This window comes from Hippichthys cyanospilos, chromosome 10 (genome assembly GCF_059441005.1).
Source record: "Hippichthys cyanospilos isolate Australia breed blue-spotted pipefish chromosome 10, RoL_Hcya_1.0, whole genome shotgun sequence".
Classification (NCBI taxonomy): Eukaryota; Metazoa; Chordata; class Actinopteri; order Syngnathiformes; family Syngnathidae; genus Hippichthys; species Hippichthys cyanospilos.
In genome coordinates this window covers 6,740,001-6,805,000 of record NC_142378.1, presented here as the reverse complement: position 1 = coordinate 6,805,000, position 65,000 = coordinate 6,740,001, and the positions used below count along the sequence as shown (strand labels likewise).

Sequence of the window (65,000 nt, the reverse complement as noted above, 5' to 3'; positions counted from 1 at the left end):
TACTTCCATAGAAAATGAATTAGCATAGATGCTAACGTCAGCTAGCAATTAGCGATGCTAAACGAACACGTTCGCGATCTTTTAATATGCTAATTTGGCCATTAACATTCATATACATTCAGCCAAAACAATGTCTAGAAAACTGCAAAATACAGGACTTACAGCCATTGCGTTCGGAGGGACAAGAAAGCACGAAGACAAACACGATGTCCAGCCGGAGGTAGGTAAGTTGCGCACGTTGTTTTCTAAGCACGGCCTATATGCTACCGTTACACACGGCGACTTCCTGTTTGCGCCTTCAAAAAAAGAGTAGGAATACTTGGAACAAACACGTGATTGTAAACAGAACTATCTTGTAAACCGAACAAAAAAACTACAACATTTGGAAACATTTCTGAACAAATATTACTGTGGGCAGAACAACTCTGAACTGGAAAACGTGTATTAGAACTGTAATCATATTGTAAAATGACTCAGGTCATACTTTGTGTGTCAGCCTTGGTGACTCTGTGTCCTCCTCTGCTTCTCTCTCGGGCGGGGTTCCCCAGGGCTGGGTCCTTGGCCCTCTCTTGTTCTCCCTGTACTTGCTCCCACTCGGCTCTATACTTAGGAAGCTCCTTCCACTTTTATGCCGATGACAGCCAGATTTACTTACTCCATCGCTACATTAGTTAAGTGTCTTGATGACATCAAAGCCTGGATGACGGGCTGTCAATTAAAGGATTAATAGCAATTTTGATATTTTTTATCTTTTGATGAATTAATTATTTCATTTAAAAGTTTCTAAATCTTTGAAATTTCAGCCTCTAAACTGCAGATACTATCGGAAATCTTTAGTTGGTTTTATTTGGTTTTTTTTTGTTTTTTTCAATAAGACATTTCCAAACAACTGGTTTAATTTGGAAAACCGAGATCAATCGGACGTATACGTAAATTAATGTTCTCTGATTGGTTTTATCTCACCCGCGTACATACTGTACGTATTAACGTTTTCTGATCGGTTTATCGCTGCTAGCGTACTCATTGTACCTATTTCATAATGTTCTCTGATTGGTTCGTCGCTGCTAGTGTATAAACATTATTACGTAATGTTCAGTGCTCGGCGCCGAGCATGACATCATTCCCAATCGCCGCATAGTTGAGTGTTTCACTGTGGCGTCTCGGCAGACATCGCGGCCAACGACACGCTCCGCTTCGAAAACGTCCGCAGCAGCCACCAGATGCACGTGACGGACGGGCGGCACGGCAAAATCGCCGCGCGCTGCTCGGGGCCGTACGTGCTCTACGCCGACGCGTGCTACCGCAGCTTTCGCCCGGGTGCCAAAGGCACGCTGAGGCTAAGGGTGGCGGGCAGGGACGCGCCCCTGTGCGCTTTCCGGCTGGAGGGCCAGCCCGAGGCCTGCGAGGCGTTCCACGCCATCGCCTACCTGCGGGCCGGCGACAAGGCCGAGCTGGACCTGCGCTCCGCGGGACGCTTCAAGATCAAGAACGTGACGGTGGGTCTCAGCTACCTGCTGGGGGGACGCTGTGAGTTTTGAGGACCACCGACCACCAAATGCAGACTTTTACTCATCATCCACTAAAAATGCAAACAAACGCCTCCCTCAAATAACGGCGCCCAGTGGAATCCTGTTGCTGACCAAAACAGCAGCCAGGCTTGTAACGCAAACGAGTACAAAGTGTTTGTACTCAAGTAGAATGTTTATGTTTTGTACATTTTGTGTCATTATTTATACTAGAAATGTTTACTATTATTCCACTACATCTCCTAAATAAAATGTACGATAAAAAGTCTACACCACCCTGCTTATTAGTCAGGATTTTGTGATATAAAAAAGACCAAGATCGATTATTTTAAAGCTTTTCCCAAATGTAGCCTATAACTTATACAACACAGATGGAAAAGGGAAAGTAAAAATAAACTAAAAATAAAATAATGAAATGGATGATTAGATCATTAGGATGAATAGATAGATGGATGGATAGTGGCTTGACTTTTTTTTTTTTTTTTTTTTTTTTTCAAATGAAGGTTGGTTCCACTTCAGCTAAAGTGACAGATCGCGGAACAGCCGTTTTGCAAGTCAGCCGAGTCACGTGTTGTCTTCCGTGAACAAACCCTAGAACTTATCTCAAACGAGTCAGTGGGAAGCTGCGCAACAGAAACATGGAAAACTACAACACACAAATCACAACCAAAATTTTCCTGCATAGTTTCAAGAGCAGTGGAAAAATACCAGACGTTTGAAACACAGATCAGACAAAACCCAAGGGAAGTTCCATCAAACATGACCAGACAGATTTTATCCATGAACCCCCGGGGTAAAATAAATAAATGAAGACCAAAGAACACTTGGAGGAAGTCGGTCAAGGTAAAGGAAGGAGGAAAGTTTTGGAGAAGAGCCCCCAGGACCAAATACAAGTCACGAGCGTGACTGCCGTTCTCTAAAATCGAAAGTGGTACTGTTTAATTATTCTATGTCGCCAAGCTAACATTCCAAATTGTGTTAGCCACTTAATTAGCACTTGGATCTTTATTGTCATGTTGACGGTCATTTATTTCGGCCATGGAATTATACATTACGGACTAAAAAATGGCCCAGTGTAACTTGGGGGAGGGCAGCCATTTTACGATGCCACTGTTCTTGACTTCCGGTCAGATTTCAGCGTATATTTAACTTTAGTTCCCATTTCACGGCGTTAACATTTTCGCCATGAGACAGAGAAAAAAATCATTTAAAGGCTTTGGGAAATCTATGTATTCAAGTTAAGTCTGCTTGGTAGGTGGCAACGCAAGATGGCTGCTGCAGTGAGCATGTGCCATTGTTATGATGATTCATGCGAGGAAGGTGCAAGTGGGAAAGTGCACTCGAAAGCCGCTTTGAACTGGGAAGTCCGAGATACGAGGTCCAAAAAAAAAAAAAAAAAAGAAACGGATTTCCCCGAGCAGCTTCATGGACATTCATAGTTGATAAATTTGAAAGACAACACTACTTTATGTTAACGTCATTTGTAATGACTGTTAAGATATGTTGTATCTTCCTGCATGTTTTTTTTTTTTTTTCTTGTATGTTTAGCTAATCATCTCAAAACGATAGTTTCCTATTTTTGCTTGTCATTGTTGCTCATCAGTCCGTCTGTAATCTAAACAATAGTTAGCATACAAGTATTTGCTGCTTTGCTCATTTATCTACATTTATTTAAGCTTTTTAGCAATAAATAAATGATCTTGTTTGCATATCCCGGCTAAGCAAGCTAATTAGCATTTCCAGCTTTTTTTTCTATCTATTGACTGATATGTATATTGGAAAGCTGCTTCACCGTCTTCTGTTTTTGGCTCGTATTTGTGTGAAGCTTTTGAATGCAAAACTAATTGTCACTTACGAGACCGTTTCTTCTGCTGAAGTCAGTTAAACATTACCGTTAAATACAGATAAGAAACCCCATTGGTCCGCTTGCATCATCACCCTTCCTTTCATCACAGTCGCGCTCGCTTTACACCCTTAATGTAATTAAAAAAAAAAAAAAAAAATTTGACTTTCTGTTTGTAGACAAGAATATAATTGCACAAAAAACACTTTATCTGTCCACACGCTGACCTGCACTGGCTATTTTCCTGGCCTATGTTGAATCTCTCGGAAGTGTCAGGATAATAAAATGTTTTTGACTTTTTGCAAAGAAAAAAACGTGATCACTAAACAGGTTTGAATGGAAAATATTTGAGCTGCAGACCTGCGCTGACATGTAGCGGCTTTTTTTTTCTCGACATCAACAAAGTTGTCAAAATCAAATGTTACAGGATATGCACGTGCTTGATCACTATTAGCTTGTGTGTTTCTAGACTGTTTTGAACGATATAACTATAATAATATTTGATTCTTAGCTTTGAACGTTTCTAAATAGGTTTGAACAAAACATACAGTTTTACAAGCACGGGCGTTATCTGCAATAACTTTTTTTTGGTTGGTAGCTATTGTGCGAACTTGTATATGTATTGTTTTTTTTTCTAGATGTGCTTAAAGACTGATTTAATTGCCTGAGTGCAGCCATTGATTGTTCAAGCTTTTCCTTGGTTCACGTCCAATCTCAATAGGAAGTGCTGCAAAACCCAAAGCTTTTTCAAATTGCACCACTGTGTAACATGATTACAATATTTGTGAAGCTATTACATTGTGTGAATGGGTTAAGAGTAAAAAATACTTTAGCTTCCTGAGCATAGCTCTGTACTCTAATGGCTTTTTCATTGGCCCATGACACAATCTCTCTGTGTCATTCTCTGTGTCTGTGTCATTAGCATCGGCTACTCATTATTAGTTACCTAATAACTTGATTATATAAAGCCTTTCAACATTTTTCTGGCAAGACTTACTAAAAACGACTTCATGTGCCCAAGCGCGTTCTTGCATTCTATTGGTGTTTTCCATGGCCCATGCCTGACTAATCTACACATCATACTGTTTTTACTAAAAACCTGTAGGCGTACAGGTGGGAAACAAACATCAAAGATATTTTGTTGTAGGCTTCCGATAATGTTTCGACCTTAGTGAGGAGGTTTTTACATGTCACTGTTACCAACCGTTTCGGGCACTGGGCCAATAATAACATGGCATGCTCTCTGATGGGAATATGTGTTGCGCTACATTAGCTCCAAAATTTCGACCGCAGCTCCTTCGGCGCAAGTATCGATTGACAAAAAGTCATTTTTTAAATGCTGGGTGTAACGACGAGCGGATGCATGAGAATGGTATCACAAGCGGAAGAAACAGGAATGAAACAAAGGTTTCAATGGCAATTACACGGAAACTTAATTAAGGGGAACAAAAGGACTTACTTATGAGAAACAAGATAAGCAGGTTCTTCAGAAGACATTAAATTATCATAAGAAATCCCCCTTTTTAAAGAATAGCTAGATAGAGCTCATCTTGCTTACGTAGTTAGCTATCTAGCTAGATAGCTAGGTAGTACATAAAACAGATAGATAGATAGATAGATAGATAGATAGATAGATAGATAGATAGATAGATAGATAGATAGATAGATAGATAGATAGATAGATAGATAGATAGATAGATAGATAGATAGATAGATAGATAGATAGATAGATAGATAGATAGATAGATAGATAGATAGATAGATAGATAGATAGATAGATACAACAAAATCTAGCTAGATAGCTAGCTAGTACGTAAGATAGATAGTTATGTATGTAAGATGAGCTCTAGCTTGATAGCTAATTAGTACGTAAGATAGATAGATTGATAGATATCTATCTAGCCAGGTAGATAGCTACATACGTAAGACAAGATCTAGCTAGATAGATAGCTAGTATGTAAGATAGATAGCTATGTACGTAAGATAGATAGATTAATAGATATCTATCTAGCCAGGTAGCTAGCTACAAACGTAAGACAAGATCTAGCTAGATAGATAGCTAGTATGTAAGATAGATAGCTATGTATGTAAGATGACATCTAGCTAGATAGCTAACTAGTACGTAAGATAGATAGATAGATAGATAGATAGATAGATAGATAGATAGATAGATAGATAGATAGATAGATAGATAGATAGATAGATAGATAGATAGATAGATAGATAGATAGATAGATAGATAGATAGATAGATAGATAGATAGATAGATAGAATCAAACCAACCTAATTCTACATGGAAAAAGAAAGTAAGTTGCCTCGTTAAATCATAAACCCAGAACAATATAAGGCAGAGAACCAGTTGGCCTTCCTCACCCTGTTACATTTCGTGTTGATGATTCAACAATGAGGAAGATGCTCGGCAAAAATGACACCCAAAAGTCCTGGTTGAACATAACGGCTTGTCTTCCTCCCAAAAAACAAATCTAAATGAAGTCTTGTGGGGGAAAATTTTATGATTTGAATTAGTGAAAGTGTTTCATTTTTGAAAGGTATGTGAAATCAGGAACGGGACAAGCAGTTTGTAGAAACACCAGCAAGCTAGTTTATAGCGAACAGGCGTCTTGTTATTTATTTGTACATTATTTTTAAATCATTTTTGGCATGTTTGACACAATTTTTTGACAGATTGAGACAGAAATAAAACAATTGATCTAACACAATCAAAAAAGTTACTGAATGAAATTCACATAGCGATATTGCGTTGCTCCAAAGTTCAATAAATTAGACATGGATGACACAGCACTTTTTAAAAATGTTATGCTCTTTTTTCCCCTTTCTTCTCTCTGTCTTATTTTTATTTGTAGTTGTGGGGTAATTGGCTATAAAAGGCCGAGAAAGCGTAGTCGTACTCCGAAAGTAAAACGCGTAAAACAATGTAACGCTCTCACAACAGTGCCACTCAAGCGCAGCCTGACAGAAACAAAAACAAGGCAGCATGTCAGCACACTTTCACTCAGTACTACGTTTCAGTCGAACATGTTTAGTTGGACTCTCTCAAGAGAAACTTACTGTTACTTTTCCTTCTTTTTTTTTTTTTTAACGACACGTATTGTCCCACCCACACAGACTTTCTCTCAGCCTTGCATCACCGCCCACAGCTGTTTGGCCTCCTTTGAAATCTCGCCGGAGATGACGTGTACCGAGTTTCATCATCAGCTTCAGTTTTGTTCATCACCTTATCAGCTTTTGCATTCTGTTAAACCAGCAATTTACCTGCAATTTACTACTGTGTGTTAACCTGTAAGGTTGAACTACTTATGAAGGCAAAAACAAAGGGACAGGGTGGGGGAAAAATTGTTGTGATTTGTATTATATTAGACCGCTGATTTTTGATGATTTTGATTGCCTGCTAGGTTCAACTGCTAGCAAGGAATTACAGTACATCACAGGTGTCAAACTCAAGGCCCGGGGGCCGGGTCCGGCCCGCCACATCATTTTATGCGGCCCGTAAAATGCTGATTTGACTATGCAAGAATGTTGCTCAAACAACCGACCTGAATGTCACCAGTTTATACACTACCCAAAGTCGTTTTGTTTAAAAGAATAAAACATAATAAAATACAAACATAATGCAACATGAATCAAGCATAAATGTCTTATTATGGCACATATTCAACTACTAATGGTCTTATAACTTCATCAATTGAATGCATTGAGCCACAGAATGCATTCTGGATACAATCAAAACGTTTTTTTTTTTTTAAATTATACAGTATATTTACATTTGATTATTTGTGTTATCAAATCTGCATCTAATTGATCCCCAGTGAAATGAATTATTATTACATACACATTTAGTTGAATCGCTATATATTTAAATAAATCGCCCATTAATCGAAAAATCAGTTGTTTCGGATCGACCGATTGACCCGCGTGTATCAGTGAAAGCTGAGCTTGTTTCGAAAACACTTGGCACGTCGTAACCTTTGAGCCGGCCTCGAAGTCACAATGATTTTATGACGGACGTGTGCATATGCACAAGTGTGGGCTGAACAACGTTCCGATACGCTCAGGGTTATTTTTGTCGACAGTATCAATGCCAAACGCAATAAAAAAATTTACCACTCGACCAACTTTATTGATCTGTCTGTCTGCGAAGTTCACTAAATCCATAATTTGGCCCTCTTTACACATGCAATATTGTGTTAGACAAATTCTTCCACATAGCTACTCGCAATATTTTAGCCAAGGGACGGCGCTTTGTTGGAAGTGTGATAAGTTGGTGGTGCCATTTCAAACTTTGATATGATGTCGCCATCTGGGTGAAATTTCAGCTCCCCGGTGTCAATGCTTTCCCTTTGATGTCAAATGTCTTTGAAGTAAAGATCAAAGGATTGGACTAAATACTGCATAAGAGTTCAAATTACGACTTCTAAGAATCGTAGCTAGCTAGCTAAGTAGCTCGGACCGCAGGGGTCCCCAACCTTTTTATCACCACGGACCGGTCAGAACAACGCGTGCGTCCTCGTCCTCTGAACTTGCCTTCTCAAAGAGGCGAAACATCTTCGAGGACAGCGGTGTCCAAATCCGGTCCTCACGAGCCGCTGTCCTGCATGTTTTTGCAGGTTTCTTTCCCCGACACAAATGATCACTCGATCATTTGAATCAGGTGTGTCGGGGAAAAAAACCCCGCAAAACATGCAGGACTGCGGCCCTTGAGCAATGAGTTTGAGCACCCGGTTGCAAACTTTCTTTTCATTCATCTGAGGAAAGGGACACAGAAGAAATGACAAGGAACCAGTTTAAGTACCTTGCAGTTGTCAAAGCGCTAATTAGGTGATAAAACCTTAAGGGCTCGGGCACGCTCGCAGCGGAGTCGTCTTTTTATGAGGGTAGTTTGCGTGGGCGGACAGGTATTTCCCTTCGCTTTCTATTGCGCAACAAAAGGGGAGTTGCTTATGCCTGAGCCACGCGGTGTGTGTTTGTTTATTGATGTGGGCGATTGGCCCGCAAAGCCTTTAAAAACCGGCGCTACCTGCGCCGGTGTCAACACAAATGCACATGAAGATGCATCAGGTAGGAGAAGACGTGCCGCTGGAAGAGCTCACCATGCTGGGCGAGGCAGCAGAGGGCATGCCGGGCGCAATCGGGCGGAGGGCCGTCGTCAGATGCGCGCCCGCCTTGATTGGAGCCGTGCTGCTTTGTGCTGCCGCCGCCGCGGTGCTTTTCATCCACTTCTACATACCTGTATTCAATCAGGTCAGGATGGATTCGTGCATGCACGGATGGATGAATGGATTTATGCATGGATGGATGGACGGAAAGATGGATGGACAAACGGATGGATAGATGAATTGTTATGATGGATGGATGCATGCATGGACAAATGGATTTATGCATGGATGGATGAATTATGTTGGATGGATGAAAGATGGATGGACAAATGAATGGATAGATGAGTTATGTTGGATGGATGGATGGAAAAATGGATGGACAAATGGATGTATAGGTGAATTATTATGATGGATGGATAGATGGATGCATGGACAAATGGATGAATGGATGAATTGTGTTGGATGGATGGATGGATTATGTTGGATGGATGGATGGATGGATGGATGGAAAGATGGGTGTACAAATGTATGGATAGATGAATTATGATGGATGCATGCATGGACAAATGGATGAATTATGTTGGATGATGGACAGATGGAAGGACAAATAAATGAATAGATGAATTATGTTGGATGGGTGGATGGAAAATGGATCTACAAATGGATGGATAGGTGAATTATTATGATGGATGGATAGATGGATGCATGGACAAATGGATGCATGGACAAATGGATGATTGGATGAATTGTGTTGGGTGGATGGATGGATGGACAAATGGATGGATAGGTGAATTATTATGATGGATGGATAGATGGATGCATGGACAAATGGATGCATGGACAAATGGATGAATGGATGAATTGTGTTAGATGGATGGATGGATGGATTATGTTGGATGGATGGATGGAAAGATGGATGGACAAATGTATGGACAGATGAATTATGATGGATGCATGCATGGACAAATGGATGAATGGATGAATTATGTTGGATGATGGACAGATGGATGGACAAATAAATGGATAGATGAATTATGTTGGATGGATGGATGGAAAAATGGATGGACAAATGGATGGATAGGTGAAATATTATGATGGAGGGATAGATGGATGCATGGACAAATGGATGCATTATGTTGGATGGATGGAAAAATGGATGGATGGATGGATGGATGGACAAATGGATGGAGTCTTGCAATGATTGGCTGGATGGATAGATGAATTTTTATGTTCGATGGATGGATGCGTGGACAAATGGATGATAGATGAATTATTTTGTTGGATGATGGATGGAAAGATGGACGGACAATTATGTTGGATGAATGGACGGAATAAAATGCTGGACGTGTGGACTGATGTATATTTATGTCGGATGGATGGATGCATAGTTGCCAACTGGTATCAATATTTGGAGGGAATATACAATTATGAGCTTTTAACAACTGACTTTAATGCCGATTCACTCACCAACCAGATTCAAATGAAAACATTCCATCCAAATTTCCATCCCGTCATAAAACAAAAGCGAGACAACTTTCAAATTGCGTGCGCGGGTTTGGGCCGTAAATGATGTCTTCACTGTCTGTCTGCAGGACACCGGAGCGGCAAGTTTAAGACGCAAAATTAACGTGACGTGTTCAATCCAAAGTAAGCCTCGCAATCTCCGTTTTGGAGCATCCGGCGGCCTGACAAGCACAACACCCTTTGTTTGATTTCCATTTTTCATTTTCTGTCTTCCATAGAGAGTGACGAAGACGGCGGACACCACATCTTCACCGTGGACAGGGCGGCCACCTATTTGATCTACGGCTGGCTGGTTTTCTCGCCGGGTTCGTACAGCGGCCTCCAGAGGAAGAAGGATGAGGAGGTGGTGCTCAAGCAGACGTTTGACCGGCAACAGCTCGACATTCAGACCCAGCCCAGAGAATCTATTGTCTTCTTCTTTGAGAAGCTGAAGATGGTGGACAAGAGCATGCTGAGTGTCCACTTCAGCGGCCAGCACAATAAGAGCTCCTTCCACATCTATGAACTTTGAGACTTTATTCTGGACTTTATTTGCTTTTTTACCCCCATCCTGACAACTTTTTGAAATCTTTATATATAATATAATATCTTTATTTTTTCCCTTTGTTAAAACATGCACAAAACCTGTAGGATCTTCTCAAAGGAGCCCGTGGAATCATCATCATTCATTCTATTAAATACAGATATATTTGTTGCATGAGATTCAACACTGTAAATGTCATGTAAAGTATGCTGGAGAAATAAAGTATTTCATTTTCTTGGTGTTATGTGGTTAATTATTAATTGATATATAATATAATATAATATCATAATCATTCTCAGTTGGTCCTTCATAAAGGGGAAGTCAAGTTACTCATGTTTTTGCCACTTGCAGACAACTGAAAGAGAAAATGAGCACCTTCAAATCATTGATTTATCCTTATGTGTAGACCGCTGGAAAGAGATTTTTGTTTGTATAAAAAGTTATTCCTTCAGTGAGACCACAAGAGAAAACGGTGAAAGATGTGGGTGGAGCCAAACCTTTGACCACGCCCGCTAAACGTTTGCCCACCGACAGTGGTCGAAATAACCACTTTGACTAACAGTCTAGGCGAACAGACACACAGAAGCACGTCCAACCTGTTCAAGGGTCCTAGAAATGGTGGACCTCGTTTTAGTTGCGTGTATTTAAGCAATGGGCTCAAACGTTGTGGTCAATAAATGTACTCCACATCGACGTTAATGGGAATGTTGCAGTATCATATGTGTCCAGCAGAGAGCGCCATCCCCGGCTTGTTGGGGTTAGTATAAGATTGAGTTAGTGCAGTAGATAACGTGTAATTATTGATGTTCTTTAAAGTAATAAAAATTAACATATGAAACACAACATGACAATAACTCCAGTGAACAACTTTGGCAATACTTTGTAAATACAAGCGGGATGTCCGATGTCATATTCCCATATGGTCTAGCGGTTAGGATTCCTGGTTTTCACCCAGGCGGCCCGGGTTCGACTCCCGGTATGGGAACACTTGTTTTGCGTAATAACGTAACGGCACAGCAGAAAATTGAATTTATGCAACGTCAGAAATCATTTCAGCAGCAAAAAAAAGCTATGTTTGAACTTAGAAGACAAGTTCTTCAAATATATACAAGCAAAACGTGTAGCAAAACAAGCAATTCGAACAAATAAAAACGGTGAGGGCGATAAAAATGCGAGACAGAATTTTCCAACTGAAATATATAATGCAAAACAAGTGATCTTTTTCCCCTCAATAAAATGCAATCGTGAAGATGTCTTACAAAATAAACAATGCAAAAAGAAAAAAAAATAAACGAGAAAACAAACTAGAATATAGATTTTGTTTAAAAAATTTAATTAAACATGCACAATGTGTAGCAAGCAGTGTGAACAACTATAACGACGTGAAAAAAGTAAACTTGCTAAGATGAAACTAAGATAAATATAGGGAAACATTTTTTACAACTCGTACAAGAGTAAATATTTTTGTAGTACTACAAAATTGCCACTAGATGTAGCTACAGCTCAAAATACGCCTTGCGTTACCTCACTGTCACGTCTTAAATATGTCAGTATAAAATTGTATGACAATTCATGATTTTTTTTAATTTTCCAAACTCCCTTGATTACCTTCTTCAAAATATTACAAAAATACAAACAATTAAAAAAAACATGGGAAAACTTTTACAAGTGGCAATAGACGAATTGCCATCACTGACGCTAAAAGTGATTGCATGCACTTATGCGGAGAAACTTCTTGCGGTTGCTTCGATGTCACGCTCAAGACCCTCATGTCGATATTAACACAGGAAGGAAGTGCGCGGCCAGACGTGTTGCAGGGGCCCGGGCTCTCTCTGTGCCAGCTATGCGCCTTCTTTTCTTTGCAAACTTAAGAACGAACTCGTCTAACCCAGACAAACCCATAATATGGATTATATAATCATATAATGTGTCATCATTGCATGATATTCTTTTGTTATAACCGGAGCCTCGCCCACCTACTACATTCAACATGTATTTTTAATAAGACAAGAAAATAAATGAAAGTAAAACTAAAGTTTTTTTTTCTTCAAAGATGTGAAAAAATATTAAAAGTTCTACATGAGTTATCGGCATAATGGCGATGAAATTTCTGATGAAATGTCAGTTCTTTTGGTGGTTAAATTTCTAAACCGGAAGTTATAGACTTGGTTCAGGTTGCCCCGCCTCTTTCAACGACGTCGTCCCAATGCACTTGCTAAGCTAATAAACATTTAAACACAAAGTTAAAGAAATATCTTTTAAATTTCTACACAAATCTTGATTTTAATCAATGTTTTATTATTATATTTGTGCGTGATAAATTGTTTTGTATTTTAGTAATCGTGCAACACTTTGGTCAGTCAGCCCTTATGAAGGTTGTTTTTAAATGTGTTTTATAAATAAACTAATTTTATTATTATATTTATTATTTTATGATTATTATATTAATTAGATATTCAGACAATAAAAAGGCTAAATAAACACAATAGTTCGTGGAAAATTTGACGATGTAATAAATAGGAGGAAGAAAGACAACATTTGTAATATTGCCCCAAAATATGAAAAAATACATCGAAGGGTTAGGTAGCTATGATTTAATGTCCGTACTCTTAATAAACATGAAAACATGTCCCTGGCATTGAATGAGTTAAGCAACTTTGCAGGCCATGTCAAGAATGTGTTTTTAGGATAAGCTGTGGCCCAATAAAACGCGGGTGGAGGGCCACAAATGGTCCCCGGACTGCAGTTTGGACACACCGTCCCTGCATTTTTGATTAAATAAGCCTGATTTTGTGAAAATGAATCCCATGTATTTTCAAACTGGAAAAAAACAAAACAAAACAATGTGGAAGCTTTTCAAAAATGAGTGGAAAAAAAGGTGAAAAGCTTTCAAAAGGTGAAACAAGAAGCCAAGGTGAGTGACTTTCCTTTTTTTTTTAATCGAAGAGGCTTGATCCAAACGTCTCTGCGGCGGCTTCTCGGTTAAATACGGCAACAATAAGTTACGAAACTAATGAGGTCTGCTTGGAAAGAAATGTTTTCCGGCCATCGCTTTATGGTAGCACACAATCTTGAAACACGTTGAATAAATATAATGCTACACACATCACTTTAGTGTTACTGATCTCTTTGGATGGGGAGATGTCTTCCTCCGCCGTGACGCGCGATGACATCACAATCAGATCTCGTAGAGGCCGAAGAAGTTGCCGTGGCGGGAGTGACTGAGATATTGGGGGTGCGACACGTTGACCAGGACCCTGTCGTTCCGCCGGAGCCTGAGAGCCGAGGCCAGGTAGCTGTCGGTCGTCCAGGCGTGCCGCCGCTCCGTCTCGCTCCGCCGCCAGCAGAAGCCGGCCCGGTGGGCCTCCATCAGGGCGGCGTCCGGGGCCGCCCCCGACCTCACCAACACCGTGTGGATGAAGGAGGACGTGGGCGAGCAATGCTTGAAGATGAGCTCCACCCGCGAGTAGATGTGGTAGAGTCCGCTGTGGTTGACGCGCAGGGCGCCGTCCTCTACCTGGTAGGACACGCCGCCGCCGGTGAAGGCGGCACCCACGCGTGGCTCCCAGCGCAGTGTTTTGCGGGTTATGTGTTTTTCGATCCGCCCTGTGACAAAAATAGCCTGATATAAATGTCATGTTTCAGGCACTGTGTAAGCGCCGCTTGCAAAAAAAAATGGTGCAATGCAAAAAATAAAACAACAACAAAAAAACAATGCCGTCCAGTGGACATGATTGGTACTTGCCAATTTTGTCCGGTGTATTAAATATGATGGTATTATAGCTTAGGGTTAAATCGCTTAGCTGGTTTTGTTTTCGTGTTACACTTATATGACTATGTTGTGTTTCAATTGCAGTGCAACTGTACAAGCACAGCCATAGTGATAACTTTAAGTGTAAGTGCTAAACAAAAAAAATAATATGAGTGCAGAGAGATCTAGACCAGCACCTGAAGAATGAGACCAAAAAAGGCGCCCTCTAGTGGTGTTTGAAGGTTGGGCAAAATACACCAAGGGAATGACAATTACAATTTCGTATGGCTTATAAGGATCTATGTACACCTGAACCAAAATATAAATGCAGCACTCTGTTTTTGCTCCCGTTTTTTATGTGATGAACTCAAACACATAAAAAAAAAAATCATAAAATTTCTCTGAAATATTGTTCACAAATGTGTCTGAATGTGTGATAGTGAGGACTTCTCCTTTGCCTCACTGGCATGCAATATCAAGGATTAACTTGACAAAATGTTTAAAAATGTGATTGGGGAAATATGTTCATACATGCTTTTAGGCTAAATGCCAAAAAGTGACTCCCCCCCCCCCCCCCCCATGAGGCCCAAGGGCATTGACTTTCACATGCATGCACAAGTAAAACATAATTCCTTTATTTTTAGGATTTGGTCTACATTTTACCAATATACTCCAAAATTAAGTATTTACTGTATTTAAGTAATAATAATTAATTTAAAAAATCCTTTCTGTATTCAGTCAACATTTTACTGATATGCTCTAATATTAAGTTATAATCTGTAATTCAGTCATTAGTAAATAATAAGTAATTGAGAATATTAGGGGGGATTTTTTCCAGACAAATATGAAAAAAATCCACAGTACAAAAATTTCAAATGTGATTTTTTTTATGAAAGAAAACTGCAGTTTCAAAAAGTTTTTTTTTGAGAAAACCTAAAACATCAACAACATTTAAAAAATGATATAATATGACAAATGTATCTCGAATTATTTAAACAAAGCAAGAAACAAATGTATAGTTAATGTTTTTTTTACGAAAATTCAAATAATAATAAATAATAATAATAAATGCTAAATAAATAAATAAATAAATAAACGTTTTCAACACATTTTTTGAAAGTGTTTTTGGTTGAAATAAAATAATTTTACAAAATGTTAAAAACTGAAATTTTGTCAGTAATCTGCAAAATTGTGAAAGCACAAAAATCTGAATTTTGTTTGTTAAAAAAAATGTTCTAAAATAAAAATCCTAAATAGATTTTAATGAACAAAAAGTTGTTTTCAAAATTGTTGGTTTCAGAGTGTTATTTTTAATTTTATTTTTAAAAAAAGAACATAAAATATTTTCAGCATATAAAAATTATATATATATATATATATATATATATATATATATATATATATATATATATATATATATATATATATATATATATATATATGTATTTAATAGTAAAAAAATAATAAAAATAATACATATTTAAAGGATGAAAACTGTCACATTATTAATGAAAAAAAGTAAAAAAAAAATAATAATAATAATTTGAAAGTGGAATCAAATTGTACCTGTGACATGCGCTGCAGTCCTTTCTTCCCTCTGATCTTGATCGTCTTTTTTCCCCCGGGCTTCCTCCAAATCTAAAAGAATGATCGGTTAACACTCGCGGGAAGATGGCGGCGAGCAATCGCACTCGGACTCACCGAGGTGCTTTTCGGCTCTGGCGACTTCCTGCGCTTGCCTGAGCTCACGTGACATCTGAGAGAAACAAAGCCACAAAGTCATCCGCTTCTTCCAGTGAAAGGGCCGACCTGTGCGTCCCGTCTCTTCGGAGGAGTGACCGCACGCCGCTTAAATGTCACAGCGCACTAAAGACTTTTCTTCCATTTGTGAGTGAGTAATCAATAAAAGATGAGAAAGCGCCATTTTTCCCCCCACCGGCACCTACGCACTCTGAAGCGTTAAACTACAGCGGCCAAATTTACAAAACTGTATGACGTGCAAAAGAGTAGCCAAAGTATTGCAAATGCGTTCAAACGTAAAAGCAGGTTTTTTTTTTTGCCCATAATGCCATGCGGTATTTAATTATGCATCCACAAGATGCATTTTTTTTATATTATACCAACATTTTCTAAAATAATAAACATTCTATGTCATTCCTTTTCAGGGCAGTCCAAAATGTTCGCTGCACGTTTCCGTAAAAATGGCAAAATTAGGTGAAAAAATGTGCAAAATACGACAAAAACGTCCACGCGTGTAAATTGCAAAACATGAATTTGGTTAAAAAATCTGAAACTAAAAATATTCAGACTACAGAATACAAAGTTAGATTTTTTTTATGTTGGGAAAAGTACAATGTACATATGAAAAAAAAGAGCAAAACGTAAATACTGATGCAAAGGTACTGCCATACTTTCTTGACACTTTGGCACTATCTTGTGGCATCCAATGAAATATCAGGGTGAGCATCAAAACAGAACCTGTCAATTTTTCAGTACAAACCCTAACCCATCCTAACAGTGGTTTTAAGAGTAGCGCTACAAATATTAGCTAGATGGCCTGTTTTTTGCTACATAGTGGGGATCGAATGCAAGGTTTTCTACCCCTATTTAGGGTCAAGACTCAAGGTTCAAGAGTATAGGTTTGAATTGGATTTTGGTTGAGGTTTGTGTGGCCTTGTTTTTATGCAACATAGTGGGGACCAAATGCAAGGTTTAATGCCTTTGTGGAGACCTCTTGGACTTGTGAGGACCATTTTGGTGGACCCTACGTGGTCAGATTTTTTTTTTTTTTTTGAGGGTCAAGACTTGCTTAGAGTATAGGTTTGAATTGGATTTTGGTTGAGGTTTGAGTAAGGGTTAGTTGTTAGATGTGTGTGTGTGAGGCCTTGTTTTTGTGCTACATAGTGAAGACCAAGGTTCACAGCCTTTGGACTTTTGAGGGCCATTTCTGTGGACCCTGCATGGTCAGATTTGTTTTCGAGGGTCAAGACTTCCATTTAGAGTATCAGTTTGAATTAGTTGGTTGGTTTGGTTGAGGTTAGGGTAAGGGTTAGCTGTTTGGTGTTTGTGGCATTGTTTTTTGCTACATTATGAGGACCAAATGCACGCTTTTCTGTCAGTGGTGAAATCTTGGACTTGTGGGGACCATTTTGGTGGACCCCGCATGTTCAGACCTCATTTTGAGTGTCAAGTCTTGCTTTTAAAGTTTAGATTTGAATTTGATTTTGGTTGGGGTAAGGGTTAGTGGCCTTGTTTTTATGCTACATAGTGGGGACCAAATGCATGAATTTTCCATTTTTGGTGGACCCTTCAAGTTCAGACCTCTTTTTGAGGGTCGACACTTGCTTTTAGAGTAAAGATCTGAATTGGCTATTGGTTAAGGTTAGGGTAAGGAGATGTTAGGTGTGTGTGTGAGCAGTCCTTACCTTCCTCACGTCCTTCATCTGCATCTGCATGTTGTACATCAGGTACCCCCCAAAGCCCAGCGCAGCAAACACCAGCAGAAAGAGCAGCAGAACCACGGAGGTCAACGCGGGGACCCCACTTGCTCTTCGGCTCTTCGTTGGCCAGCTGGGTAGCGGTCCCGGATGCTGCTGCGGCGGAACTCCATCCACGAAGAAGACATGTTGAAAGGGATAGCTCTGCTCACAGCTCATGGCGCCGCTCCAAGTGCAAAATTATGCGGAGTGGGTAGAGGTCGTCTCGCAAAGCAACACCACCACCCACAAAAGTCCTCCCCCTTGCACGTAGAAGCAAAAGCATGCTTTGAGATTCAGGATGTGAGTCAGAGTCACCTGTCCTACTTTTGAAGGACACTTCAGTTTGGTAGTCATCAAGTGGTGGTGGAAAAGAATGAGAAACGGCAAAAATTATTTTGAAAATGTGGGAAAAAATGCAAACGGACAAAAGCGTGACACGTTTTTACAAACACGAGTGCTGTAACTGCAAAAAGTGATCTAAAGTAGATTTTTTTTTTTCCTAAGGGCCACTGAAGAAAAAAAAGGTTTGCATGATTTTCACTTTTGACAATTGTCAGAATTCTAAATTTAAAGTCAGAATGTTCACTTTAAATGAAAGTAATGCTCCAAATTCCGATTTTAAAGTCAGAATTCTGACTTTAAAGCTTCAGACGATGAGAATTCTTGTAGAATAATACTACTCTGTCAACGTAACTTAACCATACAAACATATTCAGCAATGGCGTCTATAGCATGAAAAATTGAGTGGGGCAACAGAGTGGACACTAGCAGCAAAACCTACACAATAAATTCTATGTCAATTTTTTTTATCGCACATAGCTTTACAAATTAAGCCTATGAATAAATGCTCAAAAAGATTCCAAATGAACTTATGACTTTGTTTTCAATGGTCAGTCGCTAGTGCATTTAATCTCTACTGGAATTGAGTTTCTTGTAAATGTCTTGATCCATTTTAGTGTGGAAAATTTTTTTTATTTCTGACTCAGTTGCTGTCACTGGAGTTGTAATAATTATGAGCAGTGACAAAGTTTCTGATCATTCAACATCATCAACTGCAGAGACAGGGTGTCGCCAGTATGCAACTCTGAGTGACTGTACAGCAGATTTTAGATGTGCAGTATATTCAATTGAACACTTGGAAATAATTTGCTGAACTTCCTGAAAAGTCTGCTGTCCATGAGCTGTAGTGCTATAGGTCAGTGGTCCTCAACCCCCGGTACCGGTCCGTGGATCAACTGGTACCGGGCTGCTTGGGCTGCACCCGAAATAATGTTTTATAGATGATTTATTTTAACGGTTCATACGTTTGTGCTTGATCTTTGTTTTTTGCGCCGCCTCTGGCCGCTGTTGATATTACATACAAAGTGAGAAGGATGATGTGTTTTTTTAGAGCAAGGTGATCAAAAGGTTGAGGACCACTGCTAAGGTGATCACTTTTGCAAAATATGTATTACAAGTATCAAAAGCTTCATTCATAACTCCTGCGTTGTTTTGCTCCGTAACATCTGTGCCGTGAGCGATGCTACGATTTAAACAAACCTAACGAGCTGGCCCTATTTGAGTCGCAGTTCCAGAAATGACGTTCGGCTTTGGCCACGCTTTTGGATTATGCAAAATGTTTACCTCGGTAACATAATTGGTAGTCATAATCATGAAAATTAGCGAGAATACGAAAGAGGAGACCATTATTTTGAGCCTGCAGTTCTCCACTAGCGCCATCCGGTGGGGCCAGGCCCCACTGACCCCGAATGCAGGTACGCCATTGATAATCAGTATTACAATACTCACAATAACCAGGCCAACAGCTTCACACCACTACATCAACTTTGGTCTTTGTCGAAAGTGGCACAGAGACAAATTACTCTTTGTTCTTTGCCCTTTGTTCCTGTCTCGAGAGACAAGGTACTTAATGAAACACTGCCCCCTAATGGAGGGCGGACTATCCTTCAATTCTCACTTAAAAGTCATCAGAAAAAGGGATAGCTTGATTGAAGATGAAGATGAAAAAGCAACTTTTTGGAGATTTTAAGCATGTTCCAATGTTGATTTCTCACCCTAAACACTCCTGAAGTGTTATTTTCCTTTATTGATATATTTCTAAGCAGCTTTCACCTACCTCCACCCGTGTACATAAAAATGGCTTGAAGATCGCTTATGACGACAGGAGCAATTCGCAACTCCCCGCACCGCCTCTGCAAGAGAAAATTCATCCCGATCTCATACACGTCTTTAAGTTTCATCTTGATTCCGGAGTTGAGATTTTGCACCGAGTCAGGCAAGTAGACAGCAACGTTTCGTTTTCTACTACGTCTTACTGTAGAAAGTGGCTAAAATGTGTGTTTGGGAGCACGCAGCCAGACAGTTAGCGCCAGTAGTAAATAATTCACCCACAGGAGGAGCAATTTTTCTGAAAACCGTTGTTCCAACGGGAATTGAGTTGATTGGCGGTGTATTGAACCCGCTTTGCATTTTGATGTCAGTAAAATGGCTGTTTTTGGCCCCGTTATTCACGCCGTTGGGAGTAGTCTTAATCACCCGCGAGCCTCGTGAGGACGAGTGGTCAGGATGATGAATCGATGCATGTGGCGGGCCCGCCCGCATTGAGCGGCAAGCGGGCACGGCAGCTACACGGTAAGCCGATTCACTTCCTGGTTAGAAAGATCGGGACCATAAAACTCATATTTATTAAAAAAAAAAATAATCCCCAATGTGCCAAAAGTAATTTTTACATGCATATTATACCGTGTAAAGTATTTAAATATCAAGTTAAGGCGCCTTTGAAGTTCAAAGTAATGTATTTTTAAAAATTCTGATTTTAAACTCAGAATCCAGATTCCAAGAATTCAGACTTAAAATGTGAAGCCTGATTGGCATTAAAGTGCACATTCTGAATTCCAAGAATTCTGAATTTAAAGTGAAAACAGGGAAGTCTGACTCCAGTGAAAACTCTCACTTTATTCCCAGAATTCTCACATTATATAACCTTCACAAAGCATGAAACATTTGCAAAATATAGACAAAGCAAAATGACTTCTCGCAATGTTTTACAATGCAGTCTGTTAAACAGCTGATTTAGGTGATGTAAGTTGATGAGTTGCGAGCGCCAACGCTGCAACCACATGAAAAGGTTTTGTATATTTGTAGAGCGGCGGCGTGTGAAACAGAAGGCGATAGATACCGAGACACTTGGCGTGGAATACAAATCGTGTTTCCAATCTGATTTGAGAACATGATATTCATTTTCAGATTTTTTTTTCCATAGAGTACAGAGGTAGACCAATTGTCCTTGTAAAATATTTTGCTAAACTATTTATTGCTTAAAGACCAAAAATTGCCAGTCTTAAAGACTTCAGCCTCTCGACAGAAAATATTCTTTAATCCGTTTATGAAAGCATACCGATTATCATTTGAGTTAAATTAAAAACACAAAATTGACAAACACGCACTGTGACTTTGGAAAAAAAATATCAATATTTTAATATTTTCCCCCTTTTGCTGACATGGGACAGACCAAATCTGTTAAACACTAGGTAGCTGAAATTTTCAACAGATGATTAAAACATATTAAATTTCAAAATGCTACGATTCTGACGTTTCGATGTGATTGCAGCTGGATGTGCCGGATTTCGTGTACAAAAATAATCACTGTCCAAATTTTGGACCATATAAACTTTTATAATTACAGTTTTTTAAATGCATTTTAATAGGAGTTATGATATTGGTTTTCCTGCAATTTTTGCAACATTTCGTTGCGCGGCAGCCAAAACTATGTCAGCAAACCGAAAATTTGATGTTGACTTGTGTTTCACCTCAAGACAGTAGGTGGCAGTATACACCAGACAAAGTGTCATCGTCACTTCACAGGCTACAAAGACAGACCATACCATCTTTCAATTTTTTGTGGGTGTTAATAAATAAATAAGTCCATATACACCATCTTTCTAAGTAAATATTTGATGTTACAACAAGCGGCTTATCCGTAACTTTTTATTTTCAATTTTTGCTGCTTTAACTTATATAACGCTGCGAATTCTAGCCTGATAAATTCGCTAATTAATTTTTAAAACGTACAAAATAGGTGAGAAATCGATTCAATCCTTTGTGCGCAAATGATAACGGTGTCACGGTTATGCAGGCGGCGTTGTGAAAGGTGGCTAAGCGTTCACGCGGCACGCCATGCAAGCAAACGTGAGAATGCTGACGAAGGCCTACTTACAAGAAAAGTCGAGACTTCCTCTTGCGCTTCATTGCGGTCTTCGAGCCCCCCTGTCAACTTGTTTCCTGGGGCACCCTGCAATTTTCTCACACACACTTTTGCATTGGACATCGTACTTTCGTGGCTCACTATTTGAGATTTTACATGAGAAAAAAATACTCATTTTCCCTTTTCCATCTGCACAACACGGACTTTGACCAATGTCGGTTTTTCTGACGTAGAATTACCGAAAGTGCTTTGCTGCACTGGCATAACGGCCGCGCTAAGGTGGGAAGCTATGGTTAGCCAGTCCAACCTCCGCGAGTGCGGAGATGCCGTGTGAAAGCCTCGAGTGGCTTCGCGAGTAGATGGGAGCCAATGAATCATTGCAAATTTCGGCGAGGCTTGCGGTCGTGTTTGCGCATTAGCGAGAAAACGCTGACACGGAAAGGTACTTTAACACCTGTTTTTTTTCCGCGCTGATGAAAAACGGGGACGTAGAAATGAATGCAAATGCGAAAAATAGAGGCCAGGACACTTCTATCGCAGCGGTTCTCAATTGGGGGTACTTGAAGAAACCTCGGGGGGGACTCAAAGTTTTAAATCAGACATGCAAAAATCCTTTAAAATAATTATTTATTCGTTTCAGGACAATATAAGTTCATCAAACACATTTTATATTCGGTTTTTCAAATTCATTATTGTAAAAAGACAGATTCTCCCCCATACTAGAATGATTGGACCCAACTTGCCACCGCTTGTTACCTGTGAAGTTAATGATTTATTTTTGTGAACACATATCTACTACGATCCCAAAAGAGGACACTTTTAAGTTGAATATTTTCCTTTGGACAAATATTTATTCATAATTATTTCTTTTTGAGACCAGGTCTGACAATTTATGTTGATTATGTTTTGGGGGATAAATATTTATAAATAATTAAGTGAATTATTTATTTTTGTGGAGAAATCTCTACAGTAACCCCAAAACAAGACGCTTTATGTTTAATATTTTTCTGTGGACAAATATTTATAATTATTTTTTTGAGAGCGAGACACTTTATTTTGGTGGAAAAATATGCTTTAATAATTTTTTTTGATAACAGATTTTATCTATAATCCAAAAGATGACACTTAAACTAGATGAATTTTTGTGGACTAAAACAAATGAAGTTTTAAAGGGTCTAAAGTTTAATAAATCAGACACAGTCGGTTTTATTTGTATCTTTCAGAACCATTGCGGTCACCGGAGGTTACCACTGCTCACCCATCTCTACTCAGACCTGTGGTATACCACAAGGCTCAATTTTAGGTCCGATTTTACTTTCCATTCATATGGTGCCCCTCTGTCAAATAATGAACGCAAAGTCTCCTTTCACTATAAAACCTTGAACACTTCCAGTGAACACCAATACAGACCATATTACACGCGCAGCCAAAACTGTTATGATCACTTTTGATTTGTATTTCATGTTCAACGTAGTCTTAGAATGGTAACAAGAATGTGCAAATGTCCAAAATGTAACAAGCTAGGTGTTTGACTCCTCTCCAGAAGAAGAGTAACAGTCCAGGCCGAGCACATGACTCGGGGATGAGTTCCCAACTGTCCTTTGAGCCAAGTCTTCAGTGGCTTCTTTCTGTCCGACTGAACTCACCTCTACCGCCATGTTACCCAAGTTGGGCAAGGAGCGTTGAAGCACTCTCGCTAGATTTTGCGTTTGGGAGATGCCCTGATCGGTTGATGCTCCTCTGAAGGCCGCCGCGGCCATCGCTAGACGTGAGCGGTCGAAATCCAAGGGCTGATCTTGGTCACTGGAGGCCAACTCTGCAGTTGGGATGGAAGCTAGCAAGCTGCTTTCAGAGTGGCTGAATGGTGTAGTTGAGGCTTTTGACCTTTTCACTGTAAAAAAAAAAAAAAAGCGTAAAAATATAAATTTTAGTTCAGCAAAATGAGTACCCAGCCCTGTCAAAAAATATAAGAACTAACACCCCTGAAAGTGTTCGTAAAGGATTGTCTACTTATGTGGCGATTTTCAGCAGGAATAGGTTCCTATTTTGTCTATATGAAGTTTGAAAACTAAATCAATCTACAAACCATTAAAACAAATGTTCCTTTTGTTGTCTACTGAAAATGACATCAAGCGCTCAATGCTCAGGTAATGCCCACCCACAGCTCACCCGTAGGTCAAGTGATGTTCACAAGCTGAGCTGAGATTGGTCCTTAACCCGAGTCTTACGCCTGTCTGGTGTCATTTTCAATCGACAGAAATGTGTTTTAAAAAGTATTATCTGCGCATGAAAAATAATTTTGAAATCAAGACAAAATAATTTTAACTGGTGAAAATTGCTGAGTGGACAATCCTTTTCGTGCATTATTTTTTAGAGACTTTTAAAATATCAAAATTATAATAACAATTTGATTTTCAGATTCATGGACTTTTGGACTTTGATATGCCCAAGAACTATGTTTTGTTGAATCATAATTTCATTAAAAAAAAAAAAAAAATAGCTACCATACTCACAAGTCTGATAGTTGATATGGTTCTTTTTACGTAAATGTTTTCTCTACTTTATGGTCAACAGAAACAGATGATTTCAGAGAAACCAAACCAGCTTCTATTGCTGATTACCAAATAACAGAAATCGCAAACTTTTTTTTTACTAGGTTTGGAACTTATCTTCATTTAGAACACTATAGGTCTTGAATGATCGATTAAAATGCTCAAAAAGGGACAAGTGAAGACTTCAAAAACAGCTGGCATTAAATGAATTACAATGTTGAGCTAATCTGATAAGTTGTTCAAAAAACATGCTGAGACATTTCAACAATTAAGTTGCATAAATTCACAATGACTTAAGGTGAAAAGAGCTGCCTTTATAACGACTACCACAAGATGGCGCTACAAGTCTTTTTAAGAAACTAAGTTGACATGCGAGCCGGTTCGACCTCATGTGTTGGGGACCCTTTTTTTTTAACTATTAGCAGCAGCGCTTTCGGCAGTATTGGATTGATTCCTGATTTTTTTTAATCATTTTTGATAAATGTGATTTTTAATGCAATGTTGCGAGATAAATTTGGGGTTATGTTTGTGTTTAAACTCTTCAAAACGTGTAAATGTTTTGAGAATAAGGTTGGGGCTTGGTCGCTCAATTCTGCAACTCGTGAGTATCTAAAATGAGTGTTTCAACAGAGTGCACTGACCGATGCCGGTAGACTCTTGCACGTCAGCTCTCCTTTTACAATAAGCTCTGGGAGTCCAAGGTTTGTGCTTGCAGGTGGGGTCAAGCACTCGCAGCTTGGTTAGAAATTTTTTGTACTCCCGTTCCAAGGACTCTATCTTCAGCTGGAACTCTGCAATCTTTCTCTCGGGGTAATGTGCAAGTTGGGATTGCTGAGAGGAGATAACAAAGAAAATGCCAGATATTCTTACGTTGAAAAGTCCTACCAGTAATTACCTGCAAGTAATACTCCAGGTCTTTCTTGATGCTGGGTATCCATTTTTTCACAGAGGAAGCCGAGTTAAGAGTAGACTAAGGAGTGATGTTAAGAAAGGAATTAGCACCGACCATATCGATTTAAATTCTCAAAACAAAGTTGCATTACCAGCTTGGGTCTTCGCTCGTTGACGTCGTTTAGTCGACCCTCTGTAATGAAAATTGCGACACTTAATTGAAATTTCATGTAATTGCCTACAAATTGAGACATGAACACTTCAATCGTGTTAATGGGTCAATTTGGGCGAGGATTATCACCAAAACGGTGAAGGTAACGGGATGCCAAACGTCGACTAAGTTACAAATGATCAAATTATTATTATTTTACGAGCTGCGTTACCTTCTCTCTCTTTCTGTAGCCAAAGTCTGTTCAAGCGTCCTTGTTGCTTCTCCTCGTTTCGAGCCATTTCGGATAACAGGTGAACGAACACGATGGGGGGCTTCAATGCGGAAGTAAACAATGTCATGTGACGTGAACGTAATGAGAAGCTAACGTCTTGTAGTCTCGCGAGAACAGCAACAGAATTGAACATTTTTCTGATAGTTTCCGTGCGTGAACTGCATCATTATTACATCTGATTTATGTAATAATCCAACTACATTTAATATAATTTAAAAGAGCAAGACGTACAAAATTATTTGGGAAAAGTGATGATCTCTACACCAGGAAATGTGAAATACTTACGAATATGTGGTAACTATAACATCTATTTAGCATTAATAGATATTGTTAAATTACTACATGAAATTCAATGCAACAATGATTATGACATGCAATCTAAACAAAATACATACATCGTGTTAAGTAAAATACAATAACTATGCTTCGATTTTTTTTTTTTTAGTGGCCTCAAGGAGGGAAATGGGAGCACTGCTTTCTTGAATTCACACGTTTTGTCATGAAATCCACCTCTTAGACAAACGTCTCGGGATTTACCGTATCCAGAGGAGATTACTCGAGTGGAGTCACTTCCCGTAAAACACGCCCTCTTTTTAATGACGTCGATCTTCCGAGCGGCCCCTCTCCTTATATGGTAGGGCAAGGACACCGTTTTCCGGAATGATGTCATATGGTCCCACGTTTCAGCAATCGGATAAGGATAATAATTAGGCAGGCGTGGATTAGAAGATGATTAAACGTAGGCAAATTACAACTAGAGGAATTTTATTTATTTTTTTAACTACTGTTTAAAGACCGATGCTTTCGTGATTTTATATTTATTATTTTTAATTAATGTTTGTATCCACCGAATTTGTTTGAATCAGCTTAATTTCATTTGTTTAGTCTGGGATGGATAAATCGTAGTGCCCAAGAGCCTCATTTCAAATTTAAAAGGGTTTGGTATGAGCTTTTTCTTCTTCAAAGAGCCAAAAATGTGTGTATAAAATGTATATATTTTTTTTATTTCAAATTATACAGTATAAATATGCATATTTGAACGATAACATACACTAATAACGTATAGATTTTTAAAAATGTAAATACATGACGGGCTGGGTTACAAAAACAAATTATTGTTATAGGAACATACAGATGAAAAAGCAAAATCGAAGTGTCTGCAATCGAGGGATGAAATGTTTGTAGTTGTGTATTTAAATGTATTAAAATTAACGTGATAAAATATTTTATAATAAGATTGTTAAGTAAAGACAGACATAATGGGAGTTGACTTAATGGGACTTTGTCGCCCTCTAGTGTTTAATTGTGCACATATGCTGTTTTATTTCCACTACACTATCAACTTTATTCAGCCGTCTTCACCATTAGAATTTACGAGGGCACATTAATTTTATGAACTCTATTAATAAATAACTGTATTTGTATCATCAAATAAGGTGGAGCAGACAAGAGTCAATATACTGTATTTTAATATGTTTGCGAGTATGTTACCCAAAATTGGTTAATAATAGACTTTTGTTTTCCTTGTTGACTGTGTATGTATCTTTATGAGCAAATTCAATGGAGTATAATTGTATAATTCCCACAGCTGCCTCAAATCACTGTTTTATACGTTTTGGAAAAATACGTGCATCTAATTAACAGAAGAGTGATTTATTTAATGAAAAATCGTCTCATAATTTTTTCTTTATCCATGTCTTTATTGACAAACGAAGTATAAAATATCAGTTAACCTAAAAGTGTATGACTGTTGAAATGCTCAATAACTTCATTGACAAATTACATATACTTTTAAGTGTTTTGTCAACGTTTAATGCCTTAATAATAGTTTGATCTTCACTGTATTATTCAAATTTACCTTCAATGTATTTTTCTTCGGTTTCACATGCCTCCCATGAAGGGTTTTTCTCTATTTGCATAAGAAGACTGAAGCACAATACTATGGGATGTGGTGTAAGAGTATGAAGGCCAGCCAGTTTTTTCTTCTCATTTTTGTCAAATATGTGAGATTCCACAGGTGTCACAACACAGCCTGACCAAAAAATGTTCAATCTCATCATGTGACGTTCAGTTTAGAGAACTTTCCAAACAGGGTGTGAGCTTGACACTAGGATTGATCAATACTTACACTAATGGAATTTAACTAGCAGGTACTACACCCGTCAGCTCTTGCGACATGTTCCAACATGCGTTATTGTTGTACGACACACCCACACCAAGAAAACAGGGAGAGACCATGGATTGATTTTAGACAGTTTATTTTCTTCTTAAATATCGATGACTTTCAAACATAAAAAAAATTATACTTATTACAAATGGTAAACATAAGTACTCCGAGTTGATCTTATATACATATAGCAATGAGTGAAACCCCATTAAACAAAGTCAATCTTGAATTTTCTTTCTAACTTCTTACAATAAAGAAAAAGTTGGGTTGTAACTCAAGAAGTCAGATGACATGTGTGTCCCCCCCCCTCCCCTCAGAACTTGTGTCCAGATGGAGCTGGCCCAATAATGATGAGCTGCAGCAAGAAAACAAGTCCATTGCAGGTTCATATCAAGTCAGCTCTAATACTGAATGATTCTCCACTGATCCACAAAAAGCAAGAAAAGTAGTCTTGTCCAGTTTGGCAACACAAACAGAAAGGATTTCTGGATTGTTGCCATGTCCCTTCTGGGACCGACCTCATGGCACTGGGGTACTTTTTTTTTTTTTGCACAGCCCCTTCCGTCCTTCCTGCCAGTGCGGCGCTGTGTCATCCCAAACGAGGCGCAGGACTTTTGGGTTCAACTTAAAAGTTTTGTTCTCGCGGTTCAGAAGGTCTGAAGTTGTTGCGTCAACATGAGCTGACAGCCGCTGTTGACGTGGTTCATCACTTTCTGCTTGAGTTGCGCCACCTGTTCCCGCAGCATATTGGCGGTGGACGCCAGTTCCGAGTTCTGCGACTTGAGGGTCTTCACTTTGTCCTCCAGCCGCGAGATGCGCTCCAGCTTCCTCTTGCGGCATTTGGACGCGGCGATGCGGTTGCGCATGCGCTTGCGCTCGGCCTTGATGCGCTCCTGGCTCTCCATGTCGATGGGCGACAGCGGAGGAGTCTCGCCCGGCATCTCGGGGACGGTTTGCGGCTCCTCCTTGAGCACGGAGAGCATGGGGAGATGAGGAGAGGAGGTGGAGGAGTTGGAGGAGGAGGATGGCTGTGCGTAAATCGGGAAGGACGCGCTTGGGGCCGTGGAAGTGTAGCTAAGGGCGCTGGTGGTGTAACTAGGGACCGAGGTGGTGTAACTCGGAGACGACACGGTGCTGATCGCCGGCTGGAACGTGTTCAAGTCCTCGTAAACCGGCGAGTCGGGGCGCATGGCGCCGCTGTACACGGCCACCCCGGCGACGGACGTCACCGGCGGCGGCGCCGAGGGGACGCTCATCCCGGGCATGTGTTGGTGGTGGAGCTCGGCCAGAGCGCGCACGAAGCCCTCGGCGAAGCCCTCCTGCTCGTCGGTGACGTTCTTGGGGCACAAGAACTGCGTCGGCGTCGGCGTGGTGGTGATCAGCCCGTTGCTCGACTGGATGATGAGCCGCTCCAGCTCCGGGGAGGCCAGTTTCAGCAAGTTCACGTCCGGGGAAGTGAGAAGATCGCCGGCTCTGGCCCGGAGGTGAGGCTTCAGGCTACCGGCGGGGTCGGACAGGTTTAGCGTCATGTTGTGCTTGAGCGCCTTGGGGCCGCTGTATCCGTAGCCGGCACCGTTGAGCGAGTCGTCGTAGAAGGTAGTTTCCATCTTCGTATACATAGAAGTGAAACCGAAAAAAAAAAAACGATAAATAAACGACTTCCTGGTTACCAGCTGACTTCAGAAAAAGTCCAGGCGAAAGTTCTCAGAGCGCACTTTCGACACGTGAATCAACACTTATAACTCGTAGTGTTGTTGTTTCAGTCAAGTTCTAAGAAATATATCCAGCTCTTTTTCTTTTGATATCAAGAATCCGGTGGGAGTGGTTGTCCAACTTTTCCCAGCTTCTGTGTGTTGGTGTTTCCCTTGCGCGGTCGTGTATATAGTCTGACTTGAACAAGCGTGGAGGCAAACCTTATGCCGCCGCTGCCTCTCCGAAAATAGCCATGATGTCACGACAGGGCTCTCCCATTGGCTGGAGGGCGTAGACCGGGGGCGGGGCCGCCCTCGCGTTGCCTTGGCGACCCACTCCCCACCCGCCCCAGAAGATTCTGAAATTCGCGGTGCATTGTGGGATGAGGTAATGCCGTGGAAGAGCGCCTGCGCGGTGCATTGTGGGATGACGTATTGTTTTTGAATATCTGGTTACCCGCTCTTGACTGTCAGTGGCGGGACGGCCAGCGTTCGCAACGGTAGTGGGCTTGTTCTCCCTTTTTTGTTTTTGAAACTTGTCAACTCTTTTTACAAATACACAAATGTGCTGATAAAGTTGTTGAAAAGTACTTATGTCGCCGCTGATTTGACTTTTGGACACATTCTTTTCTCTTCTTGACACGTCTTATTCGACAAAAAGGGTGTGTGATACTGCTTGTTTCGATATCGATCCGATACCAAGTAAAAAGCAGTGTATGCGATACTGATACTTTTCTATATTTAGGGCAGATGAACCATTGCTGAACTCATTTTACTGACCTTTGAGTTGTTTTAGGATGGTTTTTTTTTTAAATTACTTTTAAAGACAATGCAGCTTTATTAATATTTCAGATGTCCTACACAAGGCAACTAAATGAGCTTCATACAAAGACACAACCCCCAAAGCATTTATGAACAAAACAGGTAACATTTAAAAATGAAAAAAAAAAGACTAGTTTACTTAAATCACTGAATGACTCAACATCACCAAAATTTGATGGCAAGGTTAAGAAATCAGTATATACAATGAAATTTATTTTTTTAAACACTCGGATGGATTTAGGGTGGGGGGTTCAAACTGTGGACCGAGGGCCATTTGTGGCTCACCTTTCATTTGTCAGCGGCCCGCAACATTAATTAAGTGTTACATTTGAGGTGGACCGCAAGGTGAGTTAAATAAAAATATAAATTGTTATATCCTGTAAGACTTTTCTAAATGTGCAACAATAAAAATATGATGATCATTTATACAATTACCTAAGAATAAACCCTGAACTGGTTGCCAGTCAATCGCAGAGCACATAGAGATAAACAACTTTATTGCTGTATTACTGTTTCTTTTGTTTATGTTGTATTGCCTACTTTATTATTTGCTCGATTATGGAATGTAGTCTTCTCAGGGAAGTGAACAGAATAAACATTTCTTTGTGTGTTCTTACTATGCATATGACAATTAAACTTGAATCTTACATGCATGCAAGAGAAGTCACGTACACAGTATACCGTCCACATCGCCCTTAGTAGTAAAAAATGTTCTCTGCCATGGTCTAATCCTTGGAGCCACATAGATTTTAGTTTTGGAGTAATAGAGTCCCAGATATATTCCCCTGCCCGTAAAGAGCAAGTACATTTTCTATTATCCGTGTCAGGGTGTGTAATTAGTGCAGCGCAGTCCATTGTCCCCCTGGCCCTTTGTCAGAAATCAGCGCTGGTTTAATAGCGGGAGGTTAACTCGTCCACTCCATCTGTCTGGGTCATCTTACCGGTCACTATCTTCAGCGCGCCGTATCTAAAAATGTCCTCCCCCGCCACCTTGCTTGACGAGTAAATCAGTCCCTTGGCGCTGGCCAGCTCGGGGAGGCACTGAAAGGAGGATGGGGGAAAAAAAAAAAAAAAAAAAAAATATATATATATATATATATATATATATATATATATATATATATATATATATACAAAAAACAGCACCAGTGCCTGTTTTTTTTTTTTTTTTTAACGACTGTCTTTATGCGCCACTGCACAATGTCACCGAGGCAATCAATAAAGTCAGGTATAATGGGTTGGATTCACCCATGTGGTTCATGGTCTTTGCAAGGGAATTATTATCGCCGCCATGTTTTTTTTTTTTTTTTATTGTGTTTCCATTTTAAATGTTCGAAAAATATCCCACTCCTATGTAGACGGTACTGCTGTCTGTTGACTGGTCTAAATTGTAAAATATAAACATAAAATCTGGATTTTCTTCAGTCATTTTGGACGATTTCCATGCTAAATGATTTTACACGTTGTGCGGTGTTTCATTCCAATCCTTTGATCTTCAATCAAACATTTCACATCAAAAGGTAAGCTTTGAAAGAAGGCATTAGGGAGCTGAAATTTTACCCGTATGGCAAAAACATACAAACAAATTTGAACATGGCACAACTGATTAGTTATCACACTATCAGGAATTTGCTGAACTCAATGCACAATTATTTACAAGTTTGATTTTAGATTAAAAAAAAAAAAATCCAATTGAAACTATTTACACAAAGACGTAAAAATACGCCTTTGGGATTGAATGGGTTAGGGTTTTTAGCGGTAATATTTTGTCTTTTAAAATCATTTTTTTTGTTAATCTACAATTAATACCTTTAGCAGCACATTTTTCAAGTTGCTATTGACTGCAAATGACATCACCTGTGCTCAAGGCTCGGGTAACGACCAATCACGGCTCAACTGATGGTCACGTGACATTCATAAACCGTGATTGATTGGTCATTATCTGAGCCTTCCGCACATTATGTGTGATGCCAATTTTCAGTCAACAGAAAGTGAGAAAACGTGTTTTTAAATTTATCAGTTGTATGTGAAAAAAAATTTAGTTACCAAATTAACTCCTTCAATCTCAAAAATTGTTTTAAGAGTCCTGACGTTCAACCCCAATTACTTATTGATATTTATTTAAAAATATTTTCAATTCGCCTCAAAGAGTGTCTCAAAATGGCTGACACAAAAAGAGTTAATTATCGACAAAATATGACATTTTTGCTGCAAAAAATGGCTAAATAAATGGACTCCGTTTAAACGCCACGATAAAATTGTTAGTACCTACTTGGGAGACTGGAGAAATGAGGACAAGATTTCTAAGCTCTTTGTCCTCGTAGCATATTCTTAAATATTAATCTCTGCTTTTCCTCATTCATCTATTCATGACTTCTTCCCATATGAAATGGTTATGAGTGAACTATGCTGACATGCACGCGGGATTATACAAACTATGATGTCATTTCAGACCGATTATATTTTCTCCATTTTTTTTAGTTCCCGACTCATTTGGGTCAATTCTCTCTTACACTTTGAAGCAGAACCCTTAAACACTTCAATATGCGTTTATCCCTCGGAATGGCCGCCATGTTTAAAGTTACAGTTACAAAATGGTAGCTTGCCAAAGACGTTTGCGTGGACGTGCATGGGTAAAATTAGCTCGGGGGAGTCCGACTATTTTTATTTTTTAGGGAAGCCTATTGCATACACAAAGCGCAAAAATAGGGTAACTGCAGTTTAAAGGAAAATACTCTTTAATAGCATATATATATATATATATATATATATATATATATATATATATATATATATATATATATATATTTGTGTGTAGGTTTTTTAAAATTTGTTCTCTACAAAAATAGTCTGAAGAACACCCCCCAGATTCTGAATTATACGACAATTTAAGGAGTGAAATTTCAATGAAATCTAATTTTTTAAATGCTCTAAAGAATTAAAGTACAAAATATGTCGATTTTAACTTTTCTAATTAACTAATTTTTCAGGACCAATAGCAATATTTTTATTTTTATTTTTGCCTGATATAGCTACTTGTTTTTTTATTATTTAGTGCAAGTTTTGATCAAATAAAACACTAAATTTTCACACAAGAAACTTTATACTCGAGCAAAGCATGCAGAAACATCTTAACTTTACCCAAAAGAAGAAATATTTGCATTTTTGCGTGTACGATCACAACTTATTTAGGCGTAATTCCGATGTCATAATTACCGCAGCACGTGTGGCCAATGCTATTCTGTGATTCCCCATCGCAGCTCTGCTTACCTTCTGGCTTTTACATGATGGCGATTCTGACCGAAGCATGAAAGTCCTTTTTTAAAACTACATATTTTGGTGAGATTTCACTTTAAGGCCCCGCCCTTCTCCTTTCTGCGGCCAGCGTTTCACCCCGTCACCATAGCAACACACACAGACACACACCCACCGTGAGAGAAAGCGAGGAGCATCTGAGATTTCGGCGGCCAGAACTTTTTCAAAACAATGCGAGCCGGCCCGCAGCCTGTTTCCATCACGGGGGAAATCCGGCCGCCCTGACAGCCACTGATAGGACTAAGATGAGAGGGAGAGCAACCGGGGAGAAAAAAAAGGAGGGGAGAGATAAGAGAAAGACAAAGTGTGTGCGTTGGGAGAGTATGCAAAGGACAATACGGAGGGGAAAGTCATCACGGGGATGGAGGGAGGCAAGGAGAGCGCGGCCGGGGAGGGTCAGGATGAAAAAGTGAGTTGAGAGGGAGAGGCGCGAGGGGAGGAAAGGCTGCGGAGCGAATCAACTCGGGTCAGGATGCAGCTGAGCAGGAACACCGTGAAGGGGGGGGTTGGAAATGTACGCGCGAGAGAGGGGGTTTCATCTTGGAAACAATCAAAAAACGAAAAAATGGAAGGGTGAAAGATTCAGGATTCAGACTGCTAAACCCAAAAACAAACCCTTTCAAATCCTTTGCTACTTTTAAAAGCTTCACAAAATTCAACTTTAAAACTCCAGCTTGAAACTTGAAACAATGACCCTGACTTAAAACCCTATTTTGAAACCGTAACCCTGATTTTAACAACTTACTTTGAAACCCACAAACTGGAGTGAAACCCTACTTTCAAACCCCATCTTCAAAGAATGAATTCAATTAATTTGAACCTTACTTCAAACACAAACCCTAACTCCAACCAAAAACCCTACTTTGAAATTTTAAACTTGACTTTAAAACCCCAAACTAGAAACCTTAATCATGACTTTAAACCCCACACATGACTACAAACCCTAATCTGAAAACCTAAACATAAAATAACACTACACCTCACTTCAAACACAAACCCTAACTCCAACCAAAAACCCTACTTTGAAATCTTAAACCTGACGTTAAAACCCCTAACTAGAAACCTTAATCATGACTTTAAACCCTATACATGACTTCAAACCTTAATCTGAAAACCTAAACATAAAATAACACTACACCTCACTTCAAAAACTAACCCTAACTCCAACCAAAAACCCTACTTTGAAATCTTAAACCTGACTTTAAAACCTCTAACTAGAAACCTTAATCATGACTTAAAACCCTACACATAACTTCAAACCTTAATCTGAAAACCTAAACATAAAATAATCCTACACCTTACTTCAAATACAAACACTAACTCCAACCAAAAACCCTACTTTGAAATCTTAAACATGACGTTAAAACCCTGAACTAGAAACCTTAATCATGACATAAAACCCTACACATGACTTCAAACCATAATCTGAAAACCTAAACATAAAATAACGCTACACCTTACTACTTGAAACACAAACACTAACTCCAACCAAAAACCCTACTTTGAAATCTTAAACATGACGTTAAAACTCCTAACTAGAATCCAAGGGATGGCAAACTGTGACAGCTACTTCTCGTGCTGCGTGGAACTGACATGTTGTCACCATCTGAGTGAAATTTCAGCTCCCTAGTGTTTTTCAATACCTTCCCTTTGATGTGAAGTGCCTTTGATGTACAGATGAAATGTTTTGATTGGACAAAACACGGCACAAAGGTAAAACGTCATTTGATAACCCCAACTTGAAACCTTAACCCTTACTTGAAATGCTATAGATTTAGGTTTCAGATTTCAAACCTTACTCTGAAACTCCAAACATAAGACCTGGCTTGAAACCTCACACGGCTTTAGTGTGAAACGTCCCTCTGACTAAAAACCCAACCTTGAAATCCTAATCATGATTTCAAAACCCTAACCATGACTTCAAACATTAACTTTAGTTCCCACTTCCAATTCCTAACCACGACTTGAAATCTTCAAACCTCCCCTAAAAACCCAAATCTGAATTCAAACCCTACTTTGAAACCCTTGCTTAAAACCCTACCATGGCAGTCAAACCTGAATTCTAACTTTTGACTTCGATATTCTAGTCACTATTTCTTCTCTTTGTTACCTTATCCTTCAAAATGTCTGCCCTACACACTGGAATTCTAAAACACACACACACACACACACGTTATTAAGACACAGTGTCAGCCATTTTCTAATGAAAAAGCTAAGGCAGGGCTACATGACAAATGTCTCTCGTTGCCTCCCAGATTTACTGTGATGGTGTAAAGACGGGAATCATTGTGTTTGATTACCAAGCACACACACACGCACGCACACACACACACACACACACACACACACGCACCCAAGGAGGAGCCATGTCTTATTGTTCCGCCCTTCACCGCGCCACAACATTCTACGGCCGCCGAGGTCCCTTCCTTCTTCTTTTTAATTAATTAGCCCCATAAAAAGCCCAAAGACTTTATTGGTGCTGGCGATTAATTGTCGCTAACTACCCAGACTAATCAAAATCTGGGATTTACTGGCCAGAATCCCGTCGGAATATCGATCGGCTGGCCGGCTTTTCAGTGCGCCGTAACTCACTGGGGTTATGACATCACTCGGCGCTGCTTGGCTGCCATTTTTTTCGGTTTTTGGTCGAAAAAAAATATTCTGGTTAAATATACTGTATTCTTTATTACTCATTGCCTGCAGTGAAAAGCAGTGGAAATGTTTAATAAAAAAAAAAAAAGTTGGGTCAAGTAGGGTTGCAAGACAGGATTAGGGTTGTAAATCAGGGTTAGGATTTCACAGAAGGGTTAAAAGAAAATATTAACATATCAAAGTTGGGTTGCAAGAAAGTGTTTTACGCCAACATTAAGGTTTCCGGTCAGGGTTTCACAATAGTCTTAAAAACCAAGACTACAGGAGGTTAATATTTCTAAGTAGGGTTTCAAGTCAGGGTTAAGGGTTTGCAGTCAGGGTTAGTGTAGTCAAGTTAGGGTTTCACACTAGGTTTAATAGTTGAAAGTAGGGTTTCAAGACTGGGTTTTGGTTTGAAGTTAGGGCTTTGAAACAGGGTTGGGGTTCACAGGTAGGTTATAAAAATAGGGTTTTTGTTTGCAAGACAGTGTTCGGGTTTTAAATTAAGGAAGGGTTTAAAGCCAAGGTTAGAACATCAAGGTAGGGTTTCAAGATAGGCTTAGGGTTTTAAAGTTGAGTTTCAAGCAAACTTTAGAGTTTTCAGTTAGGGTCAGTGTTGAAAGTTGGGGTTTTAAATAGATGTTAGGGTTTCACAGGGGTAAGGTTTCAAAGTAGGGTTTTAAGACAGTTGGTGTTAGAAATTAGGGTCTCAAAGAGGCTTGGAAAAAAGGAGTTGGGCTTCACACCAAGTTTATTCATTTAAAGTATGGTTTCAAGACCTGGTTTAGGTTTCAAGTTAGGGCTTCAAGAAAGGGTAAGGGTTTCAAGGTTGTGTATGAACTTAGGCTTTCTTTCTTGGCTTCAAGCCATGTTGAGGCTTTCACTCTATAGGGTTAATATTATGAAGTAGGGTTTCAAGAAGGTTTTAAACGAGGTGTAGAGTTTCAAATTAGGATTAGGACTGAAAGTTATGCTTTCAAAGTCCATTTTCAAGACCCTGAAACTAAGGTCAGGGATTTGTAGTAGGGTTTCAAGACATGATTTGTGTTTTAAATTAGGGTATTAAGACAGGGTGAGGCTTACAAACAAGGGTTAGGGTTTCAACCATAGGTTTGAAATCAAGGTTAGGATTTTTGCATTGAGGGTTTCAAGTCAAGGTTAGCATTTCAACTTTTTACACGGGTTCTATACAAATGTGTACATGGTCTAAAACTGATTTTTCAAGCGTTTTTTAATTATGTACCCTCTGTGACTTTTTTCTTTCCCCAACCATGTACTGCACTCCATGACCAGGGCAAAGTGTTTTGGATGCGATATAAAGATTTAAAACAGAGTCCTGAGCAACCATGTTTGAATTTGTAAACTTTGGAAAGACATTTGCGGTATCTGACCGCATATTCTCTTCAGCAACTCCAGAAAGAAGATTATGCAAAATCATCTGTTTTGTATCTGTCCCGTCTGCCAGAAAATTGTGTCACTAATGAAAATGTGCATCTGGCTACAACTTAACTCAATAAAGTCATCCAATGTTTAGCACTTTCATACAGTTTAGCATTGAGTTGCTTCATGTTCCAATTATTATGTTCTTAATTTGAAAAGAAAAAAAAAGTCACAGTATTAAAAAGCATGAATATAGATTTGCTGAAACCTGCAGAAACCCTTTTAAAATCTCACGAATTTGCTGAAGTGTCGTCACATACTTCCCGTGAAATGAGAAGTGCTGGTATTAAAAAAACAACAACAAAAAAAACAAATACAAACAGGAGGCGGAGCTGTGTCATCAAGTACTTTCAATACTTTTCAATAAATCAAAAATTGCAGGATTAATTTGCATGATCAAGTCCCTTTAAAAGAACTTTTACTTGTACTCTATCTTGGGAAAAAAGTGTTATCAGTTCCTCCCTATGTCCTGTTCATCACTGCTCGCGGCTGTAACGATTATTATCGTAATTATTGAAGGTAACACAAGACAGCTTTTCCCGTAGAGGGAATAAGATGTTTTTAATTTATTTGTCGTCTCAGTGTCATTTAATCTGTCAGAGTGCGTCTGGGCCTGATTATGTAAATGAAATAAAAAACCCAAGGCAGCGAGCCACACTCACACATATATACACACACACACAAATGTGTGTGTATGGGGGGTTGTGCATGTGAGTCCTCAGCTGGCAGTAACAGGACGGCGAGTGTGAGTGTGTCACCAGGGAGAATGATCGATAGCTATTAAAACCCAGCGGTGCCTCGCTCCAGATGGAGACCTTTTTTTTTTTTTTGTGTATGCGTGTGTGTCCATGTGTGTGTATGCAAGCGCTATGTTTGTTCAGGTGGGACACTGTATGGCAGCAATGCTAACCTGTTCCACTCCATTTACCTCTGCAAAGCTAGGGGGAAACCTCCCCAACCCCGCTCGTTCAATGCGTGTGTGTTTTTGTTTTAGCACACGTGGAGTTGGGGAGTGGGGGGGGGGGGCACATAGATGTATGTTTGTGTTGTTTTGTGTGTGCGAAAAAAAGTGTGGCTGGCAGCTTGTCAGCATGTGTTTGGACTTGTTGGTTATTCCAGCCGAGCCTTTCCGAGGCAATCAAGAAGTCAAAGTCAGGCTGGAGAAGGAGGAAGAGGAGCCTGGAACCAAGCGAGGAAGAGTTGGGGGTTGGTCTTTGTGCAGCAAACAGATGCAAGAAAAGAAAGGCCCAAATTTATGTGGGGTATTTACAATTTATATGTAAAATCAGTTGGATTCTTGAAGGGGAAGTCAAGTCAAATGGCCCGCAGCAGTCTAAAGGCAGCATTCTGATTATAGAAATTCTCCAAATAGTGCGCACCTGTGTTAAGGACGCAAAAAAAAGATGAACAGTAACTATCTTAAGGCTAAAATGATAACCAATCACGGCTCAGCTTGTCACATGACCACTTAGAAAACAGATGATTTATGATCAGAACACCTACTGTAAGAAACCTCTAGACCTGACTTTCCCTTTTAAAAAAATATGCATGTTGTTTTTTTTGTTTTTTTTTTTGGGGGGGGGGCACCAATTAAAGAAATTTCCATCTATTTCAATGAGTAAAAACGATTTGAGATACAAACATTTTGAATTACAAGCATTGAACAAAGTATCTCTGCACACGGACAATCCTTCCACCTAAAAGGGTTAAAAACTAGTGAATCCAAATGATTTTCATCAGGTTTACAAGACCCAATTCATGACAGTGTGGCTTTAGGATCTGACCTTATTGGCTTTATGAGAGATACAAATAGGATGGTGGCCTATGAAACCTTAGAAGAGCAACTCCCGACTGGACTTTCTCTTACTTACACTTGTATGAACACACCATGCCCCCCCCCCCCCCCCCCCCCCCCCCCCCCCCCCTCTCAGAAGGCCAAGTAAGCCGATCTGAGATCAATACCGAGTGGTTAGTGGGCTCGCATGCAGATGGTCCGTCTATGAAAGCAAACAAGTAACTAAATGAAGACGGAGTGGACCACATGTTCTACAAGGGGAGTGGGAATCACCACGGAATCCATGATACAGTATCAATAAGATAGTTTGATAGTGATTGCGCAAAAAGGCAATTGTGCAAAAAATGTATAAAATGCAAGAAAAACAGATACTGTGCATTGTGTGTGTGTGTGTATATATATATATATATATATATATATATATATATATATATATATATATATATATATATATATATATATATATATACACACACAGTAGATAGATAGATATAGCTATATAGATATATATCAGGCTATAAAATAAGGCTTGTGTCCCCTATGTTTTTTTTTTAGATAGATTTAGATTTACATATTCTAATTCTGTACTTAATTCCCTTTTAAATAATATACAATACATGGAGATAGCTGAAAAAATTGATGAAGTTACAATAATTTGAATGTTGGGTTGAAATTCCTCGTAGAGAAAAACACGTTTCAATACATGAATATTAAAAAGACTTTCAGTAATGCACTTTGTCTACTAATCGCTTATTTCCATCCACTTTGATGACAATTTGAACCTTTTGGCAACTGGGAAATAAATGAAAGTCGAGAACTTAAAAGACATTTGTTTTTTTTTAGAAAATCATGAAATTGACCTCAAAAATTCGTTTTTTTGTCAATTACTCACTAATATAACGCAAGTGTAGTTTCCCATACACAGTATATGTTCATTAGATTAGTGCTGTCATGCTATTTCTGACCTCATTTGAACTAAAATCAATCATAAATTAATCACAAAATGTTTCATCATCACGATTAATCGCATTTTTCAACAATTATTTTCTACAAACTTTATAACAAATATTTACCTGAGTAAGACATGGGAATTAACGCCGATTTATCAAGTGAAAAAAAAAAAGACTGTTGTAATAGCTTTCTTTGATTCGTTACTAAGATTCTTTTTTCGTTTTCTTTTCCTTCGCCGCATATGTTCCAATGAATCCGACGTCTGAAGTTGGCTTTGCAGAATACGCAAAAGTTTCATTTCATGTCAAGTTTCCAGCTGCCAATTGTTACTTTTCGTGTACTCGATGACTTTATATTGCCGCCAGCTTGTCGGTACGACAATGCAACAACGAACGCTAACTCGGCGAGGTTGCGACATTGCGCGGCGAGCAATCGACCGCATTTGTGACAATTAGCGTTTGTTTGGGTGTGGGCGTGGCAGGAAAAGTGTCAGACATCCATTGTTGCGATTTAAAGTCCCGGCGACGTGGTCTGTCTCCCAGACGTCCTTGTGACGGTCACATTGACGAGCGCAGTGAGAGCAGGTGAAGGTGATTGTAAATCAGGTTCTTTTTTTTTTTTTTTTTTTTTTCTTGGGGCAAGAGGCCGAGATGTGTCTGGATGCCGCTAATTAGTCAGCATCTCCTGACTTTGTCTTTGCGCGGGGACGCAGACAAAAATAGCCGGCGTCTTTGACTGAAGGTTTCAAAATAAGGGGTTCAAGTCAAGGGTAGGGTTTGATATTCGTTTTCAAAAGTGGGCCTTGAATTTAGGATTTGATAGAAGTCTGTAAATTGGGGTAGTGGGATTAGAGGTTTGGCATTTTAGATAGGATTTCAAGGAGAGTTTCAAGTTAGATGTGCATTGTTTTCCGGGTTTAGGGCTTTCAAATAGTTTTTAAAGTCAGGACTAAGGTTTCAAATGTATTTCAATTAAGTTTCGGGGTTGAAGTTAGGGCTCAGGTTTAAAATTCTGTTTGTTCCAGGTGTGGTTTCAAGTCAAATGTAAGGCTTAAAATTTTTGTGTTTCAGAGGAGCTATAGGGTCAAGTTTGACTTTAGGGTTTGAGTTTCAGATTAAGGTTTTGATTAGATGCTCGGGTTTGAAAGTAGGGTTTCAAGTTAGGGGTTGGATTTTAAATCAGGATTAGGTTTCTAGTTTGACTTTTGAAGTAGGGATGAAAGTCAGGATTCGGGTTTCAGGTTCTGGGTTTTAACTAGGCGCTTGTGTTTAAAATTTTGTTTTTCAGTCAGGTTTAGGGGTTTCAGGTATGGTTTCAAGTCAAGTGTAGGGTTTAAAATGTTTGTGTTTCGGAGGGGTTAGGGGTTCAAGTTAGGCTTTAGGGTTTGAGTTTCAGATTAAGGTTTTGATTAGATCCTTGGGTTTGAAGGTAGGGTTTCAAGTTAGGGGTTGGATTTTAAATCAGGATTAGGGTTTCTAGTTTGGCTTTTAGAATTGGCTTTTACCTCATATTTAGGATTTTACGTTGGGTTTCAAATAAGGGTTTCAAGTCATGATTAGGGCTTTAATTGTGTGTTGGGGTTTCATAGATGGTTATAAAGCCAAGGGTGCGGTTTTGAAGTGAGATTTTCAAGGTTTTACATCATTAGGTTTTCAAGTTTAGGCTTTGATGACATGTTACTAAATAGGGTTTCAAGTCAATTTTAGGATTCAGGCGATCAAAGTCTAAAAAACCCCAACTCATTTTAATTCAGAATTAGGGATTTAAATTTTATTTAGAATTGTAGTTTCAAATTCCGCTTTCAAGTCAGTTTTAGGGTTTCAAGTATCTGTTTGGGTTTTAAGTTAGACTTCAACTTAACTAACTAACCAACTAATAGTGCACAACTACAGTATGTGTGTGTGTGTGTGTGTGTGTGTGTGCGTGCGCGCGCGTGCCTGTTTGTTTGTTTTTCCTCGCAGGCCTTTTTAATTGTCCACATTCCTGTCATATCCAAAAGCCGCGCTTGCGCTTATTGTTCTGGCCCAGGCTGAGAAGGAGGGCTTGGATTGTCCTGTTGTCACGGCGACGCACTAACAAATACTTCCAGCTTCATGTGGCACCTTACGCCAACATTCCAGCATCTGCTATTTTGGAAAAGTTCCACCGTCAGTCTTTTTTTTTTTTTTTTTCTGGCTCCTTATCCCATCCTACTCCTCCATTCATCCACGCCTCCCTACTTCTCTGTCTATACTGTACACCCTTTTTATATTGCTTGCGCCATAAAGTATCTGCAAAAAGTTATTTTTTTTAAAATAGGGTTTCAATTCAGGGTAAGGGTTTTAAAGCTGGGTTTTGAGTCAAGATAAAGGTTGCAAAACTAGGGTTACGAGTTCGGGTAATGGCTTTAAAGTTGGGAGTTTCAAAATAAGGTTTTAAAGTTAGGATTAAAGTTTCGAAGTATGGTTTCAAATTAACGTTAGGTTTCATATGGAGGTTTCAAATAAGAGTTAGGGTTACTGGTTAGGGTTTTAAAGTGGCATTGTTAACTCATTCAGTGCCAGGGACGTATTTTCATGTTTTTTTAAGAGTCCGGGCATTCAATTCCAGATACTTATATATCAATTTAATGCATAAGTATCTGGAAATTAATGTCCTTAATGTACTTGAGTATCAATTAAGTATCTGGGAATGAATGTCCGGACTCTAAAAAAATAGGTGAAATTACGTTCCTGGCATTGAATGAGTTGAGAGTTTCAAAGTTGGTTAGGGTTTCAAAGTCAAAGTTATACTTGAAATTTAAAGGCTCTAATCAAGAATTTGAGTTATCAGTTAGCGTTTCTAAGTTTGACAGTTTTGTTTGAAGTTTTTAAAGTAGGTTTTTAATCAGGTATGTGACAGATTAAGGTTTCAAGTAAAAGTTAAGTTTACCAGTTTGGGTTTTAAAAAGCCTTTCAAAGCAAGGTTAGGGCTTCAAGAAGGATTAGGGTTCCATGTTAGGGTTTAAAATAAGAGTTTTCAATGATAGGTTTTGTTTTAAGTTGAAGTCCAGCCCAGTAAAAATAAATGTTTGAAGTCTATAATTCTCTACGGTAGTGAATGAGTTGATCATATTGTTTACCAATCAGGATTAGTGTTTGAAAGTCAGATTTAAAGCCATGATTTCCGGTTTCTATGGTTTTTGTGTCGGGGTTGAAGTTCAAAAGTATGGTTTCACGTCAGGGTCCAAATTTCAAATCGGTTTCAATTTCTGGATAGGACTTCAAGTTGGGCTTTCAAATTCAGGTTTCGGGTTACAAAAGTCGAGTCAGGGTCCGAGTCCGGCTAGCTCGGCACGTATTCCGGCCTCCCGACCAATCATTAATCAGTATTTGCTCGGGGAGCTGCGGCCGTGAGAAGTTATTTCCATAAATCATTTCTCTTCTGGTGCGTGTAGACATTTGTGTGGTCGGACTGGTTTGTCGAAGAGGAAAAAGAAAAAGTCAGTCGAAACTCACACACACACACACACACACACACACACACACACACACACACACACACACACACACACACACACACACACACACATATACACACGCAGCAAGTGATTGAGCGCACTGGTTAAGGGCTCCAGCTCTTATCGCGGTCTCTTGTGTGCACATGCATTAGCTGCTTGCTTGTGTGTGTATTTGTATAACCCCTGCGCGCATACGTGTGTGTGTGTGCGTGCGTGCACGCGTTTGACAAAACCCAGAACAGGCCGTGAGATGACTCTGTGTGTTTTGGCAGGTCGGTCATAGAGGGCCCAGACATGTTTGTACGCAAGCGCGCCGAGTGGATGTGCGCTTCCCAGCGGGACCCTCGGCCGAGACCAAACAACGTGATGAGACGGCCCACCCTGTAGATCACTTTAGAGCCGGACCGGACCGGACGGTGTATGCGGGTCGTCCTTGAGCGGCGGTTTGACGCCTCACCTCACAAGTAGATGTAGCGACCCTGGTTAAATCAAGCCACGCCCACTGGAAAATAAAACATCGCGCACAAGCTTGTAAATTCAATGTTTTTGTGTTTCAAAATATAACTCCCTGCTGGAATAAATTTAGATGCTATTAATCCATTCCAGGCCCCTCATAAAACACATATTTTATTTGTAATATGTTTTTAATAAGGAAAAATGGCGCTGCATTGTCCGACTGCTTCTTTGGCTGGTAAAATTCTGATAGATTAATCAGCCTATTAACTTTTTAAGATGTCTAATGAAACAAATAAAAGATGGGCGAATATTCGCGAATAGTCGCATAAATTATCAATGCTTGGTATCAACCGAGTATCGGTTACTGGTATCAGCGCAATGTTACAATAACACAAGGAATAACAAATTAGAAGAATAGAATATTGCAGTTCATTTTATGAAATTTGAGAGAAAATGCTAGTTTGGAATATAACATTGTATAAAGGCCTTTTTGAAAAATGATTTGACATCTGGGGGAAATTTAGCGTATCAAAAGTACTAGCGGTTTTGGTTTGCTATTGGTATCGACGACGACTGAAAAGTTCAGTACTGTTATAATTCTGTAAAAATGTAATGTGTTAATAACAGGAAAAATAGTGATGTATTCGAAATCATTTGTCATTGTTTTATTTTGGGAAATTTTGTGCATCAAAAGTTTCATTGGTATCGTTACTTGGTATCAGTGACAACTCAATAATTGAATACTGGTACCGGTTAAAAAAACCAACGTGGTGATGAACATCCTAGTGTTAGTCAAATTTGACACGGTTCTTCTTTCCTTTCTTCTTCTTCCTTTCATCTGTTTAATAATGAACAAACAAGTCTCCATTTCTTGGATCTTGGCCAGGTCAACAGGTTGTAAACACTCATGACTACCAGCACAAAGGAAAGGAGCTTTTTAATTGCAGTTTGTTAACGCGATTACGACAGACCTACCAATTTGCGGTGCCTATAAACTTTTGCAAGGAGGATTCTGCAAGGAGCAAATGTTATTATAGTTTGGAGGCACTCCAAGGATTTCTTTCACTTTCTTTATGATATACTTTTTTTTTTTTTTCGGTGAAATTGGTGTTGGTTTTTGGTAAAGATTAGTTACCTTTTTGTTTGCATTTCATTAACTATTTATTAATTTTTCCATCCCTTATTTGTTACCACAGACTTTGTTATAAAATCGACATTTTTATCACAAAAAAAGTGGCAGTTAAATAGGGGTGTTTACACTTTTTATTTCCATCGTCTACTTGGAAAGGAGTTGCTCCAGAAAGAAAATACCTAAAGCTTGTTTGTTATCAGGGGGAACATGGAAAAATAAATAACGATTGTAATTTGCACTTTCTATCAGCAAAGGGAGAGATTCCATTAAAATGGGAAAAATTGAGTTCTAATTTTAAGGGATTTTGCTCCCAATTAAAAAAAAAAAATCTCACACGTAACTTGAATTTTAAGAACCAATATTTGAATATTTGTAATGAATAACATTCTAAACTCCTCAGCGTACAAGCTGGAGCTGTAAATTATTGGCCGTATTTAAATGTCAGTTTTTATATACGGGGCGTGGCTGCTCGCGTCAGTAATAAACGCCTCAACTGTCAAATGTCACAGGTGTCGCTAATAAAGCCCAGCCATTTGGAGGTTTACTTGAAATACTAAATTGTGCTGGAAAACTCGAAAGGGCATTTTGAGCTTGACGCGTATCCCACCGGGCAGCGGAGGAAGTCGTTTTGAGGGTAATAGCCATAAATGAGCTAGCTAACTGGCAGTAATTAGCCATTGTGCATATACGCGTGTCACTTTGCCAGCTTTTGACGGCCGGGGTTTGGACACCAACGATAACACAGCTGGGCCTTGTTCACCCCGCGCCTCGCCCTGATTATATTGCATGTGAAAGGCCGCTTATTTATTAGTAGTCGTACCTGTGACTATTTTGCATTCGGAGCGGCGCAGGAGCTGCAATGGAAAAGTCTGTCGACTTCACACTAACGGTGTTTTATAATATAGTCGTATATGCATTGTAAAACGAGTGTCAATGTTTCTTAGTCGTTTTCCTATTTTGCTAGTTGCCCAGTAATGTGACATCACGTGCGGTTTAGCGTAACCAGATAAGCTCCAGAGATGGTTCGGTCTTGGTTTTGGTCTTTCAAGTGTGTGCAAGCTGCTTGTTTCTGTTGATTTGTAGCGGCGGTAATTACTGGCGTCGACAGGCCGGGTAACACGCATCTGTAAATCACAATTTATGGACTCAACGCAGAGAGCCACATTGACATGTTGCAAAGGCGTCAGGAATGCGTCGCTACCCTGGAGGCTAACCTGTTTTGACAATAGAATGTCGTGAAGGCATTTAGCAGCTGCATGTCACATTTTGGAGCTACTCTTACCGGCATGTTGACATTTCGGCCTGGGATATATCTGATGCTAGTGGACAAAGTATTGAGTGTGGTAGGTAGGTAGCTAGCTAGAGTATGTAGTAAGCGTTTCATTTTGACATTTTTGGGTCATTTACATATATTAGGTGGTAAGAAGGTAAGGAGATACTGTCAGTGGTGACTAAGTTGGTGTTAAGTATCGTAGATAGGCAGCTAAGTGATTGTAGTTTTATAGGTAGGTACACAAGTGTTTGGTTGACGGTAAATTGCTACCGTAAATAGCTACGTGCGTTGGTGATAGGTAGTGAGGTAATATGTACCATACTTAAGAAGGCAGGTAAGTAGATAAAATAGATAAAATAAATAATAATAAAATAAAAATAGATAAAATAAAATCGAGCAAATTTGATTCAATTCCTTTTTTAAAGTAGGTAGGTGAGTAGGTAGGTACCGTATAGAGGTGATGGGTCAGAATATGTAAGTACAGGGTTGGTTGGTTGGTACTGTACATCATTGGAAAGTAGGTAGGTAGGTTTTTTCCATTTTAGACTAAGCTGTAACCCGTATAAACGCGATAAAAATGATCAACAGCTGTTGAAAGTTGATTTATATTGCGTTTTTCTGTTGTTAATGTTAAAAAGGATACATGTGTAGGTATACTTAAACAATTTTCATCAATAATAATCTTATTTATAGTCAGTGCATCGACTGGGGGGGCGAAAAGTTTTCTCTTTTCTAGGGGGGGCCTGGCAAAATATAGTTGAGAAACACTGGTATAGAGCGAAGTACATAGGTGGTTACATGGTCGCTAGGTAGGTAGGTGGATACATAGGTACAGTAGGTAGGTAGGTTGGTTGGTTTGGTTGGCAGGTAGGTACTGTAAATTGGTTGGTTGGTGGATAGGTACTGTATATGTACTGGATAAGTAAATAGGTACGTAGGCAGGTTGATCATTCGGTGAGTCAGGTTGTTAGAAAGGTAGGTAGGTGGATAAGATGTTGTTAGGTCGTAAGGTTGGTTCTTGATATATGTTTAAGTGATTGATCGGGAGGGGCTAAGTAAGAAGGTAGGAAGGTGGCATGTAGTTAGATGGAGGATGTTTGCTAGAAAGGTACCGTAGATAGATAGTAGGTTTACAACAAGGGTTGAAGTCAGTCATAGCTCGACCAAGACTTTTGGATCAGCGATACGAGCAATTTGTGCACGTTACAGTCGTTTTATTACGGCTTTTGTCGTCTGCGCATTGCAGCTTGTCATGTTGTACTTGCACTCAAGTCTAGCAGGAAGGAATAAGCATAAAAGAACTTGAGCTGCTTCCTCTTCTGTAGCTAAAAGGAGGCACGCTGCCAGTTTCTCCTCCTCCAGCCTCGGGTAAAGTTTTTATGGAGAATCACTCCCGAGATTTGGGGAGCAATATGGAGCCAACGCTGACTGATTGATGGATGCCACATTAAAATGCTGCACGCTATCAGGCGAATGGCGGGCCCTGTACTTATTGCACTGACTTTCAGCCAAAACACCTCAAGTGCCTCATAAAAGAAAAAGAAAAAAGGCAAGGCGGCGATTTCATTGTGTTTGTGCACCTGAGTGCTGTTTATTTTTATATGTTCGTTTTTGCACATCGGGGCCCCGAGCTCCGCTTCCTGAGGCTCCTCGCAAAGCTTCCCGTCTAAGAGGTCCTGGGTTATCTTGCCAGTCCCGCCTCTTCCGACGCATGCGGACGCCGCGCAGCTGTTTCCTCTGATGGTTGGGGCTCACGCCTGCACTACTTCGAAATGCGTGTTTTGTGTTCTTGTTGTTAAATGAATAACATACTCTATTGTTTTTAGATCAGGACATGGATATGGACATTGAATAATATTTGATGTTGCGTTTAGGTAGGTCGGTAGGTAGGTAGGTAGGTAGGTAGGTAAGTAGGTGGTGGTAGATGAAAGGTCTTAAGTAGGTAGGCACAAGATTGGTACAGGTTAGTAGTTAATTAGGTGGTAGTTGGATGGGGACTCTAGGTAGGTAGGTAGATTGGTTGGTAGGTAGGTAGATGGTAGACATATACATAAGTGAAAAGTAGGCAGGTAGGTTAGTAGATAAATAGATGGTAAGCCCTGTAGGTAGGTACAGTATGTTGGTTGGTAGGTTTTCAGTTGAAATGTATATAGGTGGGCGTAGGCCGTTTGGAAGGTAGACAAATGGCAGGTTGGTAGATTAATAGGTGGTAGATTATTACAAACTGTAGGTAGGTAAGTAACTCATGAGTTGTAAGTAGTAATATGGGTAGGTAGGTAGGTAGGTAGGTAGGTAGGTAGGTAGGTAGGTAGGTAGGTAGGTGGGTAGGTAGGTAGATTTCAGTAGAAATGTAGATAGGTAGATATGGTGGTAGGCAGGTTGGAAGGTAGGCAAATGTCATGTTGGTAGATTCATAGGTGGTAGATGAATATAAACTGTAGGTAGGTAAGTAGGTTTGTAGTTCTAAGTAGCATTATGGGTAAGTAGATAGGAATCTACCTACATTGCTAGATAGTAGCAATGTAGGTAAGTACTGTAGGTTGTAGGTAAATTGGTAGATAAATAGGTGGCAGACAGGTTGGTATGTAAGTAGGTAGTTATTAAGGTAGGTAGTTTTAAGTAGAAATTGGTAGTAGGTGACAGGCAGATACGAGATAAGTAGATAGACGCAGGTCAGTAGATAAATACTGGTTAAATAGGTGTTAGCAGTAGTAGGTCTGTATAAATAGAAGTATTTTGGTAGGTAGTTAGTAGCAATGTAGGGAAGTAGGTTGGACGTAACTGGACTGCATGTAAGGAGGAAGGTTGGTATATAGTATTTCAGTGTTTTTCTGCTTTGGCCTCACTCCCGCCATTTGTTTCAGTGGGGAACTTCTTTGCACTCTTTGCTAGCTTGTGTCCTTCCTCTAGAGTTGAATCCATGGCCAACTTTCTTCACTGACCATCAAGTCCTGCTCCCCCGTGCACGCTCTAACCTTTCCAGCTGTTCCACTCCGGTGTCACGATGTATTGCAACATGTTGTCTTGGCTAGTTTGTTTCAAGTAAGGTCGGACGTCAGGGGTGACACAATGAGCTCCCTCGGGTTTTAATTAAAAACAAAGACTTTATTGTGCCTGCTGACCGGGGGTCCATGAATCGGAGCGCACGGAGTTCCGCAGGGTTCACATGGAGGCTAAATCTTGCTCACCATTATTATTTGAAGAATTATGATGCGCCTTGGAACCAAATTCAAGTTTTAGTCTTTCTATGGCTTAGGTTCCACTATTTGGAAACAGACCAATCTCATTGGACGGAATTTTTGTGCGAGTATCAATTTTAAAGATGTTTGTGTGTTTTACTTTTTCTTATTTTTTGTGGAGGGGAGAGGGCACAACAGAAGGTTACATTGATGGTAAACCGCAGAACAGGAAATGTTTCTTTCCTTGCCACTCAGTACACAAAGCGATGATGGATGATGAACGTGTCTGAAAAGTCGATGTCAACAGGCACCTCCTCCTGAACCTATGTTTGGTTGTTACCTAAGCTTTGAGCGACAGTGATGTCATTTTCAGTTGAGAGAAAGAGACAAAATGGCCACCTCCTGAGATGAATAACAAGGGGAAGGAGGATTATACTGATTAATTCATATTTCATAAACAATCCAGAATATCCTGTTTGGAATAGTTAGGCTGTATAGGACTTATTAACATTAAGAACATTCTAGCGTTGACTTCCTCTTTAAACTGTTAATAAAGTTTGCACTTTTAAATTAGAATACACAGTGTACGATAGCTAACATTTCATGATTTAATAAATAACCGTTCACATCAAAATTGACATGGTTCTTTATCTTATATATTCTCTTAAAAGAAAGCAATGGCAGTGTTATCAAAAAGGCTTATCCAGAACTATAATAAATACATAGAAGCATTTGAAGAACAGATGAAAATCAAGCTAAATGCAACAGGCGCTGAAGAAAAAAAACATGTGTCCGCCCAGAGCCAGAGATGAACATCTTGATTCGAGCATCCTATTAAGCAATGAAATCAATGCCATCTGCTATGGCGCATGTTGAGCGCTGGTTTTTCTTCTAAACCAGTTAGCAAAGACCAAAGTGCCTCCAATCTAGTCGCCATCATTTGGCTTCTTGACCAAAATAAATCGTACGGGCCTCGTTTTGGCCCAGCTCGCGCGGACCGCTCGTACCCGAGCCGTCCGTGACTTGGCGCCTGCTTACTTTTCCAAAGTCACCGTCGTCATTCACAACTTTTATTTTAGCGCGCGGCCTCGGGGTAATTACAGTAATACTGACAGTAGTCAGTGGCGAGCTAGTAACAACCGGCTCCTTCATAAATTCTGCCACCAGCTCACCTGACTTGTTCTGGCTTGGCACGTTGACAAGAACATGCCGAGTGACAAGCGTACATACCGGCGTGTGTAAACAACACATGCTTTTTTTTTGTCTGCTTTTGTCTCTCTGTTGCATACTTGTTAAACAAAAAAACTTGCAACAACACATGACTTGATTTATGTGATATAAAATAGCCACACTGGTTCACCACTCAAATGCTTTTTCGCATCACAAAATAAATACAGATATATAGATACTGTACATACATACCTTTGTTCGTACATGCATACATGCATACATACATACATACCTACTATACATACATACAGTATATACATACATGCATTTATACATACGTATATACATACATACAGTACATGCGTACATACATACATACATACATACATACATACATACATACATACATACATACATGCACACATATATTGTATATATATGTACATACATATAGTACATGCGTACTTGCATTCATATATACATACACATACCGGCATATAAACATATGTACATACAGTACATGCATATATGCATTCATATGTACATTTATACATACATGCTGTACATACATACATACATGCATGCATTCATACACACACATATACATACATACATATATACAGTACATACATACATACATGCACACATATATTGTATATATATGTACATACATATAGTACATCCGTACTTGCATTCATACATATATACATATATACATACATACACATACACATACATGCATGTACACGGATGTACATACAGTGCATGTATATATGCATTTATACTGTACATATACATACATATACATGCATATACACGTATGTACATACAGTACATGCATATATGCATTCATATGCACATTTATACATACAAACTGTACATACATACATGCATGCATTCATATACACACATCTATCTATCTATCTATCTATCTATCTATCTATCTATCTATCTACATGCACACACACAACGACAATAATAAACAATAAACTAGAATGAATAACCAGGCAAAAATATCTTTATTATTTTAATCCAAATGCCCCATTCTTCAATAGATTTTTCAGTATGAGAATAGCAAAGTATCTGATAGCTGCAGCCCTAATCACAGTATTATTTGGAAAAAGTTGCTTTAAAAAAGAAAAAGAAAAGTAACCGGGCCCTATTTTGATGCCCGCAGTATATACGCGTAGATATTTTTTTTCTTTTGGTATTTTCTATATTCGAGTAGGCAGAAGGGGGTGTTTGCGCCGTTGTGGAAGGGAACAAAACCAACAGGTTTGTCTTCCAATGGAAGCAGATACCCTCATTCCCTTTAAACTCAGCACAGAGAAAGGCGCACGACCTACTTGGCACGTCCATGTAGTAACTTGGCGTGTACAAAGTACAATTATAAGGAACGGCAATAAAAGTTTGCGAATGATGGAAAGTTGGCCACTGTGGAGTGGGCATTCGGAGAGCACTTTCGACCACCGCTCGTGTACAATTTGAGCGCTTATCCAGGTGATGACACGTGTGGCGTGGGGCGGAGGCAGACTCGCCAGTCCGTGTGATGTCCGAGTCCTTAATCCTTCCGCTTACATGTGCTGAGTCCCCGTTAAGACGTGTGACACGCTAGGCCGTGAGTCAGCGAGGCCTTGGTCCGCCGACAGCTGCTGGCCCGCCTCATACTCAGACAGGCAAAGCGCACACATTTGAATATGTTCAGCCGTAATGTCATTTCCCAAAAAAAACGTTCAAACTACAGTACAAAGAAATGATAGAATTAAAATTCTGAATCAACATAAATAAATAATTAAAAAAAAGAGGAATGGTTGTTACTTTGCGTACTCATCGATACTAAGTACTGATACCTGAAATACATTTGATGTATAAACGTAATTTAGCACGACGCGAAATCGTGAGAAAATCAAAAATCAGCAATCAAGAAAAATCACGTTTAGCTAATACAGAATTGTTCATATGGTCACAATGGCTGGGCGATAATGTCTTTAGTCAAGCAGATTGTTTTTCTTCTCAAAAACAGAAATATAAATCCATCCATTTTGACCCTTACTGGCTTCCATAGCCTGCAAACGTGCGCGGATAGAGGACACACACACTCACACACTTATTTAATTTGCTTCACTTAGTGCTTGTGATCCCCACAAAGTGCTGAGTCATGATGATTACACACACACACACATGCACACACACATGCACGCACTCTAGCTATTATCTGATGCAGTTTAATGTGCTCACCGACTAATGTAATCCTTTACCCCCCACGTAAAACAGGCCAAGTGAGTATTTTTCAGTGTGTGTGTGTGTGTTTGCGCGCGAGTGTGACTGTGTGAGTATTTGCGCCCTTGGGTGCTTGGCTAATAAAATAAAAAGGCCGATTTCACAGCAATTGCCTTACGAGTGTCTTCCCATTATTTTGCTGTATTGCATTTAGCGTTTTTGAGCAGTTGCAAGGGAGGCACAAAACTTTGCAAGTACAATATGTAAAATGACATAATGACATATATATATATATATATATATATATATATCATAGGAAGGCTAAAATAATCTGTTTTTTTACAAAAAAGTAATTAAAAAATAAAAATTAAATTATCCAGGAATAAATCAAATTTAAAATAAAAATCTAATAGTAACATAATAATAATAATAATATAATAATAAATATATTATTATTCTATTGTATATTATTTGATTCGCACATATTATGTTGATCATATTTATTATTCATATTATATAATATATGATATATGATATTATATAATATATGATATATGATATTATATAATATATGATATATATATATATATATATATATATATATATATATATATATATATAAAATAATACAATACAAAATAATTCAAAAAGATAAAGTATACTGTATCGGAAAAAATAAGAGAAATTTTGAAAATGAAGTAATACAGCAATTGTCATATTGTTTTACTTTACATGTACACTGTTATGAGAATTTATTTCAATTTGGGAGGTCGTGAACTAGCAAACCAAAACAACCCCCTGTGGATAATCTGTGCGTGGCAGAGGTAAAAAGACGGCGACAGAAAACTGAGAGGACGAAGATAATGAAGAGTAGGGAAGTAAACGCGCCTTGGGGGAGGTTCATATGTCCGAAATATTGGCCATCGATGCCCGTCCCCCTTCCCTTTCATGCATCCTACAGCATGGAGCACACGCTATCCCCCACACTGGTATGCAAGACATCCCCCCCCCCATCGAAGACCCCCGTCTCCCCTTTTTGACTGTGTGACAGGGTTCAGAGGTCAGTAGCTGGCAGGTGATTGGATGTTGTTGTGGTAAGGGAATACGGGCCCGCTAAGTGCTGCAAAAACACCAACTGCCTCTCATATCATTGCCTATGGGGCTAAAGTGTGTCAGTGTGCGTGTTTGTGAATATGTGTGTGTATTTGTGTGCGTGCGTGTCAGGTCAAAAAGGGACAACCAGCAGATTTTTGTCTTGAACTAGAACTTTGGAACACACGCCCCACCTGGAAATTAACCACATCCATGTGTGTGTGTATGCGTGTGTGCGCGTATATGTGTGTGTTTTTGTGTATCTGTAGTCAAAGTCAGTCTATTAACACGTAAAAAGCGCCTCTACTTACAAAAGATTTATATTACGAAATGACTTCCGGAACAAAATAATTTTGTGACGTACCAATGTACATGTAAATGTAAAGGGATTTTTCTATCCTGTAACAATTAAATACTAGCTTGTTATAAAAACTGGCCATTTTGTTGTTCTTGTTGTTTTTCAGCACGTTAACACATTACCACATAAATCAATGACAAACATTCCCCCCGTTCAAAGAACTAAGCAAAAAAACAGCCAATTTTTTGTAGTCGGCCAAGTTGTAAAGGACAAAGTAGTTCTTCCCACTGTTCCTCACTGGCTTTCATGTACTTGCTGTCTGTGCAAAGTTTTTGTTTTGTCAAGGCTTCGCTAGCATGTTATTAGCTGGTTTGCGGCTTCGACACAGATGGCGCGTTGATGTGCTGTGTGGTTGCAAATATGGCTAACAATGTAGACCTTTGTGCATGCGCCAGTCTGTGTGTGTGTGTGTGTGTGTGTGTGTGTGTGGAAACTGGAACACATGTACTGATTTGACACTGTCTAGTGTCAGACAGCATTAACAATCAATGGGGCTGCTGGGTTGACGTTAGAAAAGCAATACTGTAATCCCGATGAGTTGGAATGGGCAAACCTCTGGCACACGGGCCATGAAATCATTCAAGTGGTACGAAAAAACAATACTATAGGTTCATGTTTTCAATAGTGGTGACCTGATTTGATATTGATACCACATATCAGTCCAATATGAGCCAAATAAACAGTTCCAGATTAGAGTTTATTGCTCTGCTTCTAAAATCTCCTGATATTAGCATTTTAATAAAAGCAGTCCATACCAGACTCCGCTCCTGGTCTTCTATCCAACAGTGTCTGCATTGAGCACACGTGATCAAAACACCCATACGTGTGAAGCATGTTCTTGTTTGAAAACTGTCGCTTGATTTTATGTATGTATATATATATATATATATATATATATATATATATATATATATATATATATATATATATATGTATATACACAGTATATCAGAGACAGCTTTCCCCCAGAGCTATTAACACTCTAAATTACAACAAAACAAGAGTACACTGAACATAACAATTGCGCTTAAGTGAAACTATGATTTATATTATAATTTATTTATCCTTTATATATACATTATTAATTAGTTGTATACCTGTGCACAATGACAATTAAGGTATTCTATTCTAGACTATTTAATAAATAATAATTTAATTTCTTTCCCTCTAAACTCAAATCAATATCAAAACGTAACTGGCTGTTGGTTCATTAAGTTTCCAAAAACAGAGACTCACACACACACGTGTACCTGCGCACACACACACAAGGCCCATGCCAAATGGTTGACCGCAACGGGGAAGTGAGCGCGTCTCTCACCTCTCCTCCACTTGTCAGTCAGGCCGAGATAAATAATCCGGCGGCGAAGGGCAGTAATTAGCTGGCACCGGCGCGAGATGACGGGAAGAGCCACGGGCGGCCATAAAGCCATAGATAAATTGAAAAAGATGCTAGATGAAGAGGTGATGGAGGGTCATTGCCAGACAAACCCAGTGACCCTCCATCTTGTCTCGCTTGAACCATCTCCCCCCTTTCTCCATCCACGCTCCACGACAATCAACATAAACCTGCCTCGCCCCATTTTACCTCTTCGGGGGAGGCTACGCTCGGGCGAACTTTTACAGTTCTGTGACGTTCAAAGTCTTTTCTTTATTTTTTTTATATAAAAAAATCCGTTCCTGTAGCCCGGGCGGACCCAATTTATCGGACCCCCGTCGCTACCTCCAGCTTCTCCGTCTTCACCCATCGCACCCACTCGGGCTGGGGCAGAACGGCGACCGAACCCGAACGCGATGCGAAGCAGATGTGCCGTACGTACACGCACACGTGAAGAAGAAAAAAAAAGAAGCAGCCCGCGGCATTTCGGGCCAGAGGGCGGGAGGGGAGAAAGAGTGCGAGGGGTAAGCAGAAACAGCTCCGTCGCTAGGGTACGTTCAAAATAAAACAGAGAGCTGCTTAAACGGGCCGCTTGTTTCACGCGCGCACACACGCAGGCGGCAAAACAATATTTCCAAGTCGGGCAAGATGCTTTGCACTTGTTGTCCTGTAAACCGCTGCGCGTGTTTTGTTGAGTACATTCGAGCAAATTGGGCAATTGTGTGCTTGTTTGCTTTGAGTGAGCGAGTGAGTCTCTCTGTTTGAATCGTTGAGTGTTGTTTCGAGTGCGAGTGAGTGTGAATGAGTGAATGAGTGAGAGAGTAAATGAGTAAATAATTGAAGATGCATGAGGGAGCTTGTGTTTTTGAGAAAGATTGCGAATGACTGAGTGAGTGAGCCTCTTTTTAAACCATTGAGTATTGTTTAGAGTGTGAGAGTGAGTGAATGAGTAAGTGAGTAAATCAGTGAGGATATGACTGAGTGAGTGTCTAAATAATTGAAGATGTATGTGGGAGCTTGTGTTTTTGAGAAAGATTGTGAATGAGTGATTGAGTGAGCCTCTCTGTTTAAATCATTGTGTTGTTTAGAGTGTGAGTGAGTTAGTGAATTGGAAAGTGAGTGAATGAGTGAGTAAATGAGTGAGTGAGTATCTGTAAATAATTGCAGATGTATGTGGGAGCTTGTGTTTTTGAGAAAGATTGCGAGTGAGTGTGAGTGAATGAGTGAGTGTGAGGATCTGTTTAAATCATTGAGTGTTGTTTAGAGTGTGAGTGAGTGAGTGAGTGAGTGAGTGAGTGAGTGAGTGAGTGAGTGAGTGAATGCGCGAGTGAATGAGTGAGTAAATGACTGAGTGAGCATCTGTGTAAATAATTGCAGATGTATGTGGGAGCTTTTGTTTTTGAGAAAGATTGCGAGTGAGTGAGTGAGTGAGTGAATGCGTGAGTGAGTGAGTGAGTGAGAGAGTGAATGCGTGAGTGAGTGAGTGAGTGAATGAGTGAGTGTGTGAGGATCTGCTTAAATCATTGAGTATTGTTTAGAGTGTGAGTGAGTGAGTGAGTGAATGCGTGAGTGAATGAGTGGGTAAATGACGGAGTGAGTATCTGTGTAAATAATTGCAGATGTATGTGGGAGCTTTTCTTTTTGAGAAAGATTGCGAGTGAGTGAGTGAGTGAGTATGAGTATCTGTGTAAATATTTGAAGATGAATGTGAGAGCTTGTGTTTTTGAGAAAGATTGCAAATGAGTGAGTATCTCTGTTTAAATCATTGACTGTTGTTTTGAGTGCGAGTGAGTGAGTGAGTGAGAATCTGTAAACAATTGAAGATTTATTTGAGAGCTTGTTTCTGAGAAAATTTGCGAATGAGTGAGTGAGTATCTGTAAATAATTGAAGGTGTATGTGAGAGCTTGTGTTCTGAAAAAGTTTGCAAATGAGTAAGTGAATAAGTAAGGGAGTGAATGAGTGTGTATTTTATCGAAGATTGAAGGTGAGTGAGTGAGTGTGTGTTCAAATTTCCGAGAAAGAATGGGAGTGAGTGAGTGAGTTAATCCATGTGTATTTGTCTTTTTGAGAGTGCAAGCGAGTGTATGTGTGTTTATCTAACTGCACGTGTGTGTGCGCGTGTGTGTTTGTGGTCGAGGCTTGCTTGTGCTTGCAGGTGAGTTCAACGGAAGAAATCTCTTACTGATTGAACTGCTTTCCTGAGCACTTATCCTATCCTAAGGTCTGCTGTCATGCTCGTGTGTGTGTGTGTGTGTGTGTGTGTGTCCCTTCCATGCCGCCTTTCAGTCAACATTTAATGTCGCTTTACGCTATGTGAAGGTATCTCACTTTTGTTCTGTGTAGAAAGCAAATTTGGATAAATTAATTTAGCTCAAGCTCCAATAAGGTAATTTCGTGGGATGGATGCTGGAACAAGACTTTTGTGTATCTCCTAGGATTGAGGGTCATAAAAAAAAACATGGCAATTCTATTGGAGCAGTTACTTGCTTTGTTTGGTTGCTTTGTTAGCCAGAGCTAAAATTTGAGCTTCAGCTTAGCCACTGCTCAAATGAAGAAAAAAATGGAGCAGTTAAAGTACTGTCCGTGATATTACATTCATTTGAATTTTCGAGCACTTTCTAATAAACATAGCAGACAAATATGACATACTGTAATGTAGATTGAATAAAGCAATGACAGAGTGAAAATAAGAAAAACACATCCACCACTAAAAGAGAGGCAGAGTCTCAAACTGTGTTGAAAGCCCAGGAATATTAATGGCTTTTTAGGAGGGTTTTGAAATTGGATAGTGAAGATGCTTGTCTTATGTGCACTGGGAGGCGCTTCCATAGTTTGGGACCGGGCAAAAAAAAAAAAAAAAAAGGCTCTATCCCCTCTAAGCTTGCGCTTAGACTCGGGTGCCTCCAGGAGCAGCTGCTCAGCTGACTTGAGGCATGGAGTTAAGAGGCAAGTTTCGTTGTTTTGTTCAGCAAACACAAACATACAACATGAAAATGAGCAATAAATAACTGAAGAATGTTAGGATAAGGCCGCAATTTACGGCCAGATTGTCACACGCAGAAAAACTGACTCCAGTGTTGTTGTCACTCCCCCGGCCACACCCTTTAAAGTCACAAATCCAACGTGTTTAATAAGTACTGTGGACGCCCGCCTTACGAAATTAATCCGTTCCAGAGTTGGGATCGTCAGGCGAAATCGTCGTAAGGCGGTCAACAGAAACCTATGCTAATTAGCTAATGGGTGCGTAACCCCTGCTAAAATCGTCAAAATTACCTGTACATATTAAAAATTAGTACGAAAATAGTATAGTAAGTACTACTTATATATAAGATACACGTTTATAATTAAATAACTTCATAAATAAAAAGTGTATAAAGAATTACCTTTGGAGTGACATGACTTGAGCTAGTTACGGCCATATCCCCTAGCGAGGCTAACGATGCACATACCTTCTTTGTATTTCTTGATTATCTCCAGCTTCGTTTCCATAGTGATCATCTTCTTACTTCTCCCTTTAATATACCAACTGACGTTAGAATCAAGCACTAAAATGCACAATAAATATGATATTGTAAGCACTCACGCCAGATCAAGTCTTTAGCATATCGGCATCTGAGTGACACCGTGACGCCGACCAATAGCAGAGCCGCATCTTAGTGACGCCAACCAATAGGAGACCAGAGACAGAATGTAAAAGACTTTACTAGCGTCCGCGTTAGCATTTGAATCTAGATTTGTCATGCTAATGCTCAGTGCAATTCAAATACTTTGATTCGCCTGAAGAGATTCACGATGATCGAGGGTCGGTCCGTGTGTTGTATTTTTTCTTAAATGTATGTTATTTACAGCTTAGCATTCGCTCATTTCACAGCACTTCCTATTTGACGTGACATCATGACCTCTTTTTTGTGAATTTTCAACTTCTGTCGTGTACGTCATTACGTGGGTGCCAACCAAGTGTCCAAAATAAGACACAAAATAAAATAAACACAAAAATAATTTATTTTCTTTGCATTTCACTGTACTAGTTGAAATGAAATTGGACAACCAGATGTTTTGATTGGGGCGTTTGTGTTTTTTTTATTTATTTATTTTTAGTTCATCTTTATTTTATGAACAAATGGGGAAAAAAAAAATCATGAAAAATATCAACTCATTTCATGCAATTTAAGGAAAAAAAGATATCTTGAGATATAAACAAGACCAGTTTATTTTACAGGTTATTAAATTGCCATTCGCTGCGATTTGGGACCAGGCCGGTGTGCGTAGCAAAAATCAAAAGTCACACTTCAATTACATCCCATTATTATATCACGTGAGAATAAATTTTCCTTCACGTGGCCCCTTAGCTAAAATGAGTTTGTAGAGAATAACAAAGTCATCAGTATCATTATTATAGAGATATAAACCAGTTAAACCAGACGTTAACCTTAATTCAACTTCCAACAATGTCCTCAATGTTCAAAACAAACCTCAGAAAGCACACACGCATGCACACACAGAGCAAACGGGGATTCCTGGGCCTAATGTTTAACAGGAAGAAAACAGAGCGCCTGTCAATGTTGAGCTCTTTATGCAGACGCCGTGCTTTTGCGGAGATAGCGAGGCCAGGCCTCCCAGATAAGACGCTCCAGTGGCAAGATGAAAGCATTCTCTTTGGTCTCTTTTGCGCCATACCTGGACGCTTGTCCGCTCTGAAAGCGGAGACGGGGGAGGGAAGCCGCTGCAGTTTTCATCCACTGATAACTCGGGCTTGTGCAGCTGCACGGAACCGCATGTCAATAATTCATAGGGAAGCCTTTTTGAAAGGCGTTGCTTAATCCCACGTTTTCAAATGGACACAACCGTATCTGGAGTCAAATCCCAGCTGAAATGCCAAAGGAGGGTTAGGAGGCTTGAGTTATTATTTACACAGAGTCTGATACTGTTACTGGTAATGTTTAATCTGCAACACACACGCTGTCCAGTTTTAAAACCAGTCTTGAAACAAGATAAAAGGTTTAGAATTATTCTTTCAACTCACATAAGACTCTGTATTGGTTTTTTTAAGTACACTAGGGATGTCCGACACAACTTTTTTTTCTGACCGAAACCAGAATGAGTACTCAACTCCTCAGTAGGCACCGATACCAAGTACTGATAACGCTCGTAGTTTTGATGCAAAAAAAGACAGATCACTTAAAAAAAAAACACACACACATATACCGTCATAGCAATTCTTGTAAGATTACACAAAATCACAATTTCGTATGATCTTGTTTTATTTCCTATTATAGAAATATCGGCCTCCATAGAGAGCACTGATACCAAGGCCGGGTATCGACCCGATACTTATACACGGTATCTGTGCTCACCATTTCTAGTATTTACCATACTACTTTTCATTTGTTGTTTTAGTTGTTTGTCTTTATGTCTGGTTTTAACTTTTTGAATAGTGTTTTGCACGGAGCAATGTTTTTTTTTTTTTTTTTTTTTTTAACCCGTGTGCAGTATTTTGACCATATTGGGGTCATTTTCTTCCACAATATTGTTGCAGTATTGTAGCCAAGGGATGGCACACTCCTGGTAGTGTGAAAACGAAGTGGTCATGCCATGTTGAACTTTGACATGTTGTCACCATCTGGGTGAAATTTCAGCTCCCTCATGAGTTGAGAAAAATTGTTTGTTGCCTATTTCGAGTCTCCAACTCAGAATCTCAGCCCGTGAGGTAGAATTACTAACCGCTAGTCTCGAATGGGGTATGAGAAGGTACTTCAGGGGATATGTGAGATTTTAACAGGGTTTCTTCAGGTATCAGAAAATCAAACTCCATGCTTTTTAATGCCATGAAATAAACAATACATTTCTTTTCAAAGTAAGAGCAAATTAATCGGAAAATGAAGCCATTTATTGTTTAACTGTGTTACTGTTTCCTTTGAAAAATGTTGTATCTCTTTATTTTGTGAAGCTTTTATGGACCCGGATTGTCATTAGTAACTCCATTTTGTCGCAGACTAGCCATAAATCAAAGAGATGATGTAGTTCCAATTTTTATGAAATCAAACACAGATTTCACAGCACTTTGTTTGACGTCTTTGTATTCCCCGCCCAAAAAATGCTTTGCGCTGGTTAGGGTGAACTTGGCAGAAAAATATTTGCCAACCAGTACACGAGTCCACCATGCCTTGCGGACCCAAAATTGTTTTGAGAAACATTTGCGGTAGCAACATGAAAACAAAAACATCCTTAAAAGTGGCTTCAAACACAAGCTGACATTTCCACCCACTCAAGTAACTCCAACCTGCCTGCTCACTTGTTCCCCCACGGAGCGCAAGGAGCCACCAAACATGAGAAGCGACCTAATTTGGCGTCATAAAACTAACATTAGCTCCCCACTCCAGAAGGACGCCCACCATGTCGAGCGCTGGCTGGAACGCGTAGATGACAGAGCTGTCAGGGTGTCCGCTTGCGAGGAGGCAATTAGAGCCGGGGGATGTCGCACTAATGGGATGCCCGAGCCCGAAGACGGAGACGTGAACGCACCGTCCCGATTACTCCTTCCTGAACTTTAACCCCAAAACAAAAGCAGCTACACAGCACACATTTCCACTTGAGCAGGATATGCAGGGACATGCATGCCTTCACTTTTGACACACAGGAATGGCAAAGATCCCGCAGTAGAACCGTTGGAATATTGTACATGTCCCCTAAGCGTATGAATAAACACTGCAAGTGTCAGTGGAAAACAGAGGTGGCAGAAATGTAAAAGTATTTCAGTAGAAGTACAGGTACTTTTTATAAAATGTCTGGTGATAGAAGGGGTCAATTCGCTTGCTTAATTGAAACATTTGGTGTATATGCCGCCAGAAATAAAAAAATATGGCAAAAACTAATAAAAAAAAAATTAGGCATTGGTTGACATTCAGTCTTTCTTATTGGAGGGTGAAAAAAAAGAATCTATGAAATATTTTCAAACGTAGGGAGTGAATGTAAAAAGTCAACAGGAAAATAAATACCAGCATAGGGATGAGCAAATACACAGTAAATTTCAGAGGTACATTTTACGCTAAAAATACACTTGCATATTTGGTCCCATATTTTTTGTAATTGTGTCAAATGAAATGAAATCAAAGAAAAGTCCAGACAACTGAAGGTGTAAAAAAGATGTCCGATTAAATAGGTCTTTCCAGGTTGTTATTTTAGACCAGTAGAGCCTTTCTTTGTATCACTTATTTATTTTTTTTAAACCATTAAAATTTGGTTGGGGTTGTTCACAAGACTCTTCTCTTTGATGTGTCACGTGCAACATTTACTGTATTTTGACTTTACAGATACTTGAAATACTGTAATGAAGTATTTGTAATTTGTTACTTCCCACTATTTTATTTAAGGGAGTGTTTGGGTGTGTGCATGTTATGCCTCAGACAGAGCGTCCATTGTGACGCGCCCGCCGGTGTCCCTCAAGGCGCTGGAATCTGGCACATTGTCTGCGTCGGAAACTCGAAGCCGTTACAACTCTCGACTTGTTTTGATCCGAGCACAAAATTCCAGTTGCCGCCGTTTTTTTTTTTTTTTTTCCAGCGGGGGGAGCGTCACCGCTGGACAAGAGTCTGGAAGGAAAAGTCTCATTATAGTCAGCGCATTGGCTGGCCGAGGACTGTTAGATAAGAGGGAAACCCGCCATAATGTTCCGGATGCTTGCGTTCTGGCTGGAGTCGCAGTATTCATAAAATCTTGTTATTTGTGTTGAGTGAAAATGATTCCTTTAGGAAAGTAGTCTCAATGGATATCTCAATCTTTTTATTATTGTTATTTTTTTTTACACACGGGTCTCAGTATCAGTCACCTGAATTCGAGGAGCTGCCAATACGATCTGATACAGAGTCCCGATGTGATACCGCGGCATAAGGGCAAAAAAAACCCTCTTATTTAATTTTTAACAATCCCAATATCCAACCTTTGACTTTTTATATGGCTAGTGGCTAGCGTAATTCATAGGTTGTGTTAAACGCAGCTCTATCCTTTGCGCCACATGAAATTTGCACACATTCCAAGTCACCGTTGCACTGTCTCCACTTTCCATACTTAAATATTTCCATATTACAGACATTATCGTTGCTACATAGCACTAGCTTCACGTTATCTTCCCGGGACAACTTCTAGAACATTTACCCATTGGTTGCGTTTAATTCCGCAGTTTCTAGCAGTGTTATGATATTGCAATTGTGATTTGGATATCCCTACTAAACTGGGATAGCCATCAAACACAAGATTCATTTTTGAGAAACGTCATCATGTAGCACTCTTGAAAGGGCAGGGAAAAATTGTGATAGAAATCACAAAGAAAAGAGTTATAATTGGTAGAATGCGGAATAGAAATACTGGTTGATTGATAGTTCTGAATAGAACCAAAAGCTCGTAGAGCTCATTATAGAAATGTTGGAAAAAGAATAGAAGAGCTCTTAATGAAACTGCGGAAATTGGGATCTCGAAATAAATGAATGAAAACAAAAGCAAAGACGGATAGAGTCCAGAACAGAAAGTAAAACAGATAGCGCTCCTAAGAGAAACACTGGACGAGCCCGGAATAGAAAAATTGTTGTTTTTGTGGCATCAGACGACCCA

The 65,000-nt window shown here is 39.5% G+C and overlaps 4 protein-coding genes, 1 long non-coding RNA gene and 1 other non-coding gene across 8 annotated transcripts in view; 2 read left to right on the top strand and 4 right to left on the bottom strand.

Moving 5' to 3' along the window:
* LOC148416855 (uncharacterized) overlaps window positions 1-273 on the bottom strand; it is a 6,956-nt gene extending 6,683 nt beyond the window's left edge. The window contains exon 1 of the long non-coding RNA XR_015867015.1: window positions 163-273. This is a non-coding gene — a long non-coding RNA (uncharacterized LOC148416855). The remainder of the gene's footprint in view (window positions 1-162) is intronic.
* LOC148416854 (uncharacterized) overlaps window positions 1-1,650 on the top strand; it is a 3,850-nt gene extending 2,200 nt beyond the window's left edge. The window contains exon 3 of the mRNA XM_088426089.1: window positions 1,168-1,650. Within this exon, the coding sequence (XP_088282215.1) occupies window positions 1,168-1,538 (371 nt within the window). The 3' untranslated portion in view covers window positions 1,539-1,650. The remainder of the gene's footprint in view (window positions 1-1,167) is intronic.
* Window positions 1,651-11,443: 9,793 nt separating this feature from the next.
* On the top strand, window positions 11,444-11,515 carry trnae-uuc (transfer RNA glutamic acid (anticodon UUC)). The gene has a single exon. It is a non-coding gene; the product is annotated as a tRNA-Glu (tRNA).
* A 1,934-nt stretch (window positions 11,516-13,449) lies between these two features.
* On the bottom strand, window positions 13,450-19,624 carry faslg (Fas ligand (TNF superfamily, member 6)). Of its 3 annotated transcripts, none has more exons than XM_088426444.1 (5): window positions 19,549-19,624; window positions 17,707-18,020; window positions 15,983-16,037; window positions 15,848-15,919; window positions 13,450-14,136 (listed from the first exon to the last, which is right to left on the bottom strand). In XM_088426444.1, the coding sequence occupies exons 2-5, from the start codon at window positions 17,935-17,937 to the stop codon at window positions 13,709-13,711; spliced, it is 786 nt and encodes a 261-aa protein (XP_088282570.1). In that variant the 5' UTR covers window positions 17,938-18,020; window positions 19,549-19,624; the 3' UTR covers window positions 13,450-13,708. The 3 variants fall into 3 exon arrangements, with proteins under 3 accessions (XP_088282570.1, XP_088282571.1, XP_088282573.1); XM_088426445.1 differs by having other exon boundaries at window positions 17,707-18,096; window positions 19,549-19,592; XM_088426447.1 differs by lacking the exon at window positions 19,549-19,624 and having other exon boundaries at window positions 17,707-18,658.
* A 3,775-nt stretch (window positions 19,625-23,399) lies between these two features.
* LOC148416851 (uncharacterized) lies at window positions 23,400-25,950 on the bottom strand. The gene is made up of 5 exons (XM_088426443.1): window positions 25,791-25,950; window positions 25,560-25,600; window positions 25,412-25,486; window positions 25,158-25,347; window positions 23,400-23,855 (listed from the first exon to the last, which is right to left on the bottom strand). The coding sequence occupies exons 1-5, from the start codon at window positions 25,915-25,917 to the stop codon at window positions 23,485-23,487; spliced, it is 804 nt and encodes a 267-aa protein (XP_088282569.1). The 5' UTR covers window positions 25,918-25,950; the 3' UTR covers window positions 23,400-23,484.
* Window positions 25,951-28,091: 2,141 nt separating this feature from the next.
* On the bottom strand, window positions 28,092-29,948 carry jun (Jun proto-oncogene, AP-1 transcription factor subunit). Its single transcript, XM_088426123.1, has one exon. It carries the CDS (start codon window positions 29,634-29,636, stop codon window positions 28,665-28,667), a length of 972 nt encoding a protein of 323 aa, XP_088282249.1. The 5' UTR covers window positions 29,637-29,948; the 3' UTR covers window positions 28,092-28,664.
* Window positions 29,949-65,000: the final 35,052 nt, after the last annotated feature.

Bases quoted from the DNA above. Each gene is read 5' to 3' on its own strand.
- faslg (XM_088426444.1), bottom strand. From the start codon at position 17,937: ATGAGCTGTGAGCAGAGCTATCCCTTTCAACATGTCTTCTTCGTGGAT. The intron at 16,038-17,706 runs GTAAGGACTGCT...TGTTTCTCTCAG, and splicing joins AGATGAAGGACGTGAGGAAG to ATGTCACGTGAGCTCAGGCA. The intron at 14,137-15,847 runs GTACAATTTGAT...TTTTTGTCACAG, and splicing joins GACTGCAGCGCATGTCACAG to GGCGGATCGAAAAACACATA.
- LOC148416851 (XM_088426443.1), bottom strand. From the start codon at position 25,917: ATGACATTGTTTACTTCCGCATTGAAGCCCCCCATCGTGTTCGTTCAC. The intron at 25,601-25,790 runs GTAACGCAGCTC...TTTTCATTACAG, and splicing joins GCTACAGAAAGAGAGAGAAG to AGGGTCGACTAAACGACGTC. The intron at 25,487-25,559 runs GTAATGCAACTT...ATCACTCCTTAG, and splicing joins ACGAGCGAAGACCCAAGCTG to TCTACTCTTAACTCGGCTTC.
- jun (XM_088426123.1), bottom strand. From the start codon at position 29,636: ATGTATACGAAGATGGAAACTACCTTCTACGACGACTCGCTCAACGGT.